Below are 70,991 nucleotides of genomic sequence, written 5' to 3' on the forward strand. Positions count from 1 at the left end.
GCAATGTACTAAAACAGGATGGTGCTGTGTGAATGTTTTCATTATGTCGTTTTTATTTTTTTCTTGCTAGCTACGGGCAGCAACAGGTTTTAGGTAAGTGTATGGGTTGACGGACCGGAAGCATGGTTGTGCTTCGTTTTTGGGAAATGAATGGGATGTTTGTGTTTTAATATTTTGTGTGCCTACGTTTGAGACAGGGAATTACGTTTTACTTGCACGCTTGTGAATGCCTATATGTCTGAAGTTCAAACTTTAGTGTAGTTTGCTGGCTACTTTTGTGGTTGTCACCACCATGACCCCCCTGTAAAGCATAAGTTGAACATCTTCATTTTTTGTGCAATTCATATGAGCATGCGTTCCATATGACATTTGTGACGGCATTGCTTTGATTAAAAACATTCTCGGAATTTTTTAATTGCAAACTTGAAAATAATTTAAGTCAATGATTCACGTGCCAACTGAATGAAAGGCTGCCACTTTTGTAGGTTTCGCATGAACGAAGACGCGATGAATCCCTGGGATGGAAGCAACCATGATGACATAACGGAAATGCTTAATCAAATGGCGGTCCAGGTGCAACAAGAACAGAATTGCACATTTGTACAAGCATGTCAGTGGGCGACAGAATGGTACGAGAAACACATGAATAAAACGCCGTGTCGCACTTCTATACTAACCGGGAATGCATGGATATGCGAACTATATGCGGGGCATAAGGGTCGATTTGAGGAAAATGTTTGCATGCCGAAGGAAGTTTTTGCCGCATTGTGTGAGACATTAGTAAATGATTTTGGGTTACAAGTCCCGCAACGTCCACATGGCTTAGCTGTTGAAGAAAGCGTTGCGATGTTTATTCATGTGTTGAAAGGGAAGCAAAATCGGGAAATCCAAGAACGGTTCCAACATTCCGGGGAGACTGTGTCGAGGCACGTGCATAACGTATTAACTTCCATGAAAGAGTTCACAGTTGTTCATTGCCGGCCCACATATAGTCAGCATCGTATACATCCATACGTGCGGTCTAGACGGAAATACCTACCGTTCAAGGTACTTCTAGACGGAAATACCTGATTGACATATAAACCAAGAAAATATATTTTGTTTGTGTTATTAACTGCACTTGACGCTTGGCAAGAAGGAAACACTTGTTATTAACAATTTATCCATGTTTGTAGGACTGCATTGGCGCAATAGACGGAACACATGTCAGTGCATGGGTTACGGGGCCAGATGCGGCAACATATTTCGGTAGGAAATACTGTCACACGCAAAATATAATGGCCGCTGTCGATTTCGACATGTGTTTCATATTCATTTCTTGCGGATGGGAAGGAAGTATGCATGATAGTCGCATATTCAACGAGATACTAACAAATGACAATGTCCCCTTCCCACATCCTGACGAAGGTAACACATGGTCATGTTATTAGGTTTGTTAACAAATCCTTTTTTCCTGACAAATCGTTATATGAAAATGACGCAGAATGTTCGTTTTGGTGGCATACATTGTCGTCATATCTGCAGGCAAATATTATCTTGTCGATTCTGGCTATGCAAACCGGATTGGTTACTTAGCACCATTCAAAGGCCACCGTTACCACCAACAAGAATTCCGGCGTATTGCACGGAACGCGATGGCAAACACGCCAAGGGAATTATTTAACAAAGTGCACTCGTCCTTACGCAGTGTGGTGGAACGCACTTTCGGTACCTGGAAAAATCGATGGGGGTTTATTCGAGACATGCCTCGGTATGACTTTGCAAATGTGCAAGTTCAGTTAGTAGGTGCGTCAATGGCATTACATAATTACATACGGCGAAACACAGGTAACCCAACAACTGTTCAGCCAATCTGTGACGAGGAAGAGGCTATGACAATAGTAACTGCCATACCAGAAGTTGAACATGACGAGGATGGTTTAATGGTTGGAGATGAGGACCCCCATATGGCATTGGTCCGCCTTCACATACGTGACAAATTATGTTACATGCGTAATAACGGAATGTTAGGAAATATATAGTAGTCGAAATAATTTTCGTATGGTTGTCCCGTAATGACACACGTGGAACAGACTGTATTCAAATATATTATCATGTATAATATGTATGAGTTGCCACGGGAATGTAACCCCTTGCAGTTGCTGACGTGCATAACTTTAAAAACCAACAATCCATACGAATTTTGCTTTCGGAAAAACAAAAAAAGGTGAAACAAATAAATTCAAATGAAAAAGAAAACTAATACACAAATTGTCATGTGCGACGTAAATTAGAAATAAATGAAACACATAAATATGTTAAAAAAAAGTAATTGTATACCAATTAAAAAAAAAAGACATATTTAAAAAGTCGGCAGATCGACACCCAATATAAAAATAAATAAATAAATAAACACAAGAAAAAAGCCAAATCCAAACCCCCAAAAATAAAAAAAATACCAAAATACGCGAAATCAAAAGATAACATAAAAAATTTGAAAAAAAAAAAAACCAAAATATGCCAAATCCAAAAATAAATAAATAAATAAATAAATTTAAACAAAAATAAAAAATTGAAAAAAAAAACACAAAAAAAAAAAAACAAAAAAATTTTATTCCCAACAAAAAGCCAAAATTGGAAAAAAAAAAAATAGAGAAGGGCAATTTCGTCATTTAACAAGATGACACCTCACCAAAAAGCCAAAAAGCCAAAAAAGCCAAAAAGCCCTTCCCAAACCAGGCTTTTTAGCCCCAGGCTAAAATAGCCAAAAAGCCAACCCACTTCCCAAACGGAGGCAAAGATGAATATGATTTTATGAAAGAAATGATCCCATCAATAAATCTTATAAAATTTTATCTATTAATTTATTTTTAAATAAATTACACTCACTTTTATTGAGGTTTGAAAAAATAAAATTATTTCTACACTTTTGACATAATTATACTAACCTTCTTCTAGATTTTAATTCATATAATACTTTAGTTCTATGAAAAAAAGAGTAAACTACCAATAGGTCCTAATAGTTGGACTTAATTCTCATCAAGTCCTAATGAAAATAAATGTTGGTAAAATTGTCGCTAAATATAATTTTTTTGTGATAACTTTTTATATATGTCGCTAAAAATTAACAATTAGTGACTCTTTTTTGTCTTGCTTTTTATAAATTGTCACTAAAACTTACAATTAGTGATTTTTTTTAAAACAAATTTTTCATAGAACCTATTAGACAATAAGTCCACTTACTAGGACCTATACATAAGTATTCCTAAAAAAAAATAAAATTATCATGTATTTTCTATTAATATATATATATATATATATATATATATATATTTATCTTTATTTATTTCAATATATATCCACTATTGGCAATAATTTTAATTGTTTTAACCATACCAAAAAGAAAATTAGTATAAAAAGTGTAAATTATCTATATTTTTTCTAAACTTTAAGGGCGGCACCGTTTGGGAAGTGGTTTTGTGGGTTTTTTTTGGCTATTTTAGTCACAAAAGATAAAATATGCTATTTTAGTCACAACAAATAAAATATCACATTGAACCTATAATCATTACACTATTCTCTCACAAAAAAAATCAAAAAAATCAAAAAGTCAAAAAGCTCTTCCCAAACCAAGTTTTTTAGCCTAGGCTAAAATAATCAAAAAAATCAAAAAACTAAAAAGTCAACCCACTTTCCAAACCAACCCGGACGTTTGTGTAATTTACCCTTTATTTTTATTTTTTTTTGTCTCAATTTGCGTTTGGTTTGTGCTTTTTGCACTGTTAGCGGGGAAAATGTGTAAAAATTACATAAACTTCCCTTGGGGCTTAAAATGACAGTAATCTCCCCTCTATTGTGGTTCTTTCTCAAATAACTCCCTAGAAATGATTTAGAACTCTAAATAATGAGCTCTAAATGTACCACTAGTGAGGTGAAAAATGAAAAAAAAAACAACAACAACAAGGCACAACACACACTGTGACAGTAGGTGGGACCCACTGTTATATTATTAGTGGTAGCACTAATTAGTGGTATTAAGCATTAATGAATAACTCCTCCCCTTACGCATCCATTAACTGGTAGTCTAGCAATAACAGAAAAAGATGATGTCAATTGTTTGTTTTTTCAAAATGATAAAAGTTACCTTTATTTAAGGCTTGTTTTAGCTATTCTCGTTTATTTTTTAATTTTTTACAAGAAGATTTAAAAAATGATTGAGAGCACTTAAACTAGTACTTTAATAGCATCACTAATGATGTGGCAGTGGGACCCTGCCTATGGCTTTTTTTTTTTTTTTTTTTTTTTTTTTGCATTCCCAATGCATTAGTGCTATTAGTGGTCTTTTCTTTAGTGATATGAATTATTGTTGAAAAAATTTATAGAAAAATAAAGAGAGTGATGTGATAACTTGTATGAAAAAAATACTATTTGCCTCTAAACTCAGAGCAACTCTCTCTAAGCCTCCCGCCCTAAGCCTTCTGTTGGGTGTGCCATCGGGGACGATGAAGGGTTCCGACCACCAGTCTCCTCTCTCTTCCTTTCACTCATTTTTCTCATTTTCTTTGTTTTTTGCTTGATAATATTGGAAGCTTATCCTTCCAATCCTTTTCAGTGTCGCCACCACCATACCAACACATTCAAGTCACTATAGATCTATTCTCACTAGATCTGCCTCATCTCCTTCAGATTTACCTCTGGCCACCGATATTGATGTTGCCACTCCCTCTTTCCGATCTTCTGGATCTAATATTTGACTTACGCCCAAACTTTCACATTCTCACACAAAATTTTAAGATTTGGTTTTAGATCTTCTCACAATCTGAAGACCAACATTGTTTAACGCGTTTGTTTCACTCTACACGACCACCTCAATCTCAATATTCCATCTTGACCAGCAGATGTGAGGTCTTCAAATTTCAGATTGAAGGTTGTGATGCAATAGAGTTTTGAATGCGTTTGGCAACTTGAATCTGGTTGTTTTCGGTTTGCTTTTTCATTTTTTTTTTAATGTTTGTTGTAATAATCTTACCAACGTAAAGGTTGTATCCCTCATTTGTAAGAGGTTTTTCTCTCCTCTATCGAGGCTAGGATTCTTTCTCTTATAGAAGTTTGTTATCTCTTTCTGAGATCTTTTGCTACCGTTATACTAGATTGATTCAGTTTTTTATCAATTTTACAATGAAAATTTTTTTCCCAATCAAAAATATATATATATTTTAGCCTATAAAAAATGTTAAAGACCCCAACATTTTTATCGAGAGTTTTACCAAATGTCTCACATGGATATGCCACATCCAATGTGAGACATTTGGTAAAATATTTAATATTTTTTTTTTGGTATCCCTAGCATTGTCATTTAGCCTATTGACAAACAAGGCCTAAAAAAATCAAAAAATTACTAAAAAAAGTCAAAAAATCAAAAAACTACTCCAAAAAAATTAAATAGTCTCTTTTCTCTCTTTTTTTTTTTATATATTTTTCATAAAAAATCAAAAAAGCATTCCAATCATACTAATTTTTTTCATGTCATATTTTAACCAAAATATTACTAAAATGGCATATTTTCAGACCAACTACCACAACCCAAACAAACCCAACTTCATCTCTTTCACTTAAAACCAACAACCAAACACAACCTACTCTCTCTCTCTCTCTCTCTCTCTCTCTCTCTATACCACCACCTACCTCATTACTCTACCACCATGGCAACATTCCATCAATCTGTACCTTTTTTTTTTTTTTAACTTATTATTACTTGGAAAACTTGCAGATTAATGGTTACAGTATAAAAGTAATTACACTATAGATAAAAAATAAAGTAAATTTTTTTTTGATACAACCCTAATACATGAATGACTTACACCATACACAAGGACTTGCACTATTCATATAAAAAATTTACACCACCATAAAAATATAAATAATTATTTACTGTACCACTGGTTTGTAATTTTCCCATAATACTTTTGAGAGAATTGTTGTGTATAAATTTTTTTTCTTTTTTTTTTCATTTATCATTATTTTTTTTTTTTTTTTGGCAAAGGAGAGGTTCATTAATAGAGAAAAGTAGTACACATGAGAGTGAGAATCATATTACAAAGGTAGCCAAAATAGATCACAAAAGTACAATTACACAAACATTCCACAAAACAACAAGAACTACGACCTCAGTAATCCATTATCAAGAGGATAGAACATGGCTCCATTTGATGAAATTTGTGGGAAGTCTGCAAAGAACAAAAGCATGTTGCAGATTAGTGTAATGGAGCCTAATATAACTATAATAAACTTGTTAGATTTATTGTATTTTTTTTTTTTTAATTTCAAAATAAATTTAGTGTACTTTACCTAAAATATTTGGAGTTAGTGAAGACATGGGTAAATTGTACTCAACTCCTCTAAAGTTTGAAAAAAATACAATTAGTTCCATAAGTTTGACATAACTATACTGGCAGCCCTTGTAGTAAAGTTGAAACAATCAAAACTAGTGCAAATGGTAGATATGTACTAAAATAAACAAAGGTATAAATAGATATTTTTAGTAGAAACGAGATGATGGTATCATTTTTTTATCTATACGACTAACAAATTACATGTAAATTAAAACCTTGAGAGAGATTGGTGTAATTATATCAAAAGTACAGAACTAACTATATCTTCTCCAAACTTCAAGGAAAGCAATAGTAATTTACCCCAAAGACACTTATGTGATTGAGGTTATGATTTTTCAAGTCTTATGCAGCCCCATTTACCTTTTCTTTTGGCAAAGGATAGAATTTTGTTGGTGTAAAAAGATAAGTAGTACATCACAAGAAAAACACAAGACAAGGCAACAGAACAGAGCATCATCAACACATAAACAAAGCCCACTAAAGCATCAAATTCATTAGCCCAACCGCTTCCCAAGTCTTGTGTGGCCTTTGCTGCAATTTTGGGTATATAAATACTTTGAATCGTAAGAACTTGGGCTATTGTTGTTATTTGTTATAATTAGAACTTCTTTTTAAATATTTAAATGTGAATGAATGAATATGTTTGTTGTTTGTGGTAGCTTTTATTTATACAATATTTTTAACTCTTTACACTCACTAAATTTTTTTTAAAAAAATTTGTTTTATTTCTATACACCCTTCATAATTTCAAACATATTCTCATTATTAACCTCTCACCTTTTTTACACCCATCCTCTCTTCCCATCTTTGCCGCCACCACCACCACTAACGAGAAGAGAATGACAGCAGATGGAGAAAGGCAGTAGGAGATGGGAGTGATAGGATAAGGAGTGGAGCGGGTTTGGGTGGGGGTGGTGGTGGTGGTGGTGTGGAAGATGATTTTTTGGGAAGATTTTTTTTTTTTTGTTTCGGTATTTGAGCTTTGTTCGGCTTTTGCTTCCTGAATGGATCAAAATTGATAACATTAGTCAAAATCAATGAACAACCTTAAGATGTTTAGCAATCAAAGACCGAACAATCTTATATTGCTCCAAGAATCATGATCCAAACAAAATAAAGTGAAAATCTAGATATTTTAATGCCATTCTTCATCAACTGTTCAAATTCATTTAGTTAAATCTAACGGTTGAAAATCTAGATACATCCTTTTAAGGATGTATACCAGATGCCATTGATTGTTTTATGTTTCCCCTTTTGGTAAAATGATAGCAAGATTTGTAACCCCAAAAATATGATAGCAAGATTTACTCCAATTTTTTGGCTAGGCTTGAAGAGTTCTATTCATTCTAGCCTCTCAAGACTACAAGTTCGGATTATTTATTTTTAAAACTTTTTTAATCAATTTTATTTTTTAGGTCCATGCTATACGATTCTAGAAATTTTAAAAATCACTAAAGACAAAAATAAACCAACTTATTTTTTTCAAAAAAAATGACTAAAAATAAATCAACTTATATATTGTGCAAATGGGGGGCCTAGTCAATTACATGAACCTTGGGAGACCAAATTGTGCATGTGACAATGACAAATCAAAACCATAATAGATTTATCGGCCAATGAAAGGTCGACGCACAGAATTTAAAGGACGAAGTCTTGTGGTCCATGGGAAGCTTTATGGATGTTCTTAGCATATAAAGGTCCACTAAGAGCCCCTTTCTTTACAAGAGTAGAAAACAAGAACATATATTCTTTAATGCCAAAGCAACAAGTTGAAGAAGATATTCTGATAAAGGTGAAGACTAATCAAAAGAAGTACCAGTAAGGATCTAAAGGCCTATTTGGAGCAATTTTTCTCAAGTTGAAAAGTCAATAATCAAAAAACAAAACATGAAAACGTCTCACCCCAGCTACTAGATAAACAACTTATACAAGTTATTTCTAATTAATAAACTGTCAACGGAAATTATACCAAGCACAAATTTTCAAAATAAAAAACCATAAAAAAGCACCAATAAATTGCACTAAACAAGCCCTATATCACTTTCACTCGTAAAGTTGGAATGCTACAATGCTTTGCTATATATCTTAAAACTTATGAATAAACCAATAAAATTTTAGTAACCAATTAATGGATTTTGATCCTCTCATTTTGTGCAGAAAATGAATTGTGATCGTACATAGTAAAATGAGTGGCTAAACTTTTGCCATGTCATTGAAATCAAGGTTCAAATCATGATTTTTATTCACATCTTTAAATGAAAGTATGGTTCAAAACCACTCTTTGCTTGCATCTATTAAAACCGCTAAAAGGATGTTTTTCTTATCAGCAACAAATGTAATTTTATTAGGAGTAATTAACAAGGAGTACAAAAATGGGAGAACCATAGATCTACTAAAAAGAGAGAATAGAAAAAACATAAAATTACATTTTGTACACTGCTCTTCTAGTTCTACAAATCAAAAAACAAATTAATCTCGTTAAAGGAGATACCTACATCCAAAAAAGACAAATAACGCGCTCTATCCCATAATCCACTTATTAAGTCATTGAATTTTATCACAAAAAATTCTAGCATTTTGCTCCGACCAAAGCACCCAAAATTTTGTGCAACTAACACACTTCCATAAAGGATGGTTTCAAACAATGCTTTTAGTAATGTACAGAAATCATAGGCCCCTCTGTTTTTCAATTGTGGCCACAATTTGTTCAAGTCGAAATAGAGATGATCCAAGGTTTCAAATAGTATATATCCTTTTTGCTTGTTTCTATCCTTGCTAGAAAATGGGCATGCACATGTATCTATTCTTGGCCGCAAGTATACTCCGGCCCTTTGGGCATGACAAGTGTCACACAAATAGCGGTTGGAACTCTACATGGTTGACACTTAGATCAAATGACTGCTCTTCCTACTTGGTTGAATCCAAATATACCTCTCGCGAACTGCTCTTCGTGTTCCTATAAAATGAGTTGTGGCTTAGGCAATCCTGTGTCTTCTTCTCTATAGTATATCCCACATGTAAAAAAATCTCTCTCTCTCTCTCTCTCCATGTCGGAACATAGTGTGCATACATGAACATTGGGATGCCGAAGCACACGGTGAGTGCCATAAGTTCATACAGATTCCATTGAGCCAATACAAGGGAGTTTTCAGACATGAACTCACACTCTAGAGCGAACACACAAAAACACATACATTACCAAGAAGCCGAGGATAGCAACCACTGCTGCCATTGCAAAGGCAAAGGTGTGATGAAAGAAGGTATGCTACTGTTCCCTAGACAAGAGAAGCTCTTTGACAAAGTGGTGACACGGAGTGATATCAAGGAATATCGACTAGCCATACCCAAGTACCAAGCTAAGAAGCACTTTCCACAGCACGTTGCAAGCAGTTCCAAAGGTGCTTTCTTGTGCATGGAGGACAATGAAGGAAAAGTTTGGAGATTCAAGTACTCATTCTGGAAAAGGAGTCAAGGTTACGTGCTCACGAGGGAATGGAACCAGTTCGTCAAAGAGAAGAGATTGAGCGCAGGGGACGTTGTTAGTTTTCTTCGCTCAACTGGGTCAGATAAGCAACTCTACATAGATTGCAGGCCACAAAACCAGTCAGGTATAGCAGCCAAAACCGAGCCCGTTGAAACCATTCAAAATGGCCAGACAGTCAAGTTGTTTGGGGTCAATATCTCAACAAATTGACCAAATAAAGCAAATATATCTAGACCATTGGTCTTCCTAGCCTAGTGGCATCCAAATGGAAGTCCAACTTAGGCAAAGATGTTCCAGAGCCACCAATGTTGTTTCCTTAAATAAGTATGTAAGATGTCAGAACTATGTTTTAGTAGTAAAAAAAGGGAAGTGAAAATAAGGCCAAGAACCAAGATGTCCCTAGTTTTCCATTGAAATGAAAGAGAAAGAGAAAGGGATCATAATAAACTTCGTACTATTAAAGGTGTGTGCTTAAATCACATGTCACTACACTAGGCCATCACAAAGCACACCTGAAGGTTTCGATATTTTGAACTGTCTCATAATATTCAAAAATTTATCATAACAGATGAAGGCAATCAAAAAGATGGTAACCATCATCCCAAATAACACCAAAAACTTGCCTCGCAAAAGATGGTCAAGACGTCAGGACAGTACAGTGATATAAACTGTTGAGATGACGTTAAATACTTCTTTTGTTCATTTTCTAAGCTGCCTGCAACCAAAAAGAAAAGAAAAGAAAAGAAAATATAAAACTGAAATTCTCTTTAATAAAGCATTGTCAGAACTTAAAAATCAGAGACACATCACTGTATGAGTTAGGCTTCAATAGATTCTATACATGAATGGATAGCATTTTGCACTGGACATATTCAAAGCCATTTCTAGCTCATAACCCATTCATTTGCAGCCCTAATTATTGGCTCTTTAAACAATTGGGAACTTAATTATCAATTTTGAAGAAAAAAAAAATCGTGAAATTTTACACAAAAAAGAAATGATAAATGAAACTTATGCCACAAAAGATAGTTAAAACATACCTTGAAATATATTTTTCAACGGTTGCCCTTTCCTCAACGTTGTAGCTAAACCATTTTTCCTTTAAAGTAACAGAATCCCCATTTCCAATGTCTACACATTAAAAGAAAATAGAAACAAATATCAAAAGTAATTACAAAAAAAGGGGTAGATGTGCGAACTTAAGAGACAAATTCGCTGTCATTATCTAGGTCAGAAAGTAAAAAACTTTGGATTTTAAATAAAACATACCTTGTAGCAGAATATCCCTTTCGCTAGAGTAGCCTCTCAGTTTCCAGAACTTGAGACCATTTCCATCCAAAAGTATAGGCTCTGACCTAACAGCATCTGATCGCTGTTTCTCTTAGGACATTAGCAAAGTAAAACGTCAGTTGAAGAAAATCAAGCAATATTTACACAACCAACTATGAAACAAATGCAAAAATCATGTTAAGGCAAAAAATTGTATGGATTTTCAAAAATTATTGGCTTTTTTATTAGACTACCCTTAAGATTCAAGAGATCAGATAGAAATAGCAAGAAAAGACCATGAGAAAAGGAAATTACTAACTATGCAACATGGGTACTCCAAAAATATTGCCATAAGAGTACTGGGTACTAACCCAGTACGGTTACATGTACTAGTACGGCTATATCCGAAATACATTATCAACATTCAACATTCCATTTGGGCACATATATGGGATCCCATATCCTCTGTTCCCTGGCATATCTATAAATGAGAATATACCCTCTGTATCATCAGATCAGCAGCAGCATCATAACCAAAGTTTTTAAAGGCGAAGGCGTACCTCGAGGCACCCTTCATGAGGCGAGGCATAAGCCTCAGGGCGTTGAGGCGTAACCATTTCAAATTTCAAATTTTAATATTTAATGAATAAATTAAATATTTTAAAATAATAAAAACAATTAAATATAAAGGTGTAAATACTTTTCCCCTTAAGGTTTTGAATATTCTACTACATAAAAGGAAGTTTTCCTTCACTGAAAGTGAAATTGATATTCTTGACTTTAGTGATTGAGCTTCTCACTTGACCATTAATTGTGTTTTTTTAATTGATCATTTACTTAATTTTCCCTGTATAACATAGTTGTAAAAAGGGTTTTTATTTTTATTTTTTTATGTTTAAACAATCTAATAGACTAAGTTTAACAAAAGCCCCAGGCAACCTCGCGTACTCCTCACTTGTTTATCTGCAAAAAGCGTACAAAGAGCACTTAAGGCGCATGTCTCAAACTATGACGCGCAAGCCTTTGGGGAGTAATGCCTAAAAATCAAAGTCTTGATGCGTTTTACCTTAGCCTAGAGGCGAGGCGAGTCTCAGGAAAGCCCTTTAAAACTCTAATCATAACATCACCTCCTCCATTTTTCAAACAGAGAGAAATATATAAAATTTTGTTATGACCAGTACAGACATCAAACATTAAACCATCCAGGCTATTGAATTAGGGAGCAGAACATACTTTTCATCACCGTGTCTTTTGCTTCTAGAGTCACTGCAAGAGTTCGAGCTACTTCTGCCTTCACCTTGGAAACAAGTTCTTGATATTCAGAAACAGAAAGAGGAGCACCGTTTTTCATGACAATAGCTCTAGCCACCTCATCCTGCAGATTCATTTTCATGTTCCTCCCCTACGCACAACATCAGATTTAGATCTGATACCAATGGTAAATAAATATTAATATTTCACAATTTAAGTGAATTACCTTCTCTCTTTCAGCAGGCAACTTTTCTTTTCTCTTTTTCTCTTCCTCAACAAATTCCAAGTTTTGTTCATCAATCCAACTCCTCAACTCCCTGGAAAATAATGAAATAATTGTCTATCAATCTTTTCTCTAAAGCAACAGCGATGAAAGAACATAATTCAGAGCAGCAAACTATCACTAACGCTGTATCGAGAGCTTCATCACATAGAAAATTCAACAGTAAGAGCTTCTTTGATGAGCTTAACTCTCCATATCCATCAGCCGCCAAATTAAAACAATCCAACAGCAGTTCTTTTGATTGATACTGGGATTCAGAGATGCATCTACTAAGAGCTTGCAACCATGAATTTCTACCTTCAGTTTTCAAAGAGACATGTCTGCATAAAAATTGTTTTTGGGATAGCCAACCACTTTAGTCAGCTAAAAGCCTGTAGAATTTTTCAAGTGATAACATAAAGAAACATACCGTTTCCCTGAATCCTTTTGTATCACAGAGAGCAATTTGATATGAAACTGAACAATCGATGAACCCTTGCTCCGACGTGAACTACGTCCACATGTTAATTCTCGAAGTAAACACTCAGGTTGCCCTTTCTTTAGATCAAGAACCTAAGGTTTCAGGAAAATGGCAGCATTTGGTTAATGTGGCATTTGTGGTGTCTCTATCTCTTATACATGATTATAGAAGAAGGCTTTTTGTGCATTAATCTAAGGAGGAAGTGGAGCACCAAGTCTTGGATGAAGATCCAGAGAATTTTTTAGTAAGTTCGGAAGAATATTAGATGAAAATCAACAAAGAAATTTTGACGAAGTATCAAGTCTTGGTTTTCATGTGTCGATTATTTTTTAAACCAAAAATTCCAGCATTCTCACAAAATGGTTCACTAGGAAGTTTAGATGCTCTGAAACAGTTAAATGCTTACTTTACGGGCAAAAGTAGAAACATAGAATTGGATTTAAAACTGAGTTTAGTCTCTTTCCATCAGAAATACAATCCATGAGCTAAGTTTAAACTGAACAAACACTTGATTATTTTATAATTTACAGAAATACTTGAAAAGAAGCAATCAACCAATAAGGCAATATTGTTGGAGTGAGTCCAGCACACTCTTGCTTTACACCTCATGCCAACATATCACTCTTGCTGTGTTGGAGTGAGTCCAGCACACTCTTGCTTTACACCCCATGCCAACACATCACTTTTCCTTTACAACTCATACCAACAGATTGTAGCCTTTAAATATTGTATAGACTAAGATTAGCTTTTTAAAATAGTTTTTTGGTATCTCTATGTATTGCACTCTGTTTCATCAAATTGATAGAGAAGAAAAGAATTATGTTTGATATGGTATCAGAGCAAGATCTTGGGTTCCCTGTTTTTTTATCAGATAGGGGTCCAGATTTTTCTCTTTTTTCTCAGCCTCCATGGCTGAATCCACTGAAACCATCCTTGATAATCTAACATCAAAAATGACGGAGGTTTTGTCAAAGGTTCAGACCTCTTCCTCTTCCTCTCCCATCACTGATTCCCCCATGGTTCCTATCAGCATCAAGTTGGATGGTTCCAACTATGGATTATGGTCCCAGGTTGTTGAGATGTACATCTCAGGAAAAGACAAACTGGGATACATCAATGGAGACGACCCCCAACCACCAGAAACTGATCCCTCCTTTCGTAAATGGCGCACTGAGAATGCCATGGTGAAAGGCTGGTTGATCAACTCCATGGACCATTCCTTGGTCGTGAACTTTATTCACTACCCAACGGCTAAGCAGGTATGGGATTCTGCTGCCACAACCTACTTCGATGGCACTGACGCCTCGCAGGTATACGAGCTCAGACGTCGTGTATCTCGAATGAAACAAGCAGGCGGATCTATAGAAAAATACTATAACGGTCTACAGGGCCTGTGGCGAGAAATCGATTTTCGTCGACCGAATCCAATGAAATGTGCAATTGACATACAAAACTACCACTCCAGTTTACAGGAGGAGCGAGTCTACACTTTTCTTGACGGACTAGATGATCGATTGGATCATGTTCGGAGCGATGTTCTTCGCCTAAAACCTTTTCCTTCAATTGAGCAGGCATATGCTTACATTCGAAGGGAAGATCTCCGCCAATCTGTGATGATATCAGGAGCAGATGCAGTGCCTAGTGGTGTTGTTATGACCATCAAAGGCGTGAAATCTGGCCAGTCACAAACTATGCTCAAGTCTGGGTCCTCCTCACGTTTCAAAGGTCATTCTGATGGGAATAAGTGCACTCACTGTGGGAGTACAAAACATACTCGGGAAATTTGTTTCAAATTACATGGCTACCCATATTGGTGGCACGATTTACAAGCCTGAAAGAAACGAGATGCTCCTGCCACTGCGGACGTCCCAGGTCGAGCAGCAGTGGTCACGGCTGAATCTCAATTTTCCATTATTCCTGTGGCTGCACGTTCTACCTAAACCCCAAATCCAAGTAATTGTGGTCAAGTTTTTTGCAGCTTTACTACTCGGAATGATGATGCTTGGATTATCGACTCCAGAGCGACGGATCATATGACATTTGATCCAAATGACTTCTCCAACACAACTCAGCCACAGAGGACTTGCATTGCCAACGCCAATGGTGCAACTTACCCAGTCACAGGGGCTGGAACCATGCCCCTGTCTCCCTCTCTCTCTCTAGCTCACACACTTCTTGTTCCATCTCTTTCCAACAAGTTGATGTCTGTGAGTCAAGTTACTGAAGAGCTTAATTGTGTTGTCCTGATATACTCTACTTTTTGTCTTCTTCAGGATGTTCTCGGCAAGGAGATTATTGGGCGTGGTACTAAGAGGGGGGGACTGTACTACCTTGATGACTTCAGCCCAGGCAGAGCCAATCACACTCACCATCCAACCAGTAGCCATGAACGACAAATTTGGCTATGGCATAGGCGCTTGGGGCACCCATCCTTTGGCTATCTCCGGCATTTACTTCCATCTTTATTTTCTCATCTGCAGCATGTCGACTTTAAATGTGATACATGTATCAAGGCTAAAAGCCACCGAGTTTCTTATCCAGTTAGCTTGAATAAAACGAATACTCCATTTGCATTGATACACTCTGATGTGTGGGGACCATCTCCGATCACTACTTCCTCTGGTCATCATTGGTTTGTAATTTTTGTTGACGATTGTACTCGGATGACATGGCTCTATCAGCTTAAAACCAAAGACAAAGTTTTCACCATTTTTCAAGCATTTCATGCCATGGTTCAGACTCAATACTCTTCCAAGATCCAAATACTTCGTTCCGATAATGGTGGCGAATTCATCAACCACCAACTTCAAGCCTGTTTCCAACACCATGGCCTCCTCCATGAGACCTCATGCTCTCAAACACCCCAACAAAATGGTGTCGCCGAGAGGAATAATCGGCATATTTTGGAAACAGCTCGTGCCCTTCTCCTTGGAGCAATAGTGCCGAGTTACCATTGGGGGGCTGCGGTGGCTACTGCCGTGTACTTAATCAACCGTATGCCATCTAAAATTTTACACTTTAAAACCCCCTTACACATTCTCTCTACTTATATATCCCTTCCTTCAATATTGATGCTTCCTCCTAGAATTTTCGGGTGTGTTGCTTTTGTCCACCTCCACAAAAATCAACATACCAAATTGGACCCCTGTGTCGTTCGGTGCTTATTTTTGGGATATGGTTTCCATCAAAAAGGCTTTCGGTGCTATGATCCCACTACCCGCCGCACCTATATCACCATGGACGTTACATTTCTTGAGTCCGAGAATTTCTATCCTTCCACGGTATCCACTTCTTCCCTTCAGGGGGAGCCTCACGTAGAAGAGACGAATTGGTTTATGGCCCCCGTAGGCGAGCATGGGACTGGAAATAGAGAGGTTGAACCACATGAGGTACCACCAGAAATTGACTATGTCGAGTTGCGATGTGAAGAACCTGGAAATGAAGAACCTGAAGAACCAGGAAATACAGAGTACCCTCGGTCCCCTCACTCCTCAGTACCCGAAGACCCTCCTCCTCTTGAGAATGTCCCTGAGGTAAGTACTCCTACTGCACCTTTACATGCTAATATCTTGGATTCCTCTACTGGTTATGTGTTGCCTTTTAGACACAATCGTGGTAAACCACCAAACAGATACAGCCCAGATGAAGAGGAAAGAAAGTCCAAGTACCCAATTACAAATTATGTATCTACTCAAGGTCTGTCCAAGCCGCTCAAGACTTTCACTCAAACACTATCCTCCTGCCATATTCCCAGTACTGCTGAGGAGGCGTTATCTGATCCAAAGTGGGCGCAAGCAATGCAAGAAGAACTAGAAGCCTTAAAGAAAAATAATACCTGGAAGTTGGTCCCATTACTGGAAGGAAAAAAAATAGTGGGATGCAAATGGGTGTTCTCTATAAAATACAAGGCTGATGGATCAATTGACCGATACAAGGCGAGACTCGTGGCAAAGGGTTTTACCCAAACGTATGGCATAGACTACTCAGAAACCTTCTCACCAGTAGCTAAACTAAATACCGTTAGAGTCTTGCTATCTCTTGTAGCAAATTTGGACTGGCCACTACATCAACTCGATGTAAAGAATGCTTTCCTTCACAGAAACCTTGACGAGGAGGTATACATGGGTATTCCGCTAGGATACACAGGTTCGGCTGGAACCAAAATTGTGTGTAAATTGGAGAGGACTTTATATGGACTAAAACAGTCACCGCGAGCATGGTTTGGCCGATTTAGTTCAGCTATGAGGAAGTATGGCTATTGCCAAAGTAACTCTGACCATACTCTCTTCCTAAAACATCGACAAAGCAAGGTGACAGCATTAATAGTCTATGTGGATGATATGATAATTACTGGGGATGACACCGATGAGATCTCCAGGCTACAAGAGCAATTGTCTACTGAATTTGAAATGAAGAACTTGGGAGGGCTGAAGTATTTTCTGGGAATAGAGGTGGCGAGGTCAAGAAAAGGCATATTTCTCTCTCAACGGAAATATGTACTAGACTTATTGACGGAAGTGGGATTACTAGAGTGTAAACCTGTGGATACGCCGATTGTGCAGAACCATAGGCTTGGAGAATATTTGGATCAAGTGCCTGCTGATAAGGTGAGGTATCAAAGACTAGTGGGAAAGCTCATTTACTTATCTCACACTCGTCCAGACATTGCTTACGCTGTAGGTGTGGTACGCCAATTTATGCATAATCCGAGTGAAGATCATATGGGTGTCGTAGTTTGAATTCTCCGCTATCTAAAGTCATCACCAGGAAAAGGACTAATGTTCTCCAAGAACGTTCATCTGAATATTGAAGGATACACGGATGCAGACTGGGCTGGAAATATCTTGGATAGAGAGTCTACTTCAGGCTACTTCACATTTGTGGGAGGAAACTTGGTTACATGGAGGAGTAAAAAGCAGAAGGTAGTGGCATTGTCCAGCGCTGAAGCTGAGTTCCAAGGCATGGCAAAAGGATTATGTGAGCTTCTTTGGCTTAGAAGTTTGCTAACAGAGGTCGATTTTCCTCCTGATTATGCAATGAATTTATTATGTGATAACAAAGCTGCCATCAACATATCTCACAACCCAATTCAACATGACCGGACTAAGCACGTGGAGGTAGACAGACATTTCATCAAACAAAACCTGGAAGAGCAGATTATTCAGTTTCCTTTCGTTAAATCTGAAGATCAGCTGGCTGACATTCTTACCAAAGCAGTTTCCAGTAGAAACTTCAATGACTCACTTGACAAGTTAGGTGTTAAAAACATCTACACACCAACTTGAGGGGGAGTGTTGGAGTGAGTCCAGCACACTCTTGCTTTACACCTCATGCCAACATATCACTCTTGCTGTGTTGGAGTGAGTCCAGCACACTCTTGCTTTACACCCCATGCCAACACATCACTTTTCCTTTACAACTCATACCAACAGATTGTAGCCTTTAAATATTGTATAGACTAAGATTAGCTTTTTAAAATAGTTTTTTGGTATCTCTATGTATTGCACTCTGTTTCATCAAATTGATAGAGAAGAAAAGAATTATGTTTGATATGGTATCAGAGCAAGATCTTGGGTTCCCTGTTTTTTTATCAGATAGGGGTCCAGATTTTTCTCTTTTTTCTCAGCCTCCATGGCTGAATCCACTGAAACCATCCTTGATAATCTAACATCAAAAATGACGGAGGTTTTGTCAAAGGTTCAGACCTCTTCCTCTTCCTCTCCCATCACTGATTCCCCCATGGTTCCTATCAGCATCAAGTTGGATGGTTCCAACTATGGATTATGGTCCCAGGTTGTTGAGATGTACATCTCAGGAAAAGACAAACTGGGATACATCAATGGAGACGACCCCCAACCACCAGAAACTGATCCCTCCTTTCGTAAATGGCGCACTGAGAATGCCATGGTGAAAGGCTGGTTGATCAACTCCATGGACCATTCCTTGGTCGTGAACTTTATTCACTACCCAACGGCTAAGCAGGTATGGGATTCTGCTGCCACAACCTACTTCGATGGCACTGACGCCTCGCAGGTATACGAGCTCAGACGTCGTGTATCTCGAATGAAACAAGCAGGCGGATCTATAGAAAAATACTATAACGGTCTACAGGGCCTGTGGCGAGAAATCGATTTTCGTCGACCGAATCCAATGAAATGTGCAATTGACATACAAAACTACCACTCCAGTTTACAGGAGGAGCGAGTCTACACTTTTCTTGACGGACTAGATGATCGATTGGATCATGTTCGGAGCGATGTTCTTCGCCTAAAACCTTTTCCTTCAATTGAGCAGGCATATGCTTACATTCGAAGGGAAGATCTCCGCCAATCTGTGATGATATCAGGAGCAGATGCAGTGCCTAGTGGTGTTGTTATGACCATCAAAGGCGTGAAATCTGGCCAGTCACAAACTATGCTCAAGTCTGGGTCCTCCTCACGTTTCAAAGGTCATTCTGATGGGAATAAGTGCACTCACTGTGGGAGTACAAAACATACTCGGGAAATTTGTTTCAAATTACATGGCTACCCATATTGGTGGCACGATTTACAAGCCTGAAAGAAACGAGATGCTCCTGCCACTGCGGACGTCCCAGGTCGAGCAGCAGTGGTCACGGCTGAATCTCAATTTTCCATTATTCCTGTGGCTGCACGTTCTACCTAAACCCCAAATCCAAGTAATTGTGGTCAAGTTTTTTGCAGCTTTACTACTCGGAATGATGATGCTTGGATTATCGACTCCAGAGCGACGGATCATATGACATTTGATCCAAATGACTTCTCCAACACAACTCAGCCACAGAGGACTTGCATTGCCAACGCCAATGGTGCAACTTACCCAGTCACAGGGGCTGGAACCATGCCCCTGTCTCCCTCTCTCTCTCTAGCTCACACACTTCTTGTTCCATCTCTTTCCAACAAGTTGATGTCTGTGAGTCAAGTTACTGAAGAGCTTAATTGTGTTGTCCTGATATACTCTACTTTTTGTCTTCTTCAGGATGTTCTCGGCAAGGAGATTATTGGGCGTGGTACTAAGAGGGGGGGACTGTACTACCTTGATGACTTCAGCCCAGGCAGAGCCAATCACACTCACCATCCAACCAGTAGCCATGAACGACAAATTTGGCTATGGCATAGGCGCTTGGGGCACCCATCCTTTGGCTATCTCCGGCATTTACTTCCATCTTTATTTTCTCATCTGCAGCATGTCGACTTTAAATGTGATACATGTATCAAGGCTAAAAGCCACCGAGTTTCTTATCCAGTTAGCTTGAATAAAACGAATACTCCATTTGCATTGATACACTCTGATGTGTGGGGACCATCTCCGATCACTACTTCCTCTGGTCATCATTGGTTTGTAATTTTTGTTGACGATTGTACTCGGATGACATGGCTCTATCAGCTTAAAACCAAAGACAAAGTTTTCACCATTTTTCAAGCATTTCATGCCATGGTTCAGACTCAATACTCTTCCAAGATCCAAATACTTCGTTCCGATAATGGTGGCGAATTCATCAACCACCAACTTCAAGCCTGTTTCCAACACCATGGCCTCCTCCATGAGACCTCATGCTCTCAAACACCCCAACAAAATGGTGTCGCCGAGAGGAATAATCGGCATATTTTGGAAACAGCTCGTGCCCTTCTCCTTGGAGCAATAGTGCCGAGTTACCATTGGGGGGCTGCGGTGGCTACTGCCGTGTACTTAATCAACCGTATGCCATCTAAAATTTTACACTTTAAAACCCCCTTACACATTCTCTCTACTTATATATCCCTTCCTTCAATATTGATGCTTCCTCCTAGAATTTTCGGGTGTGTTGCTTTTGTCCACCTCCACAAAAATCAACATACCAAATTGGACCCCTGTGTCGTTCGGTGCTTATTTTTGGGATATGGTTTCCATCAAAAAGGCTTTCGGTGCTATGATCCCACTACCCGCCGCACCTATATCACCATGGACGTTACATTTCTTGAGTCCGAGAATTTCTATCCTTCCACGGTATCCACTTCTTCCCTTCAGGGGGAGCCTCACGTAGAAGAGACGAATTGGTTTATGGCCCCCGTAGGCGAGCATGGGACTGGAAATAGAGAGGTTGAACCACATGAGGTACCACCAGAAATTGACTATGTCGAGTTGCGATGTGAAGAACCTGGAAATGAAGAACCTGAAGAACCAGGAAATACAGAGTACCCTCGGTCCCCTCACTCCTCAGTACCCGAAGACCCTCCTCCTCTTGAGAATGTCCCTGAGGTAAGTACTCCTACTGCACCTTTACATGCTAATATCTTGGATTCCTCTACTGGTTATGTGTTGCCTTTTAGACACAATCGTGGTAAACCACCAAACAGATACAGCCCAGATGAAGAGGAAAGAAAGTCCAAGTACCCAATTACAAATTATGTATCTACTCAAGGTCTGTCCAAGCCGCTCAAGACTTTCACTCAAACACTATCCTCCTGCCATATTCCCAGTACTGCTGAGGAGGCGTTATCTGATCCAAAGTGGGCGCAAGCAATGCAAGAAGAACTAGAAGCCTTAAAGAAAAATAATACCTGGAAGTTGGTCCCATTACTGGAAGGAAAAAAAATAGTGGGATGCAAATGGGTGTTCTCTATAAAATACAAGGCTGATGGATCAATTGACCGATACAAGGCGAGACTCGTGGCAAAGGGTTTTACCCAAACGTATGGCATAGACTACTCAGAAACCTTCTCACCAGTAGCTAAACTAAATACCGTTAGAGTCTTGCTATCTCTTGTAGCAAATTTGGACTGGCCACTACATCAACTCGATGTAAAGAATGCTTTCCTTCACAGAAACCTTGACGAGGAGGTATACATGGGTATTCCGCTAGGATACACAGGTTCGGCTGGAACCAAAATTGTGTGTAAATTGGAGAGGACTTTATATGGACTAAAACAGTCACCGCGAGCATGGTTTGGCCGATTTAGTTCAGCTATGAGGAAGTATGGCTATTGCCAAAGTAACTCTGACCATACTCTCTTCCTAAAACATCGACAAAGCAAGGTGACAGCATTAATAGTCTATGTGGATGATATGATAATTACTGGGGATGACACCGATGAGATCTCCAGGCTACAAGAGCAATTGTCTACTGAATTTGAAATGAAGAACTTGGGAGGGCTGAAGTATTTTCTGGGAATAGAGGTGGCGAGGTCAAGAAAAGGCATATTTCTCTCTCAACGGAAATATGTACTAGACTTATTGACGGAAGTGGGATTACTAGAGTGTAAACCTGTGGATACGCCGATTGTGCAGAACCATAGGCTTGGAGAATATTTGGATCAAGTGCCTGCTGATAAGGTGAGGTATCAAAGACTAGTGGGAAAGCTCATTTACTTATCTCACACTCGTCCAGACATTGCTTACGCTGTAGGTGTGGTACGCCAATTTATGCATAATCCGAGTGAAGATCATATGGGTGTCGTAGTTTGAATTCTCCGCTATCTAAAGTCATCACCAGGAAAAGGACTAATGTTCTCCAAGAACGTTCATCTGAATATTGAAGGATACACGGATGCAGACTGGGCTGGAAATATCTTGGATAGAGAGTCTACTTCAGGCTACTTCACATTTGTGGGAGGAAACTTGGTTACATGGAGGAGTAAAAAGCAGAAGGTAGTGGCATTGTCCAGCGCTGAAGCTGAGTTCCAAGGCATGGCAAAAGGATTATGTGAGCTTCTTTGGCTTAGAAGTTTGCTAACAGAGGTCGATTTTCCTCCTGATTATGCAATGAATTTATTATGTGATAACAAAGCTGCCATCAACATATCTCACAACCCAATTCAACATGACCGGACTAAGCACGTGGAGGTAGACAGACATTTCATCAAACAAAACCTGGAAGAGCAGATTATTCAGTTTCCTTTCGTTAAATCTGAAGATCAGCTGGCTGACATTCTTACCAAAGCAGTTTCCAGTAGAAACTTCAATGACTCACTTGACAAGTTAGGTGTTAAAAACATCTACACACCAACTTGAGGGGGAGTGTTGGAGTGAGTCCAGCACACTCTTGCTTTACACCTCATGCCAACATATCACTCTTGCTGTGTTGGAGTGAGTCCAGCACACTCTTGCTTTACACCCCATGCCAACATATCACTTTTCCTTTACAACTCATACCAACAGATTGTAGCCTTTAAATATTGTATAGACTAAGATTAGCTTCTTAAAATAGTTTTTTGGTATCTCTATATATTGTACTCTGTTTCATCAAATTGATAGAGAAGAAAAGAATTATGTTTGATAAATATGATGTACAAAACTCCAAGGTAATCACAAATTAAATGGAACTTGTGCTATGAAAACTTCACCAAAGGCAAAGGGTCAGTTTCTAACTCAATCAGTGGTTTAATACTGATTAATAAAATAAATTAATATTCTCTTAACCTTTGCAAAAGCTTCACAAAATTCTAGGAATTGCAAGGCATGGCCAATATCCTCAGCAGGCAGGTCAATGTTAGCAACATTTGTTAATTCAATGCCTTGAGGCACTGGGAATTCAACGTCAGAACCTTTTCCTCTGACTTCTGCATTCCTCTTCTGACACATGTGAAATCCATTGACTTGCTTATTTTTGTATGCACCCTTATTATTGGTCATTTTTGCCTCATTGTCTACTATCGTAATAGAACTTGCATGATTTTTCTTGGTACCCTGCTTATCAGACTTCACTATTTTTAATTGGCCACCATCATCCCTTCTGCATGTCTTTTCTTCTTTAGATTTCTTGGTACTTTTTTTTTCCGTAAATGCAGTGTCATCCTTGCTGCCGTCCATTGAGTTATTGATTGTTTCAGAATTTCTTAACTTTTTTAACTTGACACTGTGACTTTTCTTCCTATTGTCGCTCGATTTCAAAGGCTTGGGATTACTTTCTCCATCAGAAGAATTTCTTCTTTTATGTCCTCTAGTTGAAGCCACTGCAAGCTCCTGCTGAAAGTCAATCAAGATTTAAAAGCGGCTATAAACACAATTAGTTGATGAAGAATTCCCAAAAAAATTGAATGCAGCTATACTACAAGAAACAGTAAAGCTGGAGACCAAATACCAAATGGACATTACTAGACCTTTTCTGAAGCAGTCTCATTTTCTGATGATGCACCCACATCTTCCATGACCTCCTCGGAGTTCCTTAATTGCAGCATCTCAGACACTGAATAAAACCCAATTGCCTTTGCGGCATGCACAAGCCTCCCAGTTGGACAACAACCTCGCTTCTTCCTAGAGCAGATTTTCAAAGTCAACAACTTTAAAAAGAAGGCATGGGATCCTCCATACCTCTTTTCACTCCCCATCCGTCCAAAACAAAATTAATGTCCCTTTGTCCCAATTAACTCTACTCTACATCATTGAATCATGCTTTGAAATTCACTAATGTCACAATTACACACGATTCAACAATCGAGAATGCATTGGGACAAAGGTATAGAGAAATTTAGAAACACCAATCCTTGGCCCAAAAAGAAAGTACAAGAAAACATAAAGAGTGAACAGAAATGCTCAGAGACCCACACTTTACATCCCAAATTCACCCATAATGTCGTGCCAAAGGTGTTGCACTTTATATAGTTGAGTTTGTGACAAATCACAGATGCCATGTCATTGTGAGTCAAATTCGGGAAGATTTTTAGGGCTCTCAAACATTCTCCAAAAGTAAAAACTATGAAATGGGCAGTCCCCAAAATTAGCACTTACATGCATTGACTGCAATTACAAATGCCCCTGCATTTGGGACACTTCCAATCACCCAATGCTGCCATCTCTTCTGCTTTCTCTCCATATCTAATCCAAACCCAACAAACCAAATCAAACCAGCTATAAGATGAGAGAGAGAGAGAGAGAGAGAGAGAGAGAGATGTGGACCTGTTGAGGAGGCAAGTGTGACAGAAATGAAAGGTACATTGTTTATTCTCAATCTGACTCTTGCATGACACCGCAAAATCGAGGGTCTTTTGCCGACACTGCTCACACACACACAAACAAAAACATCATGTGCGTTTAAATGTATACACGTTAGGGTTTTCAAGAAATGGGTAGCTTGATTGATGGGTTACCTGATGACAGCATTTTCCATTCACAGAATCGTAGATTCGGCCATGGATGACTCGAACTCCGGGTGATTTTTTGCGCTTCCCAGGTTGATTTTGAAGGGCATTGTTACCTGACTCAGTCCCAGTGGTGTTCTGCTTCTTCTTCTTCTTGGTGTTGGTGGTTTTGTTTTGGTTTTTGTTTTTGTTTTTAGAGTTTTGAGAAGCAGTAGAAGAGGATGCACCAGTAGCAGCCATGGCTGGGGGGCTGAGCCTAGCCTTTTGTTTTTGTTTTTGTTTTTGTTTTCTTGTTGTAGAAAACAGAATGAGACAACACACAGATTGTTTGTTTTTTGTTTGCTGTTTTTTTTGTTTTTGTTTGCTTTTTTTATTTTGTTTTGTTTTGTTTTTTTTACTATTTGTAATGTAATGCTGACTTGCCACCGCCGGGAAGATCCAGAAAAGTTGTGCTTACGTTTTGCCATCTATTCCTATCCTTATTTTCTTTGGTCTGCTAATTTTTTGAACCCCTAAGCCACCTTCCCAACCCAACCCAACCCAACCCAACCCAACCCAACCCGCTAATTTTTTTCTCTATCAGATTATTGGTAGAGAAAACCTAAATTCGGAAGAAGCAAAAAGGGGGTTGCGGTTGTAAGAGGTGGTGGCAATGCGGTCGTTAGTGGAGAGGCACTAGAATGGTTGCTGGAGGTAGGGACAGCTGGAGGTGATAGAAATGGTAGGGTTAAGATTTGAAAAATTAGGATTAGAAGATTAAAAATGAGGATAGAAATAGAATTTTATCAATGCACAAAATTGAAATTAAAAAAAAAAAAAAATGAAAGAGTGAGGGTCCAAAGAAATAACGTAAGTGTAAATCGTAAGTCTCTAGTTTTTTTTAGAGGTTAATTACACTTAGCTTAGCACCTTCAAATTTACATCTTATTTTGATCTCTTTATTTTTAATTGTTAAAAAAATTCCTTATATTTTGATTCAAGTTGTAATGTCGTTCTTTCATCTATTTATTGTCAATGAGACCGATAAAATTTAAAAGATTAAAGTAAAATTTTAATAAAGATACAAGAACTAAAGTGAATTTTTTATGAAAGTATAAAGATTCTAACGAGATGAAAAAAAATGTTCATATTTAACGCACACGTAGGGCTGCAAACGAACCGAGTTGAGCCGAACTTTGCTGAGTTCGAGCTCGGCTCGTTTGCTTATCGAGCTCGTTTATTGAGCTCGAGCTCGGCTCGATAAGAAACTGGGCTCGAGCTGACTCTGCTCGTTAACATTAATGAAGCTTGAGCTCGGCTCGATTCAACTCGGCTCGGCTCGATAATTTTTTTTAATATTATTTATGTAAAAATATTTAAAAAAAAATTATTATCTGTATTATTTAATATATAAATAATATATTTATTATATAATTTAAATAAAGATAAACGAGCCGAGCTTGACGAGCCGAGCTGACGCGAGCTCGAGCTCGGCTCGTTTACTAAACGAGCCTAATAATCGAGATCGAGCTCGAGCTCGGCTCGTTTACTAAACAAACCAAACCGAGCCGAACCGAGCCCTTAATGAGCCGAGCTGAGCTTGTTCATGAACAGCTCGGTTCATTTGCAGCCCTACGCACACGATAAATTTCATCAGTCTTATTAGTCTTATTAAGAATAAATTACACTTTGCCCCACTAAAGTTTCATTCATTTCTCACTTTGGCTCTTCATGTTTGCAATCATTCCTACTTTAACCTTTTAAGTTTAATTTTTCCTACTTTGGTCCTTCATATTTTCAATCTATCCCACTTTGGCCTTTCATATTTGCAATTATTCCCACTTTATTTCTAGACTAACTTCCATCAAAAAAACTAACAGAATTTGCCACATCAATAACACATCAGCTCTATGTGTGATATAAAAAAATACTAAAGATGCAAAAAATAAAAAATAGAAAACAAAAAAATTGGATTTTTTTTTTTAGTCTTTAGTAAAGTTTTTTTTTCAAATTTATTCATAAACATTTTTACATTATAGATGCATCTAGATTAAATACAACTAAAAAAATAAAAATAAATTTAACTAAAAAAAGCAAAAAGTTCACTAAAGACGAAAAAAATTAAAATATACTGATTCAAATACTTGTATTATCAATTTTGAAATGAAAAATTTATTATTGTTTTTTTTTCGTCTTTAGTGAGCTTTTTTCTTTTTTTAGTTAAATTTGTTTTTATTTTTTTAACTACATCTATAATGTAATAATGTTTATAAATAAATTTGAAGGAAAAAAAAATCATTAAAGACTCAAAAAAATTTCAATTTTTTTGTTTTTTGTTTTTTGCATCTTTAGTGAATTTTTTACATCACATATGGAGCTGGTAATTTTTGCAAACTCATAACCGAACACACACAACTCAAAATTCAATTAAAAAACTATTTTGAAAACTTATAACCAAACTATTTTCAAAACTCTATTTAAAAAAAAAAAAAGCAACTTTTTTATTTTGTTTTTTAAAAATATTTTTAGAATTATGATTTTAATATCGAGTTGTGTTTTGAGTTATGAGTTTTGAGTTGAGTTTTGAAAAGATAAAATTTATTTTGTTATGAGTTTTGAAAAGAGTTTTGAATTATATTTTGAAATTTTTTGAATTTATTTTTTTTAATATTTAATAATTTTCTTAGTTTTATTTTTTTTGGGTAAATATTTTATATTATAAATATTTATTTATTTATTTTAATGTGCACTATATTTCATACATTTGTACGTTGTATTTTTTAAAAATATTTAAAAATTTTAAAAAATTATTATTTTATTTTAAATACATAATTTTTATTTTAAATATTTTTCCAAATATTTTAGTTTTTTAATATGCTCAATATTTTTTATTTTTTTTATACTTTTTTTATATATTTAATTTTTAAAAAAATTAGATTTTCATATATATCTAAATCATAATAAATTATTTAGCCAATACTTAAAGAAATAACAAAAAATATTTTTTGAAAAAATAAAACATAATAATAATAATATATTTTTCTTCAAAAATAGAAAATAAAAAATAAATTTTAAAGGACAAAATATAAAAAAATTAAATTAAATTTTTTTTTAATAAAATTTTGAAATGAGTTTAGTTATAAGTTTTGAAAAGTTTTGAAAAGTTTTTGAATTGAGTTTTAAGTTATTTGAAAAAAGTTTTTGAATTGAGTTTTGAGTTATGTGTTTGGTTATGAATTTTGAATTGAGTTTTGAGTTGTGTTTGGTTATGATTTAAGTGTAGAGTTGTGTTTTGAATTTAAATTATTTAAAAAATAAAATAAAAAAAATATTTAAAATAAAAGATAAAAAATAAAATTTTCTTAAAAGTTTTAAATATTTAAACAAAATAAATCCAAAAAAAATCAAAATTCAATAACTCAAAACTCAAAATAAAATTCAAAATTATTTTCAAAACTCGAAACTCTTTTAAAAATTCAAAATTCAAAATTTAAAACTCAATTTTTTTTTTATTTTAAAACCCTTAACCAAATAAATTTTCTCTTTTCAAAACTCAACTCGCAACTCCACACTTAAATTACAACTCCATACTCAAATCATGATTTTAAAACTAAACCCAATGGAGTTTTCTGGTTTCTCTTTTCATATTACTAGTGGTTGGACACGTGCGTTGTAAGTGGCACGTGATTTTTCATCAACTGTTAAAAATGTAATTATACGTGTCTATTAAATTGATATATGATATTATATAAAGTATGGAAACTTTTATAGGTAAATTGATATATACCTAAAATACAACTAAGTAAGAAATAAATATATACTAGATTGAAAATTTTAAATGATAAATGAAAATTTTAACCAACATAAATATTAATTTATATTTAGATTGTTAAGATCACAATCTTATTTTAAACAATAAACAATAAAGAAGTCTTTTAAATATGTAGTATTACACAAACTTTTTTCCATCAACTTTTTACTTCAATTTTTTATAATTAGTACTTGTAATATAATTAAGGTATGAAATTAATTACAAAATTACACAATTTTGTTTAGTAGTTCATCTCATAACACAAATTTATTGAACTTACCATTGCATATTATTGTTGTAAGAATGCATTAATATCAATATGTAATATATTTTTGTACATTAAGAGTTGTTGAGTCTCGTTTCATGTGTCACGAATATCTTGCATGATGGAAAATATAATATTAGTCATTAATATATTTTTATTTATGTAGAAAATATGGAATATTTTTTTAAAGAAAATGGAATAATATTGTACCTTAATATTTAGATCAATATAGGAATTTCATAATCGTTTTCACGATATTAATAGATCCATACTTGTAAGGATTCATTTGGGAAGTGGGTTGATTTTTTGATTTTTTGTCTATTTTAGCTTAAGGCTAAAAAGCCTTGCTTGGGATAGGTTTTTTTGACTTTTTTGACTTTTTGTGAGATATATATAAGCAAATGTAGTGATCTCTTAAAAAATTCAAAACTCTCAATCCTAACATCTCATGAACCTCTTTCCTACGTGGCACATCCATTCTTCTCTCATTCTATTTTCCTATTTTTTTTATCTTTTTTTATATTTTTTATTTCACTTTTTAATTACTTATGGCATGGATATAAAAGATTTTCAAGATATTTAAAGATAAAAAATTTTCAAAATATTTAAAAATAGAAGATGAGTTTGACTCTAATTCAAATTTCTTCATCAAAACTCTCAATCCTAACATCTCATGAACCTCTTTCCTACGTGGCACATCCATTCTTCTCTCATTCTATTTTCCTATTTTTTTTATCTTTTTTTATATTTTTTATTTCACTTTTTAATTACTTATGGCATGGATATAAAAGATTTTCAAAATATTTAAAGAAAAAAGATTTTCAAAATATTTAAAAATAAAAGATGAGTTTGACTCTAATTCAAATTTCTTCATCAATTTATGTCTTACCCAAGGATATTTGAAATAAATAAATAAATAAATTTATAAATCTCAAAACCTAACTTCTATGACAATATGAAATTAGGCAAAAAGATTGGAAACAAAAATAACGTTCTAAAGAAATTAAACGGGTGATTTAACCAATTATGCAAGATTTTTAGCATCTTATGTGAAAAGAAGCACATGTTTTAAATCTCATATTGCGTTTTTTGCTCTCTTTTACTTTTGTAATTTATCTAAGTTTCTCTTTCTATATTCGTATAATTTATCTTCAAATTTGCATTTGATTTTTTTTTAATCTTTATCTTATATTTACAGGATCGATTCTTGCTTTTGATTTTTAATTAAGTTTATTCTATTTTTATCTGATTTTCACTTTCTATATTCTTATAATTTTTTATTCTTTCTTATTTCAATTAAATAGCTTTAGAAGACAAAATTTGATTAAATTATAGGTAGTAGACACAAAATAGAGTTAAAATTTGTATAATAAAATAACATAATTGCTTATTTTTTAACTACACAAAATGTAAATTTTAAAAAATTATAATTGGCACTTAAATCTTATCTGATTTTTAACATACTACCTCGATTTTATTTTTGTTTTTTTTTACAAATTTTAAAAAATTATAAGTGGCATTTCACTCTTATCTAATTTTTTAATTATTACCCTCTCCATTTCTTCTGTTATTAGAGTTATATTAGATTTTATTTTTCTTTTCAAGTTTGTCTTATCTTATTTTTTAATTTTAAATTTCAACTTTGTTTTTTTTTTTTCAATTACTGAATTACTCTCTATCTCATTTTTCTAGGATTTGTCTAATTTTCTTTTATATATATATATATATATGTGTGTGTGTGTGTATATTTATAGTTTATCTTCAAATTTAAACTTAATTTGTTTTTATCTATATCTTATATTTACAGAATCCACTCTTACTCTTAATTTTCAGTTCAACTTTTTTTTCTTCTAAAATTTATTTAATTAAATATAGTAAGATCACTAAATATATTATTTCAATACCCATCTAAATAAATATCATAGTATTTAATTGTTAATTTTTAGCATGTTCAACATTATTTACTATTTTTTGTTACTTGCCCGTGTATAGCACGGGTTACCGCTAGTAATTATGGGTTGAATGTGATGTTTTGTCTTATTGAGTTAAAACACCTATTTTGTCTTTTTTTGACTAAAATAGCTCCAAATCCAACCCAACCCAACCCATCTTCCCAAACAGAGGCTTAATGTATTCAGAGTCACTTTCATAAAACCGCCAAGTTAAATAACTTATTATGTCATTTGTTAATAATCAGCATATGACAAAAATTGATCAAAATTTTTTATTTAATGTATTTACTTTCTGCATCATTGAGTTGTTGGGATAATGTTTAGGCATCATATGATTTTTTTTTCCTTATAATTTGACTAAAATGTGTGCATGAGGTACATTATTTTTCTTAAACTTCACAACAGAATACAATTCATGTTTCAACTCGTCTAACTTTGCTTGGAGAACATATTACAATAAATCTTTTGTATTTTTTATTTCACCATCTACTTGTTTTTCTTCTAGCTCACAATTATAACTCAATGTAATAAAAATATTTTGAAGAGGAAGAGTAAGATTTTGAAACGATATCATATTGTTATGAATTTTAGAATCTATTTTCCTTCACAATGTGATTTTTTCTATGGAGAGAAAAAAAAAGTACAATATTATTGTCGTGAATGAGGTATTTTACAAAGTTTTGATTTGTTATTGAAAGTATTCATTGTGGACACTTGTTTGTATGACATGTATGTATATATATATATATCCATATTGAACATAAGTTGAAAGGAGAACAATACACAATTTCGCAATTTTTTCTTAACAAGTATAACTATATTACTAAGTGATACATGTTAGAAAATTAAAGTATCCGATGGTAATATAGCATTACGGATTGACAATATATGAATACAATAACATATATAAATTTACATTTATATATTTATATATGTAGACACTAACATATATAAGATATCACAAAAGTAATATGCGAAACCTTTTGTAACAATATAATACTGGTAACAATAAGAAGTCAATTATTTATAATTAAATAATTGGTCATGATGTAAATTTTTAGTGTTATAGTTTTGTATTTTTTGTGTATGCATTATTTTTTAATTAGATTATTAAATTCACATAAAATTGAAAGGAATTTGTGAATAATTTATGTAAAATTAAAGATTAGTGAAGAAAGATTTAGTAGAAAAAAAAGAGAAGTTTATAGTGTTTGGTTGATTTGTTATTTCAAACTTTTGTTTTGAATTTTGAATTTTCATGTTTTTTTGTCATTGATACTTTTTTTTAAATAACCCTTTTATTTTATTTTTAGATTTACTTAATTTAATAATATTTTTTAGTTTTAAATTTTACTTTTAGATTTAAATTAATCTAAATGCATTTAGAAAATATTTTTTTGTGAATTCTTTTTGAATTTTTTATTAATATTAAATAATAATAATAATAATAGCAAAAAAAAATAATAATAATAAATCATTACATGTTCGAATTTATAAATTTTTTACCAATATTTTACTTTTTAATTCTATTTAAATTATTGGATATTAAATATTCACATAAAAGTATAATTTAAATATTAAATATGAAGATATTCTAGTATCTTTAATTATCAAAATTGAGAAAATATGAAAAATGAACAACAAAATTATGAAAAACCAAAAATGAAAAAACAAATTTAAAAAATGAAACCAATGAAAGTAGTTATTGTTTAGAATTTTGACATCATACATTGATTATTAAAGTACCATGTAAAATATTATAATTCATAAAATTTAATCTAAACAAAAAGAAAGTTTATGAAGATAACCTGTCAATTTTTGAGATGCAATACAAATCTCTATTTTAAAAACGTACGCACTTTCGTCTGTCTAGATTTGAATAGATGCATACAATTTTAATATTCAACCAGAATTATTCACAACCATGGACAATTGTAAATATTATGTATATCAGTATAGAAGCAAATATAAAATATAAAAAAGGGTTTGTTCTTCAATCACCATCAATGTCAAAAATAGGGAGATGGGTTTTTTTGATAAGAAATGAAACGGTTTGTTTATATTCATATGAGACTCTTACAAACAAATATATCATTTTTGAGTGTTTAACTCTAAAAATAAAGAGATAATTAGTTTATATAGGACTTTTCATGACTTTTAAAAAATATAATATATTTAAGAGGGTAAAATTGTGATTTAAAAAAGAATAGTAGCAAATATGACAAACTTTTCACATTTTTAAAATTGTAGTAGATTAATTTTTGCTTGGTAGAAATTGCGGCAAACAGGCCTCCAGTTCAATCTTCCTACACATTCTAATAGTTGCAAGAGACACTTAGCAATGAGCTCAATCTCCTCCACATAATTAAAAGCAATAACCACCACATCAATCTTTGATGAGGAAATTACAAATCAGTAGGCCAGTGAAAGAATATTTTCATTTTTATGGTGATAAAAGTGGCATGTGTGCGTGGTACAAGTTCTTTTTGTGTTTGGTTTGGTGCAACTCATTTATCAAAGTTGCACTAATTTTTTTTTTTTTTATTTTTTATCTGTAGTGTAATTATTTTTTCACTGTCCCACTGATTTACAATTTTTTCATCTTTCATTCCTTTGTAGACATATGGCAGTTTTCCTGAACTTCAGGCCCCCCACTAACTTGAATATTGATGTAGGGTGTTCTCTTGCTGAGTCTGGAGTTCTCCATGATGTTGCCCATTCTTCACAAACTGCATGACCCCATATGCATATGAACCAAATTCAGTGTTTAAGCACCACCAAGGGTAACAGCTTCAAAAAAAAAAATTTAAAAAAAAAAAAAAAAAAAAAAATTTGTGTGTTTAAACACCAACAATGGTTCCATCCTCAAAGAAAAAAAGGGTAATAGCTTAGAGGGTGTGTGCTCACTCCTAATTTTGGTGAGCAAGTGGTTTTGGATTGAGTCTCTCGACAACATAGTTCCGGGGTTTCCCATGCTAGAACCTTGGTTGGATTAGGTCAGGCTATGGCTCAAGTTTGTCCTGAGGGAACACCATATGGTTCCCCTGTGTACGGTATCCCTACTTTGTCAGGTCTGTCTAGGCCTCTTCTGTCCAACAATTAAGGCCATTTTTTATCATGTCCAATGATGATTGCCATTGCCACGGTTGTCCATCTCCCCCTCCTACCCTTTTCATCAAGCAAAAAGCTCAAGATTTTAAGCTTGCTGCCAAGTGCCAACCAAACAAAATTCATGAAGAAAAGACCAAAAAAGAGTAGTGGACTTGAACTGCATGAAATGAACTGGTTTTGTGGAATAAAGATACTAGGGAAAATAATCTGTTTATTATTCATGGCTGTATGCTGGAAAACTTGTTTAGTACCATTCTATTACAGTGGAATAATAAGGGATCAAAATGGTCAATGACTTGTTAGGTTTTTGTAAAAGAGGGTCTGGAAATAGGATTAGGCTCTATCTAAGCCGGCAACCTATGAAGCACTGGTACTCCAAAAATAGTGCCGTACGAGTATCGGGTACTTATCGGGTGCGGGTAGGCGTACCGGTACGGCGGTACGCGTACCGGGTACGGCAAAAGAGGGTCCGGTACGTTTGGCTTATTCGGGTACGACATGGGTACGCCATGGGTACAGCGTGGGTACGCCAAGGCCATTTTTTTTTTTTTTTTTTTTCTGCCCTTGCAAATTAGCAATTATTATTATTATTTTTTAATTTTTTTGGTGCCCTTGCAGATCACTAATTTTGATGTTTCTCTGTTGTCCTGTTTGTCTGTATAAATTGTAGAAGCATATCAACAAATGATTTTAATGTTTTTAAAAAGCAATTTGAACAAAAAAAAATAACAAGGCCTATAAAGGGTAGTTCTGTGTATGACTATGCATTATGCTTTTGCTTTAGATCCTCTTAGAATTTCTTTATAAAATCTTTAATCATAACAAACTTTTAAAGTTTATGCACAAAACATTAAAAATTGATACTGTATTAGTTGATTAGTAGTTGGGAATGATGCAATTTTATGTATTATGCAAATTGCAATTGACAACCTGCACCAATTGAGAATTTTTTTCCTTTATTGTTGGTAATTAACTTTAAATCTTTCTTTGGTCTCCTATTATTTCTTTGGTCTCACCCTATAAAAATAACAAATTGATAAGATTTTAAAAATAAATTATGATCACAAATTCACAGTGCATAACATATCAAAGTGAGAGATTTCACAAATATTATTTTTAACGCTTAATGATTTTAAATTATAGGAAAATGAGTAGTTCTTTTTTTAGTTTTGATATTTAATTTTAATTTGTAGGTTGGATCCTTTAATCAAAATTATATTTAAAAAAAAATAAAAAATATCGGCGTACCGTAGCCGTACCCGTATCGTACTTTTTTTGAGTTTTGCCGAATCGGCATACCCGCACTCGTACCCGTGTTTCCTTGCCGGCAACATAGTTTCCACTGTTATGTTACATGATCGCGAAGTACCAAAATTTGAGAAACAAAGGCAAGAAGAAGAAGAATGCAAGAAAAACACCTCAGCAACTAACTACACATATCCAAAACAATCACTACAGAAAGAAGGCAATCAGACTATCCAATGTCACAAGGGTGTATGCAAATTTTCCATTGAATAGAAGAAGAAAAAAGTATCCCTAAAAAATGAGAAAGACCATTCCTCATAGTAATTATCAGACCTAACCCTTGAATCAAACTAATCAATGTAGTAGCCTGAACATGAATTCCCTACAATAACTAACCACAATTTTTATACAATTGTCCAACTCTTAAAACACATTCAAATTGGAATTGATGAAGAGCAACAGAGAGAGAAGATAACCTAAAAAAACTAATTACCCAATCTGGAGCAACAGGATTTGGAACTTCATCAAGCAAACAGCACCATAATTCCTTTATATATATATATATATTAAAAAAAAAAAAAATCTCATTTTACTTGTAGACAATTACAACACAAATTTGAAAATATGAATTTTAGGCTTTGTAATTTTCAAACAATATATGTGATAGCGCTTAAAGGTTTACCTAGGATCAACAAATGCATCAAGCAATGGACTGGTGTGGTACTCTCTCTCCATTGAACTAACCAAACCGAACCAAACCAAGCCTTAAGTCTCATTAAATCGGGTCGGCTACATAAATCATTCTTTTCCACTCAACTCTATCCAAAACCATTTCACTAGTCAAATTAAAGAGATTCATATCTATTTTACTACACCAGTTCACGTCAATCTAAGTCTACCCATTCCCCTAACACTACCATCTACCGTCACTGTATCGCATCTCTTCACTATTGCATCTCTTCTCCGTCACTGTACTCTCTACATTGAACTAATATTTATATAACAAAAAAAGAGGCTGAATTCTTATCCTCTCTTCCACTAATGCGTTTATGTTTGTAGCTTCTGGTAATTGCATGTCAAATATCATACACCAATTGGAGCCGAGGCTTACCTCCATCAACAATGCTGCACACTTCAAGAAAGTAAATAATTTTTTGATCGGTAATTCAAGAAAGTATATAATCAAATCTTATCTCACTTTACATTATTCATTACTTTTTTTTTTTGTTGATAAATCTCTACATCATTCATTACTCTACTCTTTTTTCAACTCATGCTTTCTAAATTTTATCTTCCTTAAAACCCCATCTGACTATAATACTCCTATGCCAAGCTTTATGAGCTTGAATCTCTCATGATAATCATCATAGAACCGCATATTGTATTTGTCATAGCATCTTCAAATTCACTAGTTCACCGTATATTCGCTAGTTGTTTTGACTAATTTGCAGAGAATTTCTTATGATCATATCAACACTATCAGTGTGATTATTATACAACTACACTCCTTCCATTTTAGGTCTTCAAGCCAGGTTGATCGTAAGCCAAACACAAAAGATAAAAACACAGGGAAAAAAATAGAAAAGAAATAAAGCCAACTAGAGGGAGTTCACCACACACACTGACCAGAAAATGTGTGGGCACTGGCCACCAATCCCAATTCCTTATCACACAGGCCAATTGGTTTTTTTACCACATAAACCATATTCAGCTTTGGCAGTAGTTTCAATAAGCAAAATGTCATCAAAATCGTGTCTTGGTACTCACCACTAGAATAGAAAGATTTTAAGCGACATCAGTCCACAGCTGCATCCCTTCATCAAATTTTACAACCATCACTTCTCCCTCCACGTAATTTTAATTACATAGAAATATCTTTCCGTGCCTGCCTTTTCATCTTCAACAATAACAATAACAATAACGAGAACAGAAGAATAAGAACTTACAAAACACGGGTTCCTTCTTGTTCTTATTGGCAAGCCATTGAATAAAGTCATAGACCATCCTACCCATCACAATTCACAAGATTAAATGATTTCTTTGTAGCTCTCTCTACCATTTTCTCAAGAGCACAGTCTGAGGTCTTATAACTCATCAATACAAGATAATAGTGTCATAAATAATGTAGTTCACATAATCTGGGAAAAATCAAAGAAATTAAACGATAAAATAAGTAAACAGAAAACTTATACATAAAATTTAAAGAATCAGATTAAGAGAAAATTAACCACCTGCATGAGCATCACAAATGATAACTTACAAAGAAAAACACCCAAGATAAAAAGGAACAAAATTTGGTGTTAAAGCATTTCCTAATCAAAATTTCATTTTGGCTCATGGATTTGGGTTACCTTGTGTTTGAATCATCGATTGTTCAAACAAACAAAACCCAAACAATAAAAAAATTATAATTATACAAATTTGGAAGTGTTTGGTGAGAGAAACAAGTGAATACTCTTAGAGTGACTCTTCAAGCTCATTAGCCTTCTCTTTCTTCTTATTGAGTTCTTCTTCATACTTCTTCAATCTCTCGTTCCACTTCTCCTATACATATATACATATAAATCCCAAAATCATTGAATTGTTGCAGAGAAAATAGGGAAAAAGGGTGGGATCGAAGATTGAAGACGAACCTTGTAGCTAAGCTCAGCCCGGTGCATTAAGTAAAACCCTAGAATGCCTCCGACGAGGGTACCTGTGATGATCCGAACGTAGCCCCATCTCACTGAACTCACCATCTTCTCGCTCCTCTCGCCCAACCCAAATGGGAACAATGCATACATGCACATGTATCTATACATGTACATATGGGCCCACCTAAGATGTTTTGGGCTACCACTATTTTGGCCCATTTGATTGACCCATCATTATGAGTTATTACTTAAAATTAAATTTACAAATGTTATGATATTTCAGATTCTATTTAAAAAATTTTGAGCTAATAAGCCTTATTTAATAAAATTAAAAATATTATCATTTTTTTTTAATTTTTAAAACTAAGAACATTATTAATTTTGTATAGTAATATTTCAGATAATTGTTTCACTAACTGATAAAAAACACAGAGTATGAGGTTAAACATTTTTTTCATTCTACTTATTGGTTTGATTCAACTATTCAATAAAACTGATAATATTATTAGTTTTTTTCTAGTTTTAAAAGTGAGTACATTATTAATTTTTTTCATTTTTAATTTTTTTTTTCAATTTTGCATTATCATGCTCCTTTATAGACACAAAATTTTTATTTTTACACAAAAAAATAATTCAATTTTTTCAAAATTTTTTTTGCATATAATATATATATATATATATATATATATATATATATAGATTTTAGCCTTTTCAATTTGAAAGTTGATACTTTAAAGTTTTGAAAAGCAAAATAAATACCAAATCATTATGTTCATTTATAGATAGTCATAAATAATGAACAATTATTGTTTGAAATACAATTCTGACTATTAAAAATTTAATGGGATTTAAAGGTCTAAATATAAGTTTATAAATTTGGACTTGTGTATAAATGCGCCAAAAATTATTGATTAATCCTTGGCATCACGTGACCATGCTTTAGACCAATCATAAATTCTCATATTCATTTATATTTTTCAATTACTCAATACAAAATCATAAATTTTACCACCTCCATTAATTACAATATATGTAAAGCGCCACGTGACTCTCGCTAAATTAACCAATAACTTCTCCATTTGATTGCCCCTTGATGAATTTGCAATAAGGGCTAATGAACCAATGGAGTTGGCCAGAGTAAATGAGTTCTTTCATTTCTTGTTTTGCTATTTTTATTTTTGGAAAATATGGGATTGATTTTAAGATTTTTGAAAATAAAAAATATATAAAAGATATTTTTACTTATTTTCAAAACAAGTTATTGTTCTGTCTTCCCTTCATTAATACTTCCAGCCACCACCCACCGTTATCATAGGCCATCAATCAACTACCTACAAACTTTAGCCACCTTTCGGTAACTCTTCTGTAATTAACCAGTCACCGACAATCCTTTAGTCACCCCATGAGCTCTAGTAATACTTCGACTACGAACTTCGACAACTAACTTCAATCACTATATTCATCCATTCTCCACTATCGTCCATCCTCCACTATCGACTAATACCGTTCACAATTCACAAAATATACTTCTTTTAACATATCAATAAACTTCAGTCAATCCTATCATGAGTTGAAAGTAGTTTAATTATATATATAGTTTTATAATGCATACAAAACATAATAAGAGAGTTGAGTTGAAAGTAGTTTATATATATGTATATATAATTTTATAATGCATACAAAATTATCGTAATAGGAGATACAAGACTCCCGTTTACTACACACTGACAAAAAAACAACTGCCACGTCTTGTCAGGTAAATGGGATTACACCAACAGGTACAATTATAACATAACAAAAATTGAAATGCATTCCAAACCAAGTCCAATCCAAGCATGGTAAAACCTAGGGTTTTAAGCTTAAGCTGCAAATGAACCGTATTGTTGATAAACAGACTTAGCTCAGCCGACTCGCCTTGGCTCGTTTATTAAACAAGCCGAGTTCGAGCTCAAATATTAGACTCGTTTAGTAAACAAGCCAAACTCAAACTCAATAAACAAACTCGATAAATAAATGAACCCAATTCGAACTCAGCAAAGTTCCGCTCAGTTTATTTGCAGCCCTACCCACTACTGTTCATCAGGCTAGACATTTACAAAGAGTTCAAAAACCGATATCTCATTACAGATATGAACTGTTACTTTGGACAATAAGCATTGCCATAACTATTTTTTGCGAACTATTTCATTCAACCCATACAGTACAAAGTTACAGATAACAAATTGATCAAAAACCAGATAAACCCTTTCCTAGCAAATATACAACAACTTCCCGTCATGGAACCCTACCCGGACACACTCATCAAACAATTCACTTCGACTAAGGTATGTGTATAGTTCATCTCTATGCATAATTACAATGGAAGTGACAGACCACCGGTATTGATCTGTTTTGTAATCTACAACACAAAAAATAAAAAATAAAAAGCAGCATGCTAATCCCTGATGCATCAGAAAAACAAAGTGATCAAGGCTTTTGCTGCATTACCAATCAATCACTACCCGTTGCCTGTGTATCTTTCTTCTTGAACCGTACACCCTTTTGGACGAACTGTTGCTTTTGTGTGGGCTCCACTAGTCTTAAACGGGACATCACGTAGGCTAAAAGTTCTTCGCGATGAGAAAAAGTGAAATCCAAATGGGCGTACTCAAACTCGTTGTATGATACCTCCACGCTCGAATCCCTCATCAACTTATAGTGTTTTCTCACCATTGAGGGTCGGATCACCTTGTCCTTGCGACCAGCAACAAGATCAACGGGAATGTCGATGAGTCCATAGTATTCCCCCAAATTGAATGGCTCAGGAGAACCATACACTTCCATGTTAGCCGCTCCACTCCCGTAATCGAACATCATAAATTTACCTGCCCGCTTCATCTGTGCCAGGTGTAGAGCCACGAGAAATGAAACACCTGGCATGTCATTCATGTTGTAGTGGGGTAATCCTATCACTCCAATCCAGTTTGAGCTGTCTCCACCGACGATGTAACTCATTAAGGTTTGAACAAGTCCTCCAACTGCCGGGTAGTTATGGAAGTCCCGAGCCAACTTGTTGAGCAGCATACGAAAAAATCGTGTTGGTATATAGAAAGCAGGCACGATGGGGGCTAGCATAGGAGCCACCAGAAGGAATAGGTACTCCACGATTGTAAATACAAAGTTGGAATCAGCATGAAAGCCAGCGGGTGATAATAGGATCAATCTTGAGAGTCTATGGGGCTTTTCTTCGATCCGGCGTGTAATGACATACATCAAAATACCAGCTCCACCCAAGCTGTGGCAAATTGCACAAAGTTTGTAAGGCTGGTCACCAGTGATTTCTTCGTCCGGAACAGGTTGGTTGGACTTCAATTCAGAAATTTTTACTTCATGGATTTTCTCAAGCATTGCAGGAATATCCTCAGTCCCATGCTCGTTGATGGAGTAACGCCAATACCTGCATTAGATTAAAACATTAACAGCCTGTTTGGGAATTCATAAGAGAAAAGAAATTTGTGAAGTTGAGAGAAGATTGTGTTCTCTCCTTGTTTGGTTAAGCCTGAAAGAAAAGAAGAAAACTAGTGATTCACCCCTATCTTGTTTGGATAGACTACACAAAAGGAAAGGGAAAAAAAAATTATTGCAAGCTATACTACCAAATTAACCTTTTATGTTTTTGTTTCTTTAGATGGATATTTTGGTATTAGAAAAAAGTTAGTAATCACCTCATATCTTCTCTCTCCCAATCTCTCCACTTTTGGAGATATTTAAAAAGTGGATTTTGAAAGAAATCAGTTTCTCTCCATTTCTTTCAATGTCCCCCCATTTCTCTCCTCTCTAGTAATCCAAACAAGTGATTAGGACTAAGAAATCAAATTCTTTCCCTTTTTCTCCAAATACTCAATCCAATGGATTGTAAGTTACATAGCTTATATTGCAGTTTGAATAATTACATCTCATAATACAAAGGAGATCTACAATAAATTTTGATGCAAACAAATTAAGATGAGGGGTTCCATAAGATGAGTGTACAACTTTCACGCGGAACTTACTGTCTCGAGGAAATGTTCTTTTCAACATGCTCCCTGGAAACCAAACCACGGAAGTTCCCAAGAAAAACATCATAACCTGAATAGAAAAACAGAAATAAATCACTAAAAGCAAAAGGGAAGCATAGGAATCTGATATATCTTAGAAACTGAAATTACTCACTGAAAACACAACAAACCTTGATCAAAAGCTGCAAAAGCTGGAGAACCAACGACTCCATTAGATACCCAACTGGAAAAGGAAACAGCTTATAAGGGTACGAAAGTGATAAAACGAAGCACAATATGTGAGAGTTAAAGATGAATAAGGATCTTCTTGATTTATTTGATAATGAAAAGGACTCTGACTAGTGGAAGAATATACTGGTAATGAAGTGCATAGATGCCCCATTACCCATTTGCAACTCATATCAAAACTTTCGGTCCCTTAAATATTCTTTGGTCACATGACAATAAAAGACACTTCTCCGCTTCACACATCCTGTTCTATATGAGACCACCCTTATCAATCACCCTTACTACTAGTTTCACAAGGGCTGCACTCCAAATAATCCATCTTAATCTTCCTTCAAGCTAAATGTTTCAAACATACCTCTTCAAAATCACTTCACTATATATGTAGAACGTTGTTAATACTTTTTACATGGTATCAGAGCAAGGTTAAGACCTTAGTATTTCTCGCTTCACTGGCGGGCGGCAACCTCGCCTTGGCCGCCCGCCGGACCTCAACCTATTCCGCTTATTTTCTACACATACCTTGACTTCTTCAACATTTTCTTACACCCCTCCTCCGCTATGTCGGCGGCGGCACCCGCATCATCGTCTAGCCTCTATCGCCGTTCACCTTGCCTCTCACATATCCGTGGTTGTACTCTTACTCGTCGTCGTCGTTGGCGTTTCTGGCGCTGCTTTTCTGCTCGTCACTGCTGTTTAATACAATTCTCTATTTCTCTTTATACATTAAAATTTTTTTTTTTCTTTATCCATTATTTTCTTTTATTTTATTTTTCTTATTAAACAAAACAACACCACAAAATAACACCAACAACATTCCACAACCTTGTCATTTTATTCATATCAGGGGATCAACCCCGATCACACTTTTACATAAAAAAAAAAAAAAAAAAGAAAACCCACACAAACAAAAACAAAACCACCACAGCCACAATGGGATTTTTCTTCTCTACTCAGCCGCCGGTCTTTTCTTCTTGCCTCCGTCCTGGGTGGTCCTTGCCGGTGTTGCCTCCGTGCTTCCTAGACCACCAAGCAAGTTGCCTCCTCCCTGCTCCTCCACTACAGCATACGGTGGACCTCCAAATCGGAACATCACGGTGGCCTTCCGCTTCAGCTCCTTATTTTCCGCCTTTAGCACACTTAACTCTGCTCGCGCATCCTTATACATGCGTTGGAGCAGAGCCAGTTGGGCGTTTAACTGCTGCACCTCATTTGTCCTACTCTGCAGCCGGTTCGACAAATTTGTAACCGCAGTCATGGTTTCCACACATGACTTCAATGTATACTGATTGGCCTCCACATCCGACTGCACTGCCATTCTTTGCTCCACCGACCGCATCGGAAAGTTCAACGGAGCAAAACCAGAGGTGTTTGGTTGAGGTTCACGGGCCTCCGCACCAGTTATCTCTCTTGTTGACTCGTTGAGGTCGGGAAAGAGAGTGAGTAGACCACGAGATGAAGAGGCCATATTCTGGGTAGCTGAACGGGAAGAAGAGGCCATGTTTTTTAGGTTGCTGAATGTTTCAGCGAAATAGCAATTTGAGACTGATAATGTTCGGAAGGGGAGTGTTTCAAGATTTGCAGCTCTTAGAGGCAATCTCTCAGAAAAACGAATATCTCTCTCAGAAAATGAAGAGTTTTTCAGAAGTTTTTCCCAGGTTTTTTTGTCTTCGCTTCTGCCTCAAGCACAGCCTCCGCATTGGTTTATATCGACACTGACGACGCGGCCGACACGCCACTCTGTCGCTCACGTGCCTCGCCGCGTCTCCGGCTCACCTTTTGATGGCTCGACGCTTTCTGTCGGACACGACTTTTGATGAAGTGGGCGCGCCTTTTGAGGGCGCAACTTTTGATGGCACGTCTTTTTATGGATTGGGCACGCATTTTGATGGCACGTCTTTTTATGGATTGGGCACGCCTTTTGATGGCACGCCTTTTGAAAGATTGGGCACACCTTTTGAGGGTGCGACTTTTTAGGGGTCCGACAAGACTCTGTAAACTGTCCCGACATTGATTCCGGTTAGTTCCTTCATGGGTCCGACAAGACTCTGTAAACTGTCTCGACATTGATTCCGGTTAGCTCCTTTATGGGTCCGACAAGACTCTGTAAACTGTCCCGACATTAATTCCGGTTAGCTCCTTTATGGGTCCGACAAGACTCTGTAAACTGTCCCGACATTGATTCCGGTTAGCTCCTTTATGGGTCCGACAAGACTCTGTAAACTGTCCCGACATTGATTCCGGTTAGTTTCTACAAGGGTCCAGCAAGACTCTGTAAACTGTCACAACAACCGTCACAACATTGTCTGCTACAACGGTCCGACATGACCCCGTAAACTGTCTTCTACATCGGTCCGACATGACCCCATAAACTGTCTTCTACATCGGTCTGACACGACCACACAGTGTCTGCTACAACGGTCCGACATGACCCCATAAACTGTCTTCTACATCGGTCTGACACCGCCATCCAGTGTCCTCTACACCGTTATGACACCACCATACAGTGTCCTCTACATGGTTATGACACCCCATACAGTGTCCTCTACAACGTTATGACACCACCATCCAGTGTCTTCACCAATGGTCTGACACGACCATACAGTGTCTCTTATCCTCTTTTATTTTTATGTATTTTCTTGTTTTGTTACTCTCTCCAAACTCAAGTTGGTTAGTTCCTATCCCCCTTGAGTTTGCGGGGGGCTGTTAAAATCCACCTACTCTCCACCTACTTCACCCACTTAAACCTACTCCACTAAACCTAACCCACTACACCACTACCACCTCACCTACTCCACTAAACCTAACCCACTACACCACTACCACCTCCACTTCACCTACTCCTTACCTACTACACACTCACCCTCTTCTATATATAGGAATCATGAATCATTGTAATAGATATCAATAAACATCAATCAATAATACATAAATTCTTACAGTTTCTTATTCACAAAATAATCTTTGAAGGAACCCTACTCATGTAATTTATATTATAACCTGATGTATGCTCTTCCAAATTGATGAATACCATAATGGGCTATGTCATCCTCTTCTTCCTCCTGTTTCTCATTTTTTCCCTCTTCTTACAACCTAGAATACATCATATAAAACCGCCGTTTCAAGCACCCATAACTTCTAAGCTTCTGTGTGAATGATCAAACTTCCAAGAACAACTCCATGTTCAGATTGCTTTAAAAAGATAAAATAAAATAAAAAACTACCAAAGCCCTACATTTCCGTCTTTGTAGTGGATGAATTTTAACGAAGAGAAGAAAATACAAATGTACCCCTCACCTGCCACTGGGGCTTGAAGAAACTAGATAGCAAATTCAGCAAGGTAACTATTAAGTAGACCACACGAGTCAAATTTAATACAGATATAAACCAGGTGGTACTTAAGAAGAAAAACTCAGCACCCAGACTTAGTAAACAGATCCCATGTCATAGAATGTGACTGATCATGTTATGTTTTTTCAGTAAAGTTAAGATAAATAGACAACCTCCCACATATTCAGGAAGCCCGTAGCATTTTCATTAGCCAAGAGATGAGAGAAAAGTATAAGGGGGGAAAAATATAACTCACCCCATAGATGAATCCAATATTCCATGTTGCAGATAAACAACTTTCCTTGAATCACGTCTGTTACACCAGAAGCAATTGTCAAACACATTGAATAAAGTTTTTAAGACAACACAAAATGGCAAAAACAAACTTCAGTTCAGAAGGAAATGAAAAGTTCATTCTACCTTGGAATTCTTTCCAATGTAAGTACATATCCATCCGCTGTCACTACACGAATAGCTTCATATGGATACCTAAAACAGATAGAGAAGTAATAAAATTTACGTAGATACACAGAAACAAGAAACTAATATGAAACTCCATGTGATAAATCTAGTGCAAATGCATGTATTCATGCCATCAGACTGCAGTAGCTGTAACCCAAATCCAAACTAGATTCCAGACAAGGATGGTTGCCCTAGAACCAACCAGGAATAACAGCAGAGAACGCAGTTTGGCTGACATTCAGCTGAATGATAAATTTGTACACCTTGGTTTAAAAAAATTAAAAAATTAATAAAAAATCCAAATTATATATCTGTGTGCCTCCGTATCATGTCTCATCTGTATGTGGTGCCCATATCCATGTTTCTTAGATAGAATTCATGAGAAAACTTTAGTTGAATTAAAAGGTTATAACCAAATAATAATAACAACAATAACATTATTAAAAAATTTAGATGTGTGGATGTGTGGAAACTTGGAAGAAAGACATCATAATTGTGGGTACAATGCAGCACCACATTTTCAAGTTGGTACAATTGACTTCTGCACAATGCTGAAGGAAGAATAGAGTCTCCAGATTAGATCAATAAACTCACTAATTATTTAGCCCAAAGGAAAATAGAACGACCATTTGTCAAAAGAAACCAAGGACGCTGCAAGCCTCCAATGGAGAAACAAAGGTCTGCTTTTCATGTATGTATGCTTGCACAACTTGTGTGTGTAAATATAAACATGTGACTAACTAACCTAATTATTTGTAAGTAGTTGGAAATAAATTAAAATACCCAAGCTCTGTTATGACATCCTGACAGGTTCGAGCATCTGTATTCAGGGATTGGTGAAAAGTGGTTTCCCTTTCTGTAGGGGTCGGATCATCCTCTCCAAGAGTAGCCGTGGAGACAGTGGCACTGGGATCCAAATCACCAGCAGCAGTGTCTTTACTACCACTGGTACGAAAAGAAAACCACCCCAATAGTGCTTTAAGTGTTTCTGATGGTGAAAGAACACAATGCGCTGCCTTGTGAACAATATCAAATATTGCTTCTATAGAAATTTCAATCGCTAGATGGAGATCCTGATTAACATAACATCATAGGTAAATAAGGAATTATCCATAGAAATGTTTTGCATGAGACATACAACAATAAAAGAGCAACTTCAAATATATATATATATATATATATAAATAAAAACAACGGAGAATATAGGAACAAACCTCTATTACTCCACGTCTCCTGTCAGTTGTGCGTTGCATGAAATGGTCCTTTAGGGCGTGTGCTTTATTGGTAGTGCGTAAACGAGATGGCTGCCTTTCTATGTTAGCAGGCACTGTTGACCCCCTATAACAAGAGGCGGGATAGAAATATAATGGTATCCCCAACAGAAATTTCACAGGAAACAGAATCCATGAAAATATGCATCTGATCCAACGCGTCCAGCGCCTGCCAATCTTGTTGAAACTACTTGCCCTGGAGACCCTGGAACTTTGTGATAATGGAGATGCAGGAACTATGTTCCCATCACTATCTTCCTCGCCAGATGAGTAATCTACACTTGATGATGTATCAGAATCCACAGAAAGTTCATGGATGAACTGATTGAAAGATGACACACCACTATCATGGTGAAAAAAAAGTTAATTACATCAAGAACTGGAAGGCTTTTTACAAGCATAGACATAATGATAAAAACTGTAACTCTAAAAAAAAATTTTACTAACCAAAAGGAAAATGTTTGAAAAGTCAACGCGTGTGTTTTTTAAATAATAATGCTATGTGAGTGTTAAAACCCAGATATATCTACTAATCAAAACATGGAAAACTTTTGCACCCAAATGCTAAGGCCAAGTTTGGCAATCCTAAAAAAAGTCAAAAAGTTAAAAAGTAACTCAAAAAGTTAAAAAGTTATCACTATTCACCAAAAGTCAAAAATTACGGCTGCACAACACCCAATCCTAATTTTCCTCTACACACTAATTTATACAATTTTTTAATACACATTTTTCCATAAAAAGTCAAAAAGTTAACCCAAACATCCATATTTTTTTCCTCAATTTTTTAATCCAAAAAGACAAAAAGTACACTTATTGAGGACACCCCAAACAACCCCTAAATGTAGCCATCAACAAAAGTGTTAATCCTTGAAGAAAAGCACAGAGATCCAAATATATTTCTTATAAACCAGGGGGTTTACTAGAGAGCAAGGTTTCAAAAAGCGGTGTTACGTAACGGTTGCGGTGGTAGGTGCTATCCGTTACACCCGCTTTTGCAGTGTGACAAAAATTCGCATGTGTAATTGCTGTTTCGGTGCTACGTAACGGCCGTAACAATCCGTTACACACTTTTACAACATTCTGAATAACTTCCTTTCTATTAAAAAAAATAAAAAAAACTTCACAAAAAAAAAACCGAATACTCAAATGATCCAAGCCTAAAAAAAAACCTTGTATGAATTTTTTATTCTTTATAATTTTTTCAAAATTTTTATTTCATGACATTATTAGAATGTAAAATAAAAATATATATAAATAGTGGTTGTATTTATTTTTATAATTATTTATTTAATATTTAATTTTAAATATTTTTTATTTTGTTACCGTAGTGTGTTGTCTAAAAAATGTCTTTTAAAAAAATAAATAAAATCAGTAGCTCAAAAATAATTTTTGTTATGGCACAATTTTTATTTTTATAATTATTTCATTTAATAGTTAATTGTAAATAATTTTATTTAGTTGGCTGTGAAATGTTGTCTAAAAAATGTCTTTAAAAAAAAAAAAAATCAATAGCTCAAAAATAATTTTTGTTTATGGCACAATTTTTATTTTTATAATCATTTCATTTAATAATTGTAAATATTTTTTATTTAGCTCAGGTATTGGTAAAAAATAATTTTATAGACATTTAAAATCAATTATTTTTAAAGTCATTAACTATTGAAATAAAATGTCAAAAGCTCCTTTTATAGTAATTTAAAATATGAAATACATTAGATCATACTTCAAAATTAACAAAAATTGATCAAAATCTATTTTAAACCCCAATAAATGTGATTTTGGGGGAAAAAAAATGCATATCAGTAAGTTTTTTCAAATTGTGAGAAAAATAAAAAAATTCACGGTTCCAATTACTACAACTGTTACGCTACGACTTCTACACCCCGCAACCATAACCGCGCCACCACAACTGTTACGGTGACTGCAACCGCTTTTCAAAACCTTGCTAGGGAGAAAATTAGAAGGGTATGAGCACATAAAGACTCATGAGAAATGTGTGAAGGATGCAGTTAATAATGCTCTTCTATTGTTGATTTAAAGATCAGACAAGGGAGTTTAAACAAGAAAAATAAAAGGAAGAGGAATGAATGCATCAATACTCTAGAGAGCAACTCATGAAGGATGCAATTAGTCAATTCTCTTATATATAATTTCAACAAAAGTTTTCTAAACAAATTAGTGAATTCCTTTCAAAGGTAATAAATCCTATGCAACTTTCAAACAATATAATGGTGAAAATGAAAAAGCAAACCCATTTAGAAGATCTTATTATAGTAACAAAACTTACTTTTCCATCCATCGTGGAAACCGCGGACCGCGAAATGTTGGCCTAAGCTCCCAGCCATGAATACCCTCGAGAATAGAAGTCTTCCCAGGTAAAATGGCTAACAGAAGTGCTGAAATTCCATTTATCAGCCTCACAATGTTGTTCAAAGACTCATACGTGACTGTTTTCACAGACCTGAATCAATAGCAAAATCAAAGAAAAGAAAATGTACACTCAATATTTTATTCCTTTTTATGTAAAAGGTTCGGTTAAGCAATGGAAAACAATCAATAATTGACAGCATTACATGCATCAATCAAGAAGCTGAAGGGAGTAGGTAGACACATACACTGAAGAACAACATGAAGCAGTCAACCACAAAAAAAGGGACAAATTTTAGGGAAAATATGCCTTCAAGGCTGTTGGGATTTGTACCACATCTCACCAATGCTAATGAAAGCACTCCCACGTACACATCAAAGAGAAAAATAATCATACAGATTTACGTGGTTCGATCCAAAACATTCAAAACCTACATCACTACCCGAACCCCATGCTCAAGAATAGTTGAACTCTTGCTCACCCGGTGCCAACGGTATTTTTTCTCTCACCCTTACATCTCTATTTTTTTCCCTCACTACTCTCTCAATCTCTCTCAGAGAAACCCTACAGTCCACATGACTATTTATAATAGTCTACCTATGAGAATCCTAATCCCATACGATTAGGTAACCAAATCTTACACTTATTAGGTTTCCTAGTAGATTATGGACTCTACTATCCTAACCCAAATACATATATAAACCAACCTAATAACTGTATGAGACCCACCTCTATCACATGGGTGGACTAATCCTAACAAAGACAACCCAAAATTTAATCAAGAATTAGATAACCCTAACTAGAGAAAAGTAAAAAATTGAAGCCTCTTAATAGTGTGCCTAGGAAAGGAAGAAAAGGAGAAAACCTCAATTGGGCCATACAATGGGAACTGCCATATGTGTGACATGGCAGGGACAGGTATTGGACAATTTTATATGAACCCAAATGTCAAGCTTGTTTCAAGTTATAAAAGTCAGATTTTTCATAGCTACGTTCGATATTTCCACAGATCAGCGTATTATCAATTACCTTATAGATGGTGTCCAAGTCTCTAGGTTCTCTAGGTTCCTGAGTTGTATGGTTATGGTCCATGTAGAATTGTCTAGTCCTTTCATTATTGGGAATCAGTTGCCTCATAATCAATTTAGAAACTTCTGTTTCATGAGAAATTGGAAAATCATTTTTCTAATGGGAAACCATCTAATCTAACTTTTTTTTATCAAAAAAAAAAAAAAAAGGAAAAAAAGAAAAGAAAAAAAGGAACCATCTATGCTTCTATATAAGCAAGCTTTTCTAAGAGATAATAACACAACTTTGATTATAAGTTTTACAAATTTTTACTCTCTTTTAATGGTAAGACTCCATCAACTTCCAGTTGAGACTTTTAGAAGGCCTTTGTGAGAGCCTAAGGTTTATATCTCTTTATTGTTCTTTTCTTAGTCATAGGGTGGACAAAAATCAGAACCAACTACTCTTAACACTAATTTTAGCTCCACAATGACCTTTGATCACAGAACCATAATGGCTCTACCAATCTTTTCACAAAACCTTACAAATTTCCATTGCTATACAAAAGCTTCAGCTTGCTGTGTTTTCAGTTTCATCACATAAAAAATAGTAAACCTCAACCAAATCCAACCAGAACCTAAACTTTAACCGCGGCATTATCTTGTCCATCATGAACCCCTAAATTAAAGCCCTAGCTTACCATTATAGATTGTAGGACAGCCGTGGTTCTGTTCCTTTAAGGCTCCATCCCACAGTCTCAAGTCCCAACTATTTGGTGTTGGCTAGCGTATTCTATATTTCATCAATCAATTTCACAATTAAATTGTAAAAGCTTGCCTCTTTCTCTTTTTCTTTTTCTTTTTCTTTTTTTTCCTGAAAATGGCCTTTTCTCATTATCTCACCCCTCTTCTCAGACTTCCTCTTATCCTTTAACAAGCCCCAACTTTAATCAAACAACTCCTCCATGCATGTGCATCTATTAGTCTCCTTTGCACATAGCCAAACCATTTAAATTATTTCCATTCATCTAGTCCTCAATTTTTGTTGCCCCATAAATTCCTAAAGCCCCAATATTTCTTAGCACCAATCAGGTAATTCCCACAAAACCAATTACCCATCGCATCGCAATATTACCAGAAAACGCTAACACCCTAACGAATTACGTATTGCTACGCACGTTCCGAAACATGGTTACACTTCCGTTCCAAAACAGTAAATTTAGAGATTCAAAGCGATTCCAAAAGTTTATTTGAAATATATTTCCTTAAATATTACCTTAAAATATATATATATATATATATATATATATATGAAATAAAATCTAAGGTGAATCAAGCTTTGACAAGACAAAAAATATCAAAAATAGGTCATAATTTTTATAGAAATAATTTACTGCATGAAAATATATATATCTATATATATTATTGAATACCTAATAGTTAAGAGAAAACTACTCTAGAAGTACCTTAAATTCTTAATTATAATAAATATTTTACTCCTATCGTACCACATTTTAGAACATGTGGCATACCACGTTCCCGTTCCATATTCCGAAAAGATCCACATTCTAGGTAACATAGACCCATCATGTCCTACAATTGGAAGGTCTCAAATCCCTATGTCTATCATGCATACACATTTGTTATATCCCAAAAACTGCTTCTCTCAATTGAATTAATAGGACTTCCCATATTAAAAACCTAGTAAAACAGTTGAACTTCTTTATCAATTCTCCAACAAAAAACGCTATTATAATACTCACACCCAAATCAATCTATCAAACAGTCTAGCTACACAAATGGGATTTCACAAAAATCAAAACAGTTGAACTTCTTTATCAATTCTCCAACCAAAAAACGCTATTATAGATGCTCACACCCAAATCAATCTATCAAACAGTCTAGCTACACAAATGGGATTTCACAAAAATCAAAACAGTTGAACTTCTTTATCAATTCGTCAACAAAAAACGCTATTATAAATACTCACACCCAAATCAATCCATCAAACAGTCTAGCTACACAAATGGGATTTCACAAAATCGCAACAAATCAACATGCATCAAAAACTATTCATAAACCTACAAATCAATCATATGCACATACATAAATATCAGTAAAGAGACAGAACGTAACCAAATAGCCTAAATTATTATAAAGAAATTAAAAATAAACGAAAATTTCCATTGAAAATTTGAAACCCATCTCTGGTAATCAGACGGCGATCATCATAAACCCACGCAAATACATACATATAGGTGATGATATTAATATATGAAGAGAGAGAGAGAGAGAGAGAGAGAGAGAATTGAGGACTGACTCTTTGGTGACAGCGAGGACGGTGTCAACGAGTCGTTGCATTGGTGGGTATGTTAGGTTCTGCTGATTAAAGAAACCCAGATCGATAAGGAAAGCCAACAACAACCCCAAGATGATGATCCGCGCGCGAGAGAGAGAGAAATGGGGACGGCGATGGTTCTTGTCGTAGAGAGCCGGTCGTAAAAAAAGTTTTAAGCCGGTTTAGTTTTAAATAGTCTAAAATGAGTTTTGAGTGTATTTTAAAAAGTAAGTTGTTGAAAAGGTTTTTGAAAGTTAAAAATTTATTTGGTTATTAGTTTTGAAAATAAATTTAAGATGATTTGTAATTTTATTTTTTATTTTTTTGTTGAATAGATGGATATAAAAGAAAATTTGATTGATTAAAGTACAAAAATGTAAGAGAATAAGAGAAAAAATAATTGATTGATTTATTAATAATAATAAAAAGAAGAATAAAGAGGGGAGAAAAAATATGTTTGGTTATGTGTTCCAAACACATTTTCACCCACTTATTTGGGTGTGATGTTTGTTTTAAGTTTTTAAATTATAATTTCAAACTTACTTTGGAAAAAAAAAAATTCATGTGAAAAATTTGATCAACTCGGATGTCCTGTCAGTTAACCGGAACAGTATTCGATTTTTCTTTTTTCTTTTTTTTTTGGGCACCTGTTATTTTATATTATAAATAAAAAATATTTTTAATTTTTTTTTAGTTTTTATATGAACTTTGAATAGAATTTTAAGTTGTGTGTTTGGTTATGAGTTTGTAAATTTTTAAATCAAATAACTTTTTTAATTTCAAAAACTCAAAACTCACTTCAAAACTTATAACCAAATAAATTTTTGATACTCAAATTATAATTTCAAAACTCACAAACTTAAAATACAAGTCTATTCTCAAATCATATTTAAAAAACTCTACCAAACGTTATCTAAGTTTTGAGTTGTATTTTAAAAATTTATTAACTAAATAAATTTTTATTTCAATTTTTTATCCAAATCATGCTTTTAAAATTAAATTATTATCTAAATTTTTTTTTTCGGAAATGCCACGCGTTGAATGGTGATTTGGCACCGCCATATGTGTCGGTGTGATGTTCTATTCCCTTGTGCGTAACGTGTTGGCGAGTACACGTGTATGTATATCCCTCACACATTCCCGCCACGCTATTTTTTGAGCAAATGATTTTTTTTGAAATCTTTTTGAGCAAATGATTGAGATGCACAAAACCCCCCACCGCCGCATCATTCTGGCTTATTTTGAGAAGTTAATAAAAAGTGATTTTTTTGACTTTTAATTAAATTTTTAATTTTTTTAAATAAATAATTTAAAAAGTTGATAAAAAGTGATTTTTGATTTTTTTTTATTAATGTTTGTTTATGATGTCAAATCATAATAAAATGACTAAACTATCCCTATTTATTTAAAATATTTACAACTTCACCTATGTAACACATTTTGACCAATGAGGGTAAAATTGTAATTTCACCATTGGCTAAAAACCAACTTCCCAAATGAAAAAAAAAGACAAAAAAGTCAACTTTTAACTTTTGCTACAAAAAAAAAAAAAAAAAAGTGACTAAAAGCCAATTTCTCAAAATAGCCTAGGTTAGAGAGGAAAATAAAATAAAAAATAAATAAAAATACACATGGATTAATCACACATATTTTGAAACTTCAAATTAAAGATTCCTAGATTTTTTTCTTTTCTTTTTTTCAAAAAATGCTTGGGACTCCCATAATTTTTTGACCCTCACAACTCTCAATCAATTTGTGACCACACATTATATATTTTTTTTTCTCTCTCCTCTGTCTCTTTTACAAATATGTGGGGTGTGTAGGGGTGCTAAGGGTCTATATCACAGCTGTTTTTCTAGCGAAAATTATTAGGGGAAAATGTTTTATTCATATAATTTTTTTTTTTAATTTGATCCATAATCACGTGTTATTATATATGTCTCTTTTTAATTTGTCATACGTTTAATTGTATGAAATCTATTTCTCTTATCACATCACATCATTGTAGTTCAATTTAATAATTAATTTGGGAGTCTCTAATAATTTTCAATTATTAAAGGGAGTATTACATACCAGTGGGACAAACAAATTTTTTTTACACAAATATAGAGGGGTGCAAGTGTCATAATTTTTCAAAATCACTTCCACTCCATTACAAAATCACTTGTATTTCGTTTATTTTTATAATTTTTTTTTTCCTGTACTACTGTATTATAATTCCTCCATTATTAATAGGGCCAAATATCATACCATCACAAATATTATAGTTTCTTTCTGATCACTTATATTTGTGTGGATTCTGAGATTTTTCCTTTAGGAAAAAAAAAATTAGTAGAAAGTAAAAATGAAAGAAAATATATTTTATTACAAACATTTGATTTAAATAAAAATTTTAAAAGAAAAAGATAAAAAAATTTAAAAGTTTAGTTATATATAATTCACACATTCAATTTTTCTTTTTCTTTTTTTCTTTTTTTTTTTGCAATAAATTTAAAATTAATTAAAATGCTAATATATTGTGCAAGAAAATTAGTTTTCTTCTACTTTTCACTACTTTCAAACTAAACAAACTCATTAAAGTTAAGGTTGTGTTTGGTTGTGTTCTCAAATTATGATTCTACACATTGATTCAAGTATGGTGTTTGGTAGGAGTTTTGGAATCACGTTTCCAAAACTCTGCAGAGAGCTCTATCTCAGCCGCGTTTTTCAGAAATTTTTTTTTGAAAATTTTGCCTGATCGGTCTTTCGACCGATTGACCAGAATAGTGATTTTTTTTTTTTTTTTTTGCAATTTATATGTTAATTTTTATATAATCGAAAAATATATTTTCTGAAAATTTTAAAATTTTTTATATGCTTTAAAATAATTTTGAGTTGTATTTTTAGTTATGAGTTGTATATTTTTGTATCAAATATCAAATGTCACATCAACAATTCCCCACTCAAATCAAAACTCTTTTTAAAATTATTTTCAAAACTCTTTACCAAACAAATTTTTTACACTCAAATCATAATTTTAAACCCCACAAACTCAAAATACAACTCAAACAAATCTTTTTCCCTTACCCTCATCTTTCTACCTATTTTATCTTAAACAAATTGAGCCTTATGGAAATGGAAATTGCAGTTCATTGTATTAGTGAAAAATATTTCATCTGTCCTATTTTTTTAGTTTATTATTTTATTTTTTGTTGTCCAAAAATTCATATCCATTCTAAAAAGTCAAACCTTTAAATTTAGAAGTTTTCAAAATTGTCAAGTAATTATAAATAGATTTAAAAATAGGAATAAAAAAATATTTTAAAATTTAAATGAAAGTATAATGATTACGTACGTGTCTCCTTTACAAATTAAAATTTTTCAAAAAAGATTATGGAATAAAGAGAGTAATTGCAAATAGACGGAATGACTGGACAAAACTATTTCTACATTTGTCTTGAATTTACCAATATGTTTCTTATTTTTTCAATTCCATTTGCAACTTTGGTTATTGACACCCTCACTTATTTTCTCCAATCCCCCTACTTTTTCTCTGATCTGGTAGGATTGAGAGTCCTATGAGAGCAACGGGGGATGTTGGAAAGGAGATAGTGATAGCCAAGGCGGGAGAGAGATTGAGGATGGCAAAGAAGGGTGTCAGTTGTGGTTAGGGGTATAAATTTAACTCAGGCCAGCCCATGTCGAGCCTTGTCACCAGCCAAAATTCAAGCTGGGCCAAAAAATTAGGCCTAAACCCATGGGGTATTCGGCCTTGGATGGGCTGGTGGGCCTGAACATTTTTTTTTGAAAAAATTACTATGTAGTCTTATGTAGGGGATCTATTTCCCTTCTAATCCCAATATATTTTCAATAGATTAATAGGTCCACAGTTTTTTAAGTTTTATACCCAGAGGTCCTGTTTTTTATTTTCATATTTTGTAAATGACTGTATTACCCTTTGTTTTGAGATGTATATATATGTAAAAAATCAAATATTTGCTCCGTTCAAAAAAAAAAAAATCAAATCTTCGCCTCTGCGATCTCGATTTCTCTTTGTTATGGCGATCTCATTGTGCTGTGTGGTCGATCTCATTGTGCTGTGAGGTGGATCTAGTTCTGCGATCTGAATCTCTGTGTACAGGCGATCTCTGCGTACGTTCTCTTTCTTTCCCTCTCTCTCTCTCTCTGTATCTGGTTTGTATCTGTCGATACATATATGTATGTGTATGTATGTATCTGGCGATATATACATATACATATATATATCTCTGTGTGTGTATGTGGTTTGTATCTGTCGATACATATATGTATGTATATATAGATAAGCAAATTTGCGTGATATCTGGTTTGTGTTTGGCAATGTTGTTTTAGTTCTTTGTTTTGTGATAAATTTTGTTTATTTGATACTTATTTATTTGATTTTTGTATGTGATATAGTGTAATGATTTTGATTTTGTTGATTTTGTATAGTGTAATATGTTTTGAAGTTGTAGTTTGGAATTGTGAATTCTGGTGTTTTGATACTGATATGTTGTAAGTGTATAATTTTGCAGTTTGGAATTGTAAATTGTGCACTGTTGGTACTGATATGTTGTAACTGTATAATTTTACAGTTTGGAATCTGTGAACAATTGTTTGTTGGTTTGTGATTTTGTAATACGGAGGGGTATTTTATGTTAATGTGCAAACACAGTAATTCGTGTGCTGCTATTAAGATTAGTGAGGGATGTAGTTATCATGAAGTTGTTGAGAAAATATGTGCGAAGTTCAAGAAGTTTAGTGTTGGTAATTTTTGTTTATTTTTCTCTATTCTTGGATATTCTAATTGTATTGTTGAATGTGATGATGATTTGGGGAATATGCTGTCAATGGTAAGTGGTAGTGGTTGTCGTGTTGTTGATGTTGTTGTGGGTGATAAGAGAATTGTGGAGGTTGATGATGATAATTCTTGCAGGATTGATTCTGTAATTTGTGATAGTTCTTTGGTTAACGATTGTGATGATTTTGGTGGTTTGTTGCCTAGTTTTTATCCAGAACCAGAGAGAGCTTTGTTGTCCGCTAGTTGGAAGGGGATTATACATAGTGTTGGTCAAGAATTTGAAGATGGAGTGCCGGCGTTCGGCATTGCATTGGCTAAGTATGAAGTTGAGTGTGATTTTGCAGTGAATTATTTGAAGAACGATGGAACAAGAGTAACTGCTGAATGTATGATGAAGTCGTCTACGGGTTGTAAATGGTTTGTGCATGGAGGGTGTTGATGAATTCCGGTATTTTTTTTATAATAAAGTTGGATAATATGCATACCTGTGGGGTTGTTGCTCGTAGATCTTGTAGCAAAATGGTTGGTTCTAGACTTGTGTCTGATATTGTGCAAAATGATATTAGTGATAATCCGTTGACTCGTCCTATTGAAGTTAAAAAAAGTTAAAGAAGCAATATGGTATAGATGTTTCTTATCGGGTTGTATGGTTAGGAGTTGATAAGGCATGAGGTGGGTTGTTTGGTGATTTTGTAACTTCTTTTGACCAACTTCGATGGTACCTTGAGACGGCTATGAGAACGAATCCGGGAAGTGTGTTTGAATTAGATGTGGATGAAAGTAGTGGGTGTTTTCGGAGGTTGGTTGTGGCATTTCATGGATGTTTGTATCACTTTCAATTTTGTCGTTCGTTGTTGTTTGTTGATGATACATTCTTGAAAGGGCGTTACAAGAAGCATTTGCTTGCAGCAACATCAAAGGATAGTAATCAAGGTATGTATTTATTTGCAGTTAGTATAGGTTTGGTTTGTCATTGTGTTATTGTATTGTAAGTCTGTTAATTTTTACAGTTTCATGTTATTTTGTTTGCAGGTCTGTTTCTTTTGGCTTTGGCGATTGTTGACGCTGAAAATCAAGATAATTGGATGTGGTTCTTAAGTCAGTTATTAAAGGCTGTTGGTTCAAGCCGGAGATTGACCTTTGTGTCAGACCGTCAACATGGATTGCTAGATGCTCTTTCAGTGGTTTTTCCCAATGCACATCATGCATATTGCTTGAATCATTTGAAAAGAATTTTGATTGACAAATTAGTGGGACTTCGTACTAACTATAAGCTGAGTTTGATGAAAATATTAGTTAAATGTGCTTATGCGCCAACGGTTGCTTCTTTCCAACATTACATGGAGAAATTGAGGCATATTGCTGGGAATGGTAGAGTTGATAGTATGTTGGATGGTTTGCAAAATGATAAATGGGCGAATGCATTTTTTAAAGGGAAACGATATGATGAGATGTCATCTAATGCTGCCGAGTCTTACAATAATTGGATTGGTGGGGCCCGTGAGTTGCCTATTACTTGTATGGTTGATATGTGTGACGCCCCAATTTTTTTTTTTTTTTTTTATATATATATCAAGGGAAATTAAATAAACAAAATGACTTAATAAACCAGAAAGTTGACATCTTAATAGGGTAATCCAGCTCTCGTACATAATCGAATGTCCAAATAACAATAGATAAAAACTTAAAATTATCCAAATACAACATCAAATGAAATTATAACGTCCTTAATAACTATTATATAAAATAATATAATTTATTCGGCTCTACTCGAGGTTTCAGGTCAGCCAAGGCTCTACGTTAGCGTCGACTCCATTTCAGCTTCAATTATTTTCTCGCCAAGACCTGGCATAAAACGCCAAGGCAATAAAAATATATGCCATGAGTTTTGCAACACAGTAAGGAAACATAACCAACCTACCATTCTTTTTAAGAGAAAAATAATGAGATTATAAACACGAGATAATAATATAATTGTAAACATGAATTACAACCATTAAAATAATTTCCATAATTTTAATAAATTAGGCGACACTTGAAATCTAACGAAAGAGATTGAACTCACCAACCACTAAGCATGGAAACGGTTAATTTGAAACCCTCCCTTGGTCAAATATTTAAGTGTTACCAACCGTAACTACCAGGGATGTCCACGTCCGGAGTTATATACCCAAGTAGTAGCATCCGTGGTCTGCCCCAAGGAAACGGTCTGCCAGGGGCACGTAACCTCCCTGTGTGCCACCGGCACATCCACCCTTATTCCAAAACCAAATACCGAAAAGGGTTCAAATAAGTCCCGTGCCATCTTAGAGGTTCGCAACACAATTTACGTGAGAATTCTCAAAATCAGGGCTCACCCTGAACAACGGGTATTAACCGTCAATCCCTTGATTTCATACACTCTTTAAAACCAAGACTCACTCTGAAAACTGGTATTAACCGTCAATTGTTAACTTTGTATATGCCTTTAATCCTTTCAGTTAATTTTGATATTAATCACAAATAATTCTAATTTTTTAATCACAAATAATGTTATACCAACTCATTAAAATTCGAACATAAAATATTACACATGTCACACAATAATAAACAATTGTACAAAATTTAAATAAACAATTCATTTAAAATCATGTTCCAATTGTCCAAATTTAGTTTTAATTCATCTTAGTAACATCAACCCACAATTCTAAAATATAAATTAGACTTCCCAACCTCTTGAAATTCCATGATGTATATAATACAAATAGATCCAATCTTACTATTAATAACAAAATCAACTTAACTCAATTCTTAACCAAATGCTTGATTTATAATCATGGGTGTTCTAAAATGTATCTAAATTGAATAAAATTTTTAAATTGCATCGCATGCATGGATTAAATAAAAATCTAATTATAAAATCAAAACTTTATGATTAATTCCAAATTTCCATAAACTTGACTTTCTTAAAACATTTCCTTCATCTCTTCAAAAAGAACTTGAATGACTCAATTTCATATAAGACAAATAAATTCAAACCCAAAAGGGTTATTTTCAAATTAACTTCTATAATTTTGAATCTAATTCAATTCTACACCATTTTTCTAATTCCTTTTTATGTACATGAAATTGAAGTTATATAACCCTTAGGAAAATATTTGCATGTATGACATTAAGATTAAAACTAATTAATTCTTCTATATTCAAAATTAAACCAATGTTTAATTTTCCATAAACTTGATTTTTTTTTTCTTTAATAAAATTTCTTCCTTCTTTTCTTCAAAACATGAAATTGTTTACCTTAAATTCCTCAAAATCCATAATGCATGTATAAAACGCTTATCAAATCCAACCAAATTTTACATCATCAAGCTCAATTTATAATTTGACTTCTGAATTTACATCACAATTTAATCCCAAGCTCATAAACTTTAAAATATGAATTAATTTCTAAAATCTTGAAAACTTACCATGCATGCAATGATAAACTTCAAATATGTGAAGGATGAAGGAAATCAAACTCAAATATTTAATCTCAACATCAATTTCTTAATAATTAATTTCTACTTTATTTTCCATGATCATCCACATGCATGTAACCCATTTCATGTTTAGAACCCAATTTCCTTCATATTTAACCAAATTTTAAACTTATCAATCTTTTACACATGAATTAAATCTAAAACCTTGAAAGTCCAACATGCATGCAAGGATGAATTTCAAGTTTGTGAAGAATAATAGAAATCAAACTCTAACTACTTAATTTCCAAATATATTTCCATGATCTTAACACATAATTCAAAATTTCTTCATCTTCTTGCTAATTCCTATTAATTACATGATTTTGAGTCCAATTCCATTCTTAATTTCAAGTGTGATACAAGAATTCTACAACAATCAAGGTTAAAATCCTTACCTTTAACCTCCCATAGCTGAATATCTTTTTAATTCCTTGAGTCCTCTCCTTTATCTTCATGTAGACCTCATAAACTCATTTCTCCAAAGTTTCTTCCAGCATAAGAGTTGGACCTCTCTCTCTTACTCTCTCTCTCTCTCTCTCTCTCTCTCTCCCGTGCACTCTCTCTAATTTGACTCCAGCAAAAACAAAGCTTTGTGACTCCATTCTTCATCTTTTATTTTATTATTTTATTTATCAATTTAGTGGGACACTTGTCCACATAATATGAATCCATGTTTCATTAGCTTGACACACTAATCACACTTGATTTCCAGCACATCACATACACACACACGTGCACTCATCTAAGGCTCCCAACACAACACTCTCACATGCACACACTAACAGATGTCTTTGTACTCATACTTTATTTTCAGTACACCCACACCCACATGCACTCTCAAATTTTTAAGCCATTATACTAATTAATTTAATTGAGCAATACCTAGTCTTAATGAACCTTGATTGACACAAAATTAGTTAATTATAACTAATCTTAAATCCCACCTAATTTAATTAGTCTAATTGACTTCCATTAGAGTTTGATTAAATATATTATTATTATTATTATTTTTTTATATATAAAAATACAGGGTTTTTCAGTTTAAAAATATACAAACTGTTAAATTCAAAATATTGTGAATAATTACTTAAGAAAATTGAATATATATTATTTTTATTATATAAAAATACGGGGTTTCACAATATGATTAGGGTTTAAATCATGACTTAATTGTCGAATAGAAGAGCTGAATCTAAAAGATGGTCTACGAAATTATGCTCAGTTATGGAAAAGAAGTTGGTGGACTCTTTGAAGTTAGCTAAGTCTTAGGATGTGATTGTTGCTAGTGATACTGTGCTTGAGGTTCATTCTTCTATTTCTTTTTATGTTGATATTGGTAGATAGACTTGTTCTTGCCATGAATGACAATTGAATGGTTTTCCTTGTTGTCATGCTGTGCATGCTTTGCGTAGTAGTGGTAGAGATGTGTATGATTTCATTGATCCATTTTTTCGTGTAGATTATTTTAGAGAGTCATACAAGGAATCTATTTATCCAATGCCTTCAAGTGAGAGATTTGACTTTGATGGTGCCGGTAGTTTGATTATCAAACCTCCTATAACGAAGAAGCAGCCCGGGCGGAACAAGAAGAAGATGATACCTTCTAGGGGTGAGAATGTGAAGCAAATCAAGTGTGAGAGGTACTTGAAATATGGGAATCACAATAAGAAGACATGCAAGGCTGCTATTTGAGGCCACAGTCTATTCTTTTGGATTTGTATTTGAATTTGAGGAATTATGATAATAAAAAATGTGATACTTGGTATTATGGAAGTAATGAATAAAGTTGGTTGAATTTTTTTTTGTTTTTTGATGTGTTCTTTAGTTATTGAAATTATTTTGTAATAGTCTTGTTTTGTTTTTTATTTTTATGGAATACTGAGAAGGTTGTTGAAAATTTCTTATTGAAACTGTATAATATTGAAATGCAGTTTTACTACACGATTCATTTATTTCATATTTCATAGCGACAAAATTGTAAAATTTTACAGTTCTATTTTCAATTTTGAAATGTAATTCATCTATTTGTTAAGTCATGAAATTGGATGCATAATTGTGTAGCATAATTTTTATTTAAATAATGAAATTGTATAATTTTGCAGTTTTAAGAATTATTAGAAACAACCTGATAAAACTGCATAATTTTACAGTTTTAAGAATTATTAGAAACAACCTGATGAAACTGCATAATTTTGCAGTTTGAAGAATTATTTGAAATAAGCTTTACTGTATGAAAATATATGCAACCACAAACAAGTACACAAACAATTAGAAGAACAACCACAATAATAATAACAAGAAGAAAAGCAACAACAACATCCATGACAATAATAATTTTTACCATAATAACCAGAAGAAGATCATTCCCAAAAGTATATAAAGTACTTGTCACATGTTAAAAATAAATAAATAAATAAAGTACAAAGATATGTTCACTTGAATATTTGTATTGTTAAGAAGTTTGTTCATTGTTTCTATGGTTTGGTATGTTTTGTCAACATTTGGTAGTGCTCGAGTTTCCAAGATCGGTTCTCATCATTGAGGAATTGACTGATGATTTCTGCTCGAAATTTGACCCACTCAGTTGGTCGAAGTGATTTCTGCACAGGTTGCCAGTTGATATATTGGTTGATAACATTGCAGACGGCGATTGGACAATCATTCCTGCAAAGTTTTAGATGAAGTTAATTAGTTAGGTAAAACTGCAAAATTTAGCATATTGGAAGATTAGTTTATTGATTTTGTATCTTACGAGTGTGGGGTTTGTTGTGGGCATTCCTCAATTGATGCAATTACTGTCTCGCACTCTTGAGATGATAGTATGTTTCCTTGATTTCTGAGTAATGCTTTATTCCATCTCAGTTGATGTTGTTGTTACAAAATAGTTAGTGGGTGTTTTTGTTAGTTATAGTGATGAGTTGAGATGTTTTCAAAGGAATGAAACTAAATAGGAAATTTTATTTAACTTACAATTTCCTTTGCAATTTCAAAGTGTTTGTTGTGGCAATCTTTTGTTGGTCTCAAAGAGTCATAGTGTCTCCATATCCCATCAGCATTGTCAAAGACCACAATTGTCCAATGGTTGTCGTGGTTGATTGGAAAATGGATATATCTGTTTTTCATTGCTTCTGGAAAATGGTTGTCCATCATTTTTTCTCTCAGTGCTTGATCTTGGTTTTGTAGTGGAGTCTGTAAGTTATATATATGTTTGAAATATGTTATAAAACTATGTAGTAAGACATGTTAAGAAAGTAGAAAATTTTGCAGTTTGAATAATATTTAAAGGTATGTTAAGTTTTGCTTACATTGATGAGTGTTGAGAAAACGTAAGATCTTCCCGCGTATAGATTTCTTGCAAAGGCTAGATCATTCTTCTCAAATTCTTCAATGATTGGTTGGAGTGCCAATTTCTTTTCTGATAAGGCATCAATGACCTGAAACATGTTATATATGAGAATGTGTTAGGTTTATGGAATAGGTTATTGAATATGAACAGAAACTGTAAAATTGTGCAGTTGGAGACCTACATTCCCATATAAGGGTTCCCTGTTGGTCAATCTGCATATATCTGAAAAGTATACGCAATTTTCATCTTCGCTGCCAGACCAGACACAAGCACTTGATTGTGTGTTGTTGATGAGTTGAATTTGGTCTTGGTCTTTTTTGGATAGGCTATGCCAAACCTTGTTTGTTTTGCGGCATGAAATGACGAGTGGCTTGTTTTAGATTGATTCTTTCTTGAAATCATCATCACTTTCCAATACTTGAAGTTGTGTCTTCTCTTGATTTGCATCCTCTTTTGGGTTGGTTTCAGCAGCAACTGTTTTCTGTTGGCCAATATCTTCTTGTATCTTTTCTTTCTGCTGTTGTTTGCTTCATGAGCACCCTCTTTTTGCTCGGGTTCAGTAGGGGGTTCTGTCTCTGTTTCGATTTTTTTTTTTCTTTTCATTCTTCTTCTCTTTTTCTTCATCAGTACCCTCTGTTGGTTTGGGTACATCAGCAGCAGTTTGTGTCTTGTTGCTTGCATCTTCTTTGGTTTTTGTCATTGGTTGGTATTCAAAATCTGGGTCATGTGCCTATTTTCTTGACTTTTGTTTGATTCTCTTGACCTTTGATCTTTGTTGGGGGCTGCCAGTTTTTCAGTGGACATTTCCTTCAATTGATCTTCTTTTTTACGCAATTCAGCCATGAATTTTTGTTCCATATCTTGCATTTGTGCTCTCATGGTTGATATGAGCTTGTTCTTGTCGTCCTCTTTGGTTGGTGTTTGTGCTTGGTCATGACCTATAAAAATGTTGGATTGTGTTTTGGTTAGTTTAATTAAATTTTGCAGTTTAATTTAGTATTAGACAATAGTTTACCTTGTGCATGAAATATGTCAGATTTCTCTTAGAGTTCTTCTTGTTGGTTTGTCAATTCTTCTTCATTGACTTCTTGTTGTTGGTTTGTTTATTGTTCTTCTTGTTCTTGTTGTTGGTCTTCTTCTTCATCAGTGTCTTCTTGTTGATCACCTTTTGCTTCTTGTATTTCTTCTGCTTCATCATTGTCTTGTTGTTCATCAAGTTCTTCTTTTTTTTTCTTTTTTTTTTCTTCTTCTTCTTCTTCGTCAGCTTCTTCTTCATCAGTCACTTGTTTTTTTCATCATCACACTCTTCTTCTTGTTCATCACTTTCTGGTTCTTCTTGTGGTTTTTGCTTTCTTTTCTTTTTTTGTTGTTGTTCTTCTTGTTCTGATTCTGATTCTGATTGATGTTCTTCTTCGAGAAAGTCCTCATCATCACTATCTAGAAGTCTTTTTTTTTGTTGTTTTTGTTTTTTTTTTTTTTCCGCTTATTGTCTTTTTTGTGGTCATGTTTTTTTTGCTGAAGAATCAGTTGATGTGCTTTGATTGATATGCAATAATTGTAGTTCTTGTTCAGTTGGGGTTAAAGCACTTTGGTTAACCTGCATTGAAACAATGCGACATATATCAGTAATACTGTAAAATTGGTCAGTTTCATAAGATGAGTTGTACTGTGAGTAATGTGGGTTAAGTGTCGAAATATGTTTCTTAAAACTGAAAAATTTTACAGTTTCATAATATGAGTGATGTGAAATAGATTTGTGCGTTTAAACTGTAAAGTTTTGCAGTTTCATAACATGAGTGATGTTAAATAAGTGTGTGCTTTGAAACTGCCAACTTTTACAGTTTCATAATATGATTTATACTGTGAATAATGTGAGTCAAGTGTTGAATATATGTTGTTTGAAACTAAAGAATTTGAAAGTTTCATAACATGATTTTTACTATAATGACTGTGAAGTGAATGCTGAATAGATTTGTGCTATGATAGTATAGAAAAGTTTGAATACCTTTTCAAAGTGAGCAAGGCTGATGTGTTTCTATTTGGAGTACATTTTGCCAAGGTTACATTTCATAAACCTTGGGAAGCCTTCTTTGTTGGATGGTCGGAGGAGTTTACTATGCTCACAATACCAGTACTGTAAAAACAATTTGAAATATGTTAGATAGTTAGAAATAGGTGGATGCCTGATATTTTTGTGTGAAGTAGTTGAGTAATGTGTTTACTAAGAGTAACATGGCGCATCCAGTGACATGCCTTGGGTTGTTGTTTGCATTTGCCATTGAATTCATCAATGTGTCTTTTATTGCCTCAACTCAATTGTACTTCTTGATTTTGTTGAGATTGTCAATATAGTTGAGGAAACTCCAACTGAGTGTATGACCTGTTGTAGGCATGAGAAGTTTTAAGCAGAAGTAAAGGGTGATGACCCTTGCAAGATCTTAACGATCATTAGTTGATTTTCCTTTTTTTGTTTGTTGAAACATTTTGGTCAAAGACTTGCCATCCAATCTCTTTACTGATTTGCATCTTCGTTTGTAAAATGGAAGCTCAAAATCCTTTGGTCTTGCATAGGATTTGGTAGTGATACTGTCTTCTCCACAGTCAATACCAAAAATGAGCTTGACATCACTGTTTCTGAGTTTCATTTCCTTTTTGCCAAGTATAAATGCTATTTTTCTTTTATTATAGAGTGTTGTCATTTCTGCTACAATGGAATTGTAGCATCTGCACCAAGAGGCCTTCAGCTGTGTTGAGGAGAGAGCATTTATAATGGGCCAAAAAGGGGTTTTTTCCAGCTCTGTCTGTTGGGCTTTTGTGAATTTGACCCCCTTCAACAGTTTGATTACTGTTCCAATGTTAGAACAGTAATTAAATTGTTGGACTCTCTTTGTAGGGACTGTTGCTTTTTTCCCTTTTGATGCCTTGGTTTTTGTTTTGGGAGTTGATTGGCTTTCTTGGAGCTTTCTTTTTTTGGTTGGAGGAGCTTCTTGTTTTTTTGTTGGCTTTCTTTTGTTTGTTTTTGTTGTGGTTGGAGGTGTGGTTGGTGTTTGTTGTGTGGGTGGGGTCTGTGGTGTAGTTCTTGGGCTTTTTCTTGTAGGTAGTGTGCTTGTTTTGTGGGTTTTTTGGTGGGGTCTGTGGTGTTTGGTTGTTTTTGGTTGTGATGGTTGGGTTTTTTGTGGAGGGAAAGATGTTGGTGACATTTCAGTGGATATAGGAGAAGGACTTTCAAAAGGGGAGATACTTAAATCCCTTATTGGATTTTTGGGCACATGGGTTTGTTTCTTCCAATATCTTCCAACAACTATTTCTGAAAAAAAGAAAGCGACAGCAGGGTATAAGTAATATAGCGACAAAACTGTATAATTTTGAAGTTTTATATGCAGTTTAATATGAAGTTATATGTATTTGTTGGTAACAGTTACGAAACTGTATAATATGACAGTTTGATTTGCACTTTATAATAAGTTACTTATTTGTTTTGAGTAGTGATTAAACTGTGTAATTTTGCAGTTTCATTTGCAGTTTGAATAAATTTAGATACGTTACTTGTAGAGTGATGAAATGAAATTGTATGATGTTACAGTTTTTATAAACAGTATCAACAATAAGAACAACCCATTGTATTTTGTAAACAGCAACAATAACAACGAGAAAATTAAGTATTCAACAATAACAATAAGAAAAGCCAATATTGAACAATAAGAATAAGAATAAGGTGTTGAATGTGTAAAAACATGGATTTATGTGTAAAAACAGTGGATTATAACGTTTTAAAACAGGGGATTATATATAAAAGAGGGTTTATACATTTTGAAGTATGTAAAATGAGTATATACGAAATATGAAAGAATAATGTACAAATTTGAATGAAAAATAATGAAGAATAGGTGAAGAGAGATGTTACTTTTTTTTTTTTTTTTTTTCCATTTCTGTGAATTGGAAGTTAGGAACTATGAAATTTCTTCAGAGTGGTGATGGTTCTTCGTGTTGTTGAGAGTCGCCGATTGGAGAATATGAACGGCTTGGTGTTGTGTTGAAGATGAACGGTTTCGTTTTGTGGTTAGGGTAGGGTTTCAGAGGGAATGGAGTCGAACGGAGGAGAAATAAAGGACTGAGAATGCGATTTCGAGTTGCGGAGATGTAACAATGTACTGATCAGACTGAGATAATCGTGGGTGATGAAGATGAACGGTTTCGTTTTGTGGTTAGGGTAGGGTTTTAGAGGGAATGGAGTCGAACGGAGAAGAGGTGGAGGACTGAGAATTCGATTTCGAGCGGCGGGGATGTGACAGTGTACTGATCAGACTGAGATGATCGTGGGTCATGGTTGCGCGCGTGTAATTGGATGATATATTGTGGATATTTTCGTGTAATTGGATGATATATTGTGGATATTTTCGTCTTATTGATAATTTGAGGACTTAATGGAGTATTAAATTTGTTTTAGGCCTAAATGGGATATGATATGTTGGGCTTGGACCTTTGGGTCAGTTCTTTTTTTTTTTTTAACCAAAATTTTATTATTTTCTACTAAAAAAGACATTAGATTGCAAGCGGACCAGATCTTGAGTGGGCCTTAAGCGGGCTGATAGACTGGGCCAAACTTCAAAATGATAACCCAAGCCCAGAATTTCAGGCTCCGGCCCAAACGGGCCGGGCCCATCCCAAACTGCCCATAGGCTGCGGGGTATTTTTACACTCCTAGTTGTGGTGGAGGCATCATGGAAAATGAGGAAAGTCGTAGTAGTGGCTGGCTGGCTACCAAAATTTGTAGATAGATGAGGAAGATAGAGGACGAGAAAGAAAAGAAAAAATTGTAACCGGAAACTTTATTCAACCAAAATTCTACTTCCTCAATAGAAAAAATTTATTTCAAATGTCAACCAAATGCCGAAAAATAAAAATAGTAATATTCTTCTGTATAAAATCCATTTGCATGAAAAAAATTTATCGTATAAAATATTTTACGTCGAAACAAACGAAACCTAAATGTCTCCAACTGTTAAGAGTCATTACGTGTACCATTGAAAAATCATTTTTGAGTATTCAAATATGATCAGTGTAACAACCCTCATACTGTTTACTGATTAATGACTGATTGATTACCGATAATCACCGATTACTGTTAAACGGAACTGATAATGACTGATAACTGACTGAGAATTGAACTGATTAAAGTACTGAACTGACTGACCGAAATTGAAACTGAATTGAGTGAATACATCTGTTTGAATTGCATTTTATCTGTGGACTGTTTGTTTGATCTGTTCGTGTTTTATGTTTAAACTATTAATTGAAGGCCTTATCGGCGGCCGAACCGGAAATGGGTTAGTGTATTATGATCGTCATATTTAATATGATTTTATGGTATAATTATCTGAAAACTGATTAGGTATGATTAAATTAGATTAAATATTGATCAATTGCAGAGTTGGCCTTATTTACCGAACTACCCCTAGTGGACCACTATCTCTCACACACACTTGAGCCTTATACATTGAATCAAACAATTCTTTAGCCTATTTGTGAGACCCTTAGCCGACCATAGAGAGAGAGAGACTTGAGGAATTGAGTTCATCTCAATATTGCTTAGAATTTGAAGAGAATTGAAGTGTAGATTGCTAAATTGAGCTCCTAGTCTTCTAATTCAAGACCTAAGGTAGAGTAATTACCCTCTTGCTTATGAATTGAGCTTGTTCTTGCATGATTCATGTCAAATTAAGGAGCTAAGTCTTGTTTTAGTTCATACATGTTGAAATAGAACATAATTCATGCATGCATGTTTGAATTGTTGGATTTTGAGTTGAATTCATGGCAAATTGTCACATGCATGTCCATAATTTTGTAATGGTCCATGTTTTCATCTTGTTTGTGAATCAATTGGCTCACTAGAACATGTTTTGAAGCTTGAAAGTTATTTAAAGATCACGCATGCCATGTTTGAAGATTGTTCTTGAAAATGATTTGAAATTGAGCTTGAATTAAACACCCTTGGACTTTGATTTCTCAAAATTGAGCTTTGAACCATGTTATACTATGTGTTTATAAACGTTTTCCAGAAAATGGGCCCAAGAGGATTGGTTTTGATGCATTTGAGTGTGAGTTGGAGCTTGGAGGTGCA

General features: G+C 34.4%; 2 protein-coding genes, 2 long non-coding RNA genes and 1 other non-coding gene across 10 annotated transcripts; all 5 read right to left on the reverse strand.

The window, feature by feature from the left end:
- Window positions 1-5,957: 5,957 nt before the first annotated feature.
- On the reverse strand, window positions 5,958-7,371 carry LOC145789634 (uncharacterized). Its single transcript, XR_014327758.1, has 2 exons — window positions 7,149-7,371; window positions 5,958-6,206 (listed from the first exon to the last, which is right to left on the reverse strand). It is a non-coding gene; the product is annotated as an uncharacterized LOC145789634 (long non-coding RNA).
- A 2,862-nt stretch (window positions 7,372-10,233) lies between these two features.
- Window positions 10,234-25,550, reverse strand: LOC114263726 (uncharacterized). Of its 2 annotated transcripts, XM_082866722.1 has the most exons (12): window positions 25,202-25,550; window positions 25,011-25,108; window positions 24,843-24,929; window positions 24,215-24,368; window positions 23,535-24,077; window positions 13,068-13,210; window positions 12,784-12,978; window positions 12,602-12,692; window positions 12,358-12,526; window positions 11,125-11,235; window positions 10,896-10,986; window positions 10,234-10,570 (listed from the first exon to the last, which is right to left on the reverse strand). In XM_082866722.1, exons 1-12 carry the CDS (start codon window positions 25,430-25,432, stop codon window positions 10,555-10,557), a joined length of 1,929 nt encoding a protein of 642 aa, XP_082722848.1. In that variant the 5' UTR covers window positions 25,433-25,550; the 3' UTR covers window positions 10,234-10,554. The 2 variants fall into 2 exon arrangements, with proteins under 2 accessions (XP_082722848.1, XP_028060125.2); XM_028204324.2 differs by lacking the exon at window positions 23,535-24,077 and having other exon boundaries at window positions 25,202-25,529.
- A 7,868-nt stretch (window positions 25,551-33,418) lies between these two features.
- LOC114263724 (uncharacterized) lies at window positions 33,419-37,560 on the reverse strand. 2 transcript variants are annotated; one of them, XR_003629689.2, is made up of 3 exons: window positions 37,323-37,560; window positions 35,570-35,652; window positions 33,419-33,928 (listed from the first exon to the last, which is right to left on the reverse strand). It is a non-coding gene; the product is annotated as an uncharacterized LOC114263724 (transcript). The 2 variants fall into 2 exon arrangements; XR_003629688.2 differs by having other exon boundaries at window positions 35,559-35,652.
- A 2,784-nt stretch (window positions 37,561-40,344) lies between these two features.
- Window positions 40,345-53,681, reverse strand: LOC114263723 (uncharacterized). 4 transcript variants are annotated; one of them, XM_028204321.2, is made up of 9 exons: window positions 53,209-53,681; window positions 49,801-49,974; window positions 47,457-47,856; window positions 47,026-47,315; window positions 46,201-46,269; window positions 46,037-46,093; window positions 42,396-42,448; window positions 42,220-42,295; window positions 40,345-41,624 (listed from the first exon to the last, which is right to left on the reverse strand). In XM_028204321.2, exons 1-9 carry the CDS (start codon window positions 53,247-53,249, stop codon window positions 40,679-40,681), a joined length of 2,106 nt encoding a protein of 701 aa, XP_028060122.2. In that variant the 5' UTR covers window positions 53,250-53,681; the 3' UTR covers window positions 40,345-40,678. The 4 variants fall into 4 exon arrangements, with proteins under 4 accessions (XP_028060122.2, XP_028060123.2, XP_082722854.1 ...); XM_028204322.2 differs by having other exon boundaries at window positions 47,457-47,788; window positions 53,209-53,425; XM_082866728.1 differs by lacking the exon at window positions 53,209-53,681 and adding an exon at window positions 52,879-53,130 and having other exon boundaries at window positions 47,457-47,788.
- Window positions 53,682-63,846: 10,165 nt separating this feature from the next.
- LOC145789635 (uncharacterized) lies at window positions 63,847-65,808 on the reverse strand. The gene is made up of 4 exons (XR_014327760.1): window positions 65,052-65,808; window positions 64,830-64,958; window positions 64,277-64,713; window positions 63,847-64,188 (listed from the first exon to the last, which is right to left on the reverse strand). It is a non-coding gene; the product is annotated as an uncharacterized LOC145789635 (long non-coding RNA).
- Window positions 65,809-70,991: the final 5,183 nt, after the last annotated feature.

The sequence above is a fragment of the Camellia sinensis genome, chromosome 4, assembly GCF_055761805.1.
Source record: "Camellia sinensis isolate YWXY chromosome 4, ASM5576180v1, whole genome shotgun sequence".
NCBI lineage: Eukaryota > Viridiplantae > Streptophyta > Magnoliopsida > Ericales > Theaceae > Camellia > Camellia sinensis.

What these genes read in the sequence shown, in the direction of transcription:
- LOC114263726 (XM_082866722.1), bottom strand. Translation starts at nt 25,432, where the DNA reads ATGGCTGCTACTGGTGCATCCTCTTCTACTGCTTCTCAAAACTCTAAA. An exon ending in TGTAATTGCAGTCAATGCAT is followed by an intron (nt 24,369 to 24,842) that starts GTAAGTGCTAAT and finishes AATCTGCTCTAG; the next exon opens with GAAGAAGCGAGGTTGTTGTC. An exon ending in GATGAAGCTCTCGATACAGC is followed by an intron (nt 12,693 to 12,783) that starts GTTAGTGATAGT and finishes ATTATTTTCCAG; the next exon opens with GGAGTTGAGGAGTTGGATTG.
- LOC114263723 (XM_028204321.2), bottom strand. Translation starts at nt 53,249, where the DNA reads ATGCAACGACTCGTTGACACCGTCCTCGCTGTCACCAAAGA. An exon ending in GTCCTCGCTGTCACCAAAGA is followed by an intron (nt 49,975 to 53,208) that starts GTCAGTCCTCAA and finishes CTATTGATTCAG; the next exon opens with GTCTGTGAAAACAGTCACGT. An exon ending in GATGTCATAACAGAGCTTGG is followed by an intron (nt 46,270 to 47,025) that starts GTATTTTAATTT and finishes TATCTGTTTTAG; the next exon opens with GTATCCATATGAAGCTATTC.